Source organism: Hemiscyllium ocellatum, chromosome 27 (genome assembly GCF_020745735.1).
Source record: "Hemiscyllium ocellatum isolate sHemOce1 chromosome 27, sHemOce1.pat.X.cur, whole genome shotgun sequence".
Taxonomy (NCBI): domain Eukaryota; kingdom Metazoa; phylum Chordata; class Chondrichthyes; order Orectolobiformes; family Hemiscylliidae; genus Hemiscyllium; species Hemiscyllium ocellatum.
This window is the reverse complement of record NC_083427.1, coordinates 6,796,910-6,866,670: the sequence shown is the minus strand read 5'-3', so window position 1 is coordinate 6,866,670 and position 69,761 is coordinate 6,796,910. Positions and strand designations below refer to the sequence as shown.

The following is a 69,761-nucleotide window of genomic DNA, read 5'->3' as shown; positions in this document are numbered from 1 at the left end:
CACCAGGGACATAGTTTTAAATTGAGGGATGATAGATATAGGACAGATGTCAGAGGTAGTTTCTTTACACGGGGAGTAGTAAGGGCTTGGAACGCTCTGCCAGGAACTGTACTAGACTTGCCAACTTGAAGGACACTTAAATGGTCATTGGATGCAAATGGAATAGTGTAGGATAAAAAGCCTTCAGATCGATTCAATGGAACCACACAACAGCGAGGGCCAAAGGGCCTAAACTGCGCTGTCATGTTCTCTGTTCTAAAAGGATATGACTGAAGTCAAGACTGTCAGGAATAGACAGAATCTGAGAGACAAACATTTCTCTTGGTCTGTGTTTGCGATGTGTAAATCATCTGCCTCCCTCCCCATGCAAGAGGAGTATTTGAAATCCTTTCCAAACAATCCAGGATGTGAACGTGCAAGAAGAGCTTTCTGCTTCTTGGGTGAAATTGGTCATGCACAGGCTCTGTCTTTATTAAGATGGCGACTGTTCTCCTGGGTTTCTCAATTATTTTTCGAAAACAAAAGCTTGTCTGGAAATCACGAGGAATCAATGGTCTGGTATGAAATTAAGTAGTAATAGTGTCGAACTCAAGGGAACTAAATTGCAATAAGTGCCTGAACCATGGTCAAGCATTCTTAGATTTTAAAAGAGGAGCTGAAAATACTGTGATTCTTTTGCCTTCAATGTTCCAGATATTCACTGGGACACTGAAATGCCACCCACTTTGCTCCCTAATGGGTTTTTAGGTAGATTCCCAATGACAAAAGAGTCCGGAACAAAGGGTCACAGTTTAAGAATACGGGGTAGGCCGTTTGGACTGAAATGAGGAAAACTTTATTAACCCAGAGAGCAATGAGAATTCTCTTCCACTGACAGCAAGTAAAGCCAAAGCATTAAATGTTTTCAAGGAGTTAGGCATAGCTCATAGGGTTAAACGGTTCAAAACCTCATTTTGAGCATGATTTGGAGATGCCAGCATTTCAGTTACATCACACTATAAATTTTTGCTATAACTTCTGTGCCTTATAATTGTGTCCCCCACAACTACCTGATGAAGGAGCAGCGCTCTGAAGGATAGTGTGTTTCCAATTGAACCTGTTGGGACTATAACCTGATGTTGTGTGATTTTTTATCATTGTGAACAGTGGAGCAGTTCAAAGGGACAACTCCTGTTTCTAATTTTCCTATATTTCCCACCCAAGGTGTCTGCTAATGTGAGCTGTATGAGGACTAAATTCAGTTGTATATTCGTTAGTCCCTACCTCAAGGAGTATGTGAGCAATTCTGGTCACCTCACTACAGGGTAGTAGTGTAACTATACGCTATCTCAACCATGCTTCCAACAGTGGTTCTTGTGGCGTAGTGTACCTAGTGTTCAGGTCCCACAAGCACTGGAGGTGTAACATGATTTGCCCAAGTACTGCACTGGAGTTTGATGGAAAGCAATGCCAATAAACTAGTGAGGTGGATAGTGGCCAGGATTGGAGATTGCAGCCATGAGGAATGTTTGGCATGGCTGAGGCTGTGTGCTCCTAAACAGTGGAAATTTGAATGGGGTGCCTGGCTGGACTGGATGAGAAGCTGGATTAGTGGTGCTGGAAGAGCACAGCAGTTCAGGCAGCATCCAAAGTGCAGCGAAATCGACGTTTCGGGCAAAAGCTCTTATCAGGAATAAAGGCAGTGAGCCTGAAGCGTGGAGAGATAAGCTAGAGGAGGGTGGGGGTAGGGAGAAGGTAGCATAGAGTACAATGGGTGAGTGGGGGAGAGGATGAAGGTGATAGGTCAGGGAGGATACGGTGAAGTGGATAGGTGGAAAAGGAGATAGGCAGGTAGGACAAGTCTGGACAAGTCATGGGGACAGTGCTGAGCTGGAAGTTTGGAACTAGGATGAGGTGGGGAAGGGGAAATGAGGAAACTGTTGAAGTCCACATTGATGCCCTGGGGTTGAAGTGTTCCGAGGCGGAAGATGAGGCGTTCTTCCTCCAGGCGTCTGGTGGTGAGGGAGCGGCGGTGAAGGAGGCCCAGGACTCCATGTCCTCGACAGAGTGGGAGGGGGAGTTGAAATGTTGCGCCACGGGGCGGTGTGGTTGATTGATGCGGGTGTCCCGGAGATGTTCCCTGAAGCGCTCTGCTAGGAGGCGCCCAGTCTCCCCAATGTAGAGGAGACCGCATCGGGAGCAACGGATACAATAAATGATATTGGTGGATGTGCAGGTAAAACTTTGATGGATGCGGAAGGCTCCTTTCGGGCCTTGGATAGAGGTGAGGGAGGAGGTGTGGGCACAGGTTTTACAGTTCCTGCGGTGGCAGGGGCAAGTGCCAGGATGGGAGGGTGGGTTGTAGATGGGGGAGGGGGAGGGAGTGTGGACCTGACAGCAAAGGGAGCTCATTGCCCCTGTGTGGGGCTCTGGGGGCTCACATTGTACAAGACCAGAGGGAGGGGCGGAGACAGATGCTCAGCCCTCTGTGATGTCACAATGGCGGCCGGTTCCCGAGACCAGGGGGAAATCCTACACCCCTCCGACTCCATCACCAAGGTGGCGGCCGCGGTCCAGCTGCTCTTGGGGGCCTGCCTCCGTTCGCGGCTCCAACGCGGCGCCCGTGGGGCTGCCTTTCCTTGCTCCGAGGCTTCCTTCAGGAATCTGTAAGCGCCCCAGAGTCACCCTCCCCCAGGGCCACGTTCTCCTTCAGCGGACCACGACTCCTCGGTCTCGTTCAATTACTGACACTGATCATCGGAGTCCAGTGCGCAGTCGCAAGACCGGGACCGTGCACGGCACATGCGGAGTGTTGTTCCCTTCCACCACTCTCCCTCCCCAACAAATCCCAACCTTTATGGTGGTGGTTAGGCCAGGAGGAGTTGGGAATATTTACATCCATTCCTAATCTTAAAACTGATGTGTTCTGTTTTTGTCACCAAAAGTGAAAATTGATAAATACTTCTGTCTTAGTAACCAACTGGATTGAAAATTTCATTGTTCGTAAAGAGACAAATTGAAATTGAGAAATTTTGTTTGACACAGATGTAATTATTAATATTTGAGACACAAAAGGGGTGATACCAAGATAAAACTTAAGAATTGAGATGCAAGGATTCGAGTGTGTTGAAAGGAAAAGAGATTTCAAGTTTCACAGCAGGAAACAAATCAACACCAATGTTTTTTTGTTTTCCAATCCAGTTTTTAAAATTGTGCAGTCAGCTAATTAACCAGAACAAGACCAGACAGCATGTGTACAAAAAAAACTGTCGACCATTTTAAAGAGTATCCTCAGAACAGGGGAAATTTGAGGTAGGATTCAAACACAGTTGTGTCAACTTTTGTCTTCTGTATAGATGCTGCCTGAGGTCTTCTTGCAATATTTGCTTCTGCAGCCAGGGAACTTGTTCTTGAAATCTGGTGTGTCAGTGCAGTGACTATCGTTGGGCAATGTAATAAACGTGTGCAATTCTGGTCTCCTTCCTATCAGAAAGCTGTTGTAAAACTTGAAAGGGTTCAGGAAAGATTTACAAGGATATTGCCAGGGTTGGAGGATTTGAGCTATAGAGAGATGTTGAATAGGGTAGGGCTGTTTTCCCTGGAGTGTCGGAGGCTGAGGGATGACTTTATAGAGGTTTACAAAATCATGAGGGGCATGAATAGGATAAATAGACAAAGTCTTTTCCCTGGTGTATGGGAGATCAGAACTAGAGGGCATAGGTTTAGGGTGAGAGGGGAAAGATATAAAAGAGAGCTAAGGAGCAACTTTTTCACTCAGAAGGTGGTATGTGTATGGAATGAGCTGCCAGAGGAAGTGGTAGAGGCTGGTACAATTGCAACATTTAAAAGGCATCTGGATAGGTATGTGAATAGGAAGGGTTTGGAGGGATATGGGCTGGGTGCTGGCAGGTGGGACTAGATAGGGTTGGGATATCTGGTCAGCATGGACGGGTTGGACTGAAGGGTCTGTTTCTGTGCTGGACATCTCTATGACTCAATGAAATATGAACAACTATGGAGAAGACCAGAGATAGCTGTAGGCTATGCCTTCAGTGCTGAGAACAACCACATTGAATATCAAAGCCTGAGAGAGCATGATAGTTCGTTTCTATTTTAGCATAATTTGAGAACCTCAATTCTTTCTGTTGTGCAACTTGTCTTTTCAACAAAGGTAACATTAGCCTGGACAATGTGGAATCTGTATGGGTGGAGCCGCAGAACACAAAAATCAGTGGGAGTTCTGTACAGACCACTAACCAGTAGTTGTGAGGCTGGGGGTGGTATCAAATGAGAAATTAGAGATGTGTGCAGGAAAGATACAGTAGTTATTATGGGTGACTCCAATTTGAATAGTGATTGGACTAACCAAACTTGTAGCAACGTGATGGAGCAAGATTTCATGGAATGAATGAGGAATGCTTTCCTCAACCAACATGTGGAGGAACCAACCAGAGAGCAGCCCAGCCTAAACTGGAGACTATGAAATGAGAGAGGATTCATTAGCAACCTTCTGGTGTGAAATCCTTTCGTGAAAATGACCATAATATGGTAGAGTTAGATTAGATTATCTAGTGTGGAAACAGGCCCTTTGGCCCAAACCATCCACACCAACCCTCCGAAGAGCAACCTACCCAGACCAATTTCCCCCTGAGCTGAAAATGTGTTGCTGGAAAAGCGCAGCAGGTCAGGCAGCATCCGAGGAACAGGAGAATCGACGTTTCGGGCATAAGCCCTTCTTCAGGAAAGAGGAAAGTGTCTCCAGCAGGCTAAGATAAAGGTAGGGAGGAGGGACTTGGGGGAGGGGTGTTGGAGATGCGATAGGTGGAAGGAGGTCAAGGTGAGGGTGATAGGCCGGAGTGGGGTGGGAGCGGAGAGGTCAGGAAAAAGATTGCAGGTTAGGAAGGCAGTGCTAAGTTCGAGGGATTTGACTGAGACAAGGTGGGGGGTGGGGAAATGAGGAAACTGGAGAAATCTGAGTTCATTCCTTGTGGTTGGAGGGTTCCCAGGCGGAAGATGAGGCGCTCTTCCTCCAACCGTCGTGTTGCTATGGTCTGGCGATGGAGGAGTCCAATTTCCCTCTGACTAATGCACCTAACACTTTGGGGCAATTCAGCCTGGCCAATTCACCTAACCTGCACATCTTTGGACTGTGGGAAGAAAGCAGAGCACCCGGAGGAAACGTGGGGAGAATGTGCAAACTCTACACAGGCACCTGAGTCTGGAATTGAACCTGGGACCCTGGTGCTATGAGGCAGCAGTGCTAACCACTGAGCCACCAGGTTGCCCCGCTCATTCAGATGGTGAGTGACACAGTTAAATCTGAGACTGGGCTCCTGAACTTAAAGAAAGCTAACTTTGATGGCATGATGCATGCACTGGCCAGGATAAGTTGACCAAGGATACTTAAGGGGTTAACGGCAGGTAGACGCTCAAAGAGCACATGGATGAACTTTAACATCCATGTCAGGGGCAAGAGTAAAACAGGGAAGGTGGCTCAACCATAGCTAACATAGGAAATCAGGGATATTGTTAAAACCAAAGGGGAGGCATTTAAATTGTCGAGAAAAAGCAGCAAACTTGAGGACTGGGAAAAATTTAAATTCGGCTGAGCCGGAGAAAGGGTTGAATTTGGAAGGGGAAAATAGAATATGAGGGTACATTCACATAAAACATTAAAAAAAACTGACTGTAAAAACTTCTTTCGATAGGAGAACTGAAAAAGACTGGTGAGGGCAAATGTAGGTCCCTCAGAGAAACAATCAGGTGAGTTCATAATGAACAACAAAGAGATAAACACTTTGGATCTGTCTTCATGAAGGAAGACATATAAAAACTCCCAGAAGGGTGGTATGGTGGCTCAGTGGTTAGCACTGCTGCCTCACAGTGCCAGGGACCCAGGTTCGATTCCGGCCTCATGTGACTGTCTGTGTGGAGTTTGCACTTTCTCCCCATGTCAGTTTGGGTTTCCTCCCACAGTCACAAAGATGTGCAGGTTAGAGTGAATTGGCTATGCTACAATGCCCATAGTGTTACGTGTATTAGTCAGAAGGGAAATGGGTCTGGATGAGTTACTCTTTGGAGGGTCGATGGACTTGTTGGGCCTGTTTCCATACTGTAGGGAAGCTAATCTAATTAAATGTGAGGGGACAGAGGGTCAAGCAGAAAGAATGAACTGAAGGAAATCCTTATTCGTCAGGAAATGGTACTGGGGAAGTTGATGGGGTTAAAACCTGATAAGTCCCCAGGGACTGATGCTCTGCAGCCAAGCGGCTGGAAGCAAGGACACCGCAGACCAGGGGGAGTATGCCAGTGACCAGAGTGGGGGTGCAAGCAACTAGCAATTGGAGCAGTGGGTAATAGCCTGGTGCACGAACTTGGAGGTTCCCTGCACTGGTCTGCTGCGGACAGCTTTTGGAGACAGACTGTATTTGTTTGTCCGTTTGACTTTGTTTCATGTTTCTTCTGACCTAGATTCATACTCTGTATGGCTGCAATGTAACGTTATCTCCATTTCTCTACTCTGAGAGAATTGTACCTATTGCGCAATAAACATTTTACTGTATCAATTGGAGTACGTGACAATAAAGCTAATGCAATTCAATTTAATTAAGAAAGTAGTCTGAGGTAGTGGTCGCATTGGTGATCATTTTCCAGCACTCGAGAGACTCTGGTAAAGTTCTAATGGAGGGTAGCTAATGTAATCCCACTTTTTAGAAAGGGAGGGAGAAAGAAAACGAGGGACTATCAGCCTGTTAGCCTGACATTGGTTGTAGCGAAAATGATGGCAGTCGATTATTAAGTATGTAATAACAGAGCTTTGGAAAGCAGTGACAGAAATGTCAGATTCAGCATAGGTGCATGAAAAGGAAACAGTGCTTGACAAATTGTCTGGAATTTTTTTGGGGACGTGACCAGTAGAGTCACAGGAGGAGGAGGATGGATTGGTAGATGTTGCATATCTGAATTTTCAAATGGCTCAAGACTCCACACGAGATTACAGAGCAAAATTAAAGCTCATGGTATTGGAAGGCATGTGGATAGACAACTGGATGGCAGACAGGAAGCAGATGGCATAAATGGGTCCTTTTCAGAGTGGCAGAGAGTGACAACTGAGGTACTTCAGAGTTCAGTGCTGGGACCCCAGCTGTTCAGAATGTACATTAACGGGGTGGACAAAAGGTATTGAATGCAAAGTCTCCAAACTTGCAGATGACACTCAGCTGGGTGGCAGCGTGCGCTGTAGGGAGAGTACGAAGACTGCAGGATGACTTGGACAGGTTGGAGGAGTTAGCAAATACTTGGCAAATGGAATATAATGTGGATAGATGTGAGGTTATCCCACTTTGGTGGCAAAAACAGGAAGTGAGATTATTCGAACACTGGTAGTTTAGGAAAAGGGGAGGTGCAACGAGACCTGGGTGTCATGGTGGAAGGTTGGCATGCAGGTGCAACAGGCAGTGAGGAACACTAATGGCATGCAGGCCTTCACAGTGAGGGGATTGGAGTATAAGAGTAGAGATGTCTTGCTGTAGTTATACAGGGTCTTGGGTCTTGACTATTGTGCACAGTTTTGGTCTCCTAGTTTGAGGAAGAACATTCTTGCTACTGAGGGAGTCCAGACTGATTTGCAGGATGGCAGGTCTGGGCTCATGCTCACCGGAACTTAGAAGAATGGGGGGGGGGGGGGGGGGGGGGAATTCATAGAAACATATAAAACCCTGATTGGACTGGACAGGCTAGATGCAGGAAGAATATTCCCTGCTGGGCAAGTCCAGAACTAGGAGGTCACAGTCTAGTAATCAGGAGTAAACCACTCACAACAGAGATGAGGAAGAATTGCTTCAGTCAGAGTTGTGAACCTGTGGAATTCCCAACCACAGAAAGCTATTTGGACCAGTTTGTTAGTTGTAATCAAGAGGAAACTGGACATGGTTCTTGCAGCTAAAGGAATCAAAGGGTTTGGAGAGAAGGCAGGAGTGGGGTACTGATCTCGCACGATCAACCATGATCTGATTGAACGGTGATGCAGACTGAAAGGGTTGGATGGCCTACTCCTGCAGCTATTTTCTATGTAATTGTTATTGATCCATTTTTGTTCATGCAGACACCATCATCAATGGAAAATTATGGCGACAGCAAACGAGCCCCTACTTTCTTTTCGGAGGCAAGCACGGGTCCGAACAATCGGAATTAGCGGCTGCTACACTGACAGGGGCGACATTGGCAAGGCAGGCCCAATTGGCACCTCAAGTATTGGCAACGTCGTCCTGAGCTGGGCGTGGCACAAGGACATGACGAAACATGAAGAGCGCGAGAGAGAGAGAGACAGCATGAGAGCGCGAACGATTAACAATGTCAGCAAACGTTGGAAGTTGGATTGTCAGCGGTTTTGTAGGGTTAGGAGGGTCAGACGCGAGTCTGATGGACAAGAACACTCAAAGGGCATGAAGGGAGGGAGCAGAGAAATTGGAGAATGATACAAGCTGAAAGTTCAACGAAGAGCTTTCGAGGCAGTTTCGTCTGCTGAGCTCTGGAGGAGGAGAGGGGAGAGGCAACTAATCAGATGGTCACAAGCTTCCTGACAAAGTCCATCAACCCCTCACTTGTGTTTGGTCCTGAGGATGGACGAGAAGGAGAAAGCCCTTCAACAAGGAGCTGGAGTGGACTATTTAGCCCCTGACCCTACTCCAGCATTCAACACGATCGTTTCTCTCCTGCAGTATTCCCATTCCCATTATGCCATTCATCTCCAAGAATACAGGCATTTGATTTGTGATTTGAATATCGTCAACGTTTGAGCCTCCACAATCCTCTGGGTGGAAGATTCCAAAAGACTCAGCACCCTCGGAATTAAAACTTTACCCTCGCCCCTACTTTTAAATGGCCTCTCCCTTACTCTGAGACCCATGTCTCCTGGTTCAAGACTCAACAGCCGAGGGAGAAGTCCTAACTGCATCCACCCTGAAACAAGATTCTTACAATGAGATTGTCCCCATTCTCCAAATGTTATGATCACAACTGATGGGAAAACAAATTTGATCTCAGAGTGACACTCTGGCTTGATAGATCATACATTTTATTTTTGCAGTTTAAGGATGGTGGTCGATCACTGAATATATTCACACGACACTGCCAATGTTCTTACAACTAAACAACACAAGTTTATTACACAAAAGAAAGAAAGGCTCTGTACGTATATGACAATATTGAAATACCAGAACATAAACAGCAACTTAAACCATTTTCCCACCAAGATCCTTTACAATCACTCCTATCCTTTTACTTAAGTCATTCATGGGTGAAGGGATGCACTTGGGCAGACCAAACAAGGGAGTAAATGTTAAATGGTGGGATCCTGAGAAGCACCAAGAATCAGAGAAAAACCTTAGTGTGCATGTCCATTTGTCTCTTGAGGTCACAGAATGGGTAGGTATAAGTTTTTGGAAAGGCATATAGGATATTTGCCTTTAGTAGCATATTGCCTTTATTAAAAGCAGGTAGGTTATGCTGGAACTGTATAAAACAATTACCTTGCTACTGAGCGATCATAATTTTTAGTCAAGTTTAAACATGATATACTTAATTCTAGAATTAGAGTCTCAAATCTAAACAGTGGAAACTTAGAGAACAGACATCAATAGGCCTCTCCCCATTGTGAACTCACTGATGTACAGAGCTGAGATGGCCGCCTGACGTCAGACTCGCAGCGAGAGCACCTGAGTAGCATCTCATTGGTGTGTACATTGTTGATGGAGCATTAATTCCTCCGAACTTTTAAAGCACTTCCTGCATTCTGGGCATTTAAAAGGTCGCTCAGAGTGAACACGCTGATGGCGCATCAGATCCCAGGATCTCTTGTAGCACTTCCCACAGTCTGTGCAATTGAAAGGTCTCTCCTCAGTGTGAACGCGCTGGTGCGTCATCAAGTGAATTTTCTGAGTGAATCCCTTCCCACATTCAGAGCAGGTGAAGGGTCTCTCTCCAGTGTGAGTGCGCTCGTGCGCAGCGAGATGAGATGACCATCTGAACCCGGTCCCACAGTGAGAGCACCTGAATGGTCTATTATCCGTATGAATACGCTGATGTAACTTCAATTCCCTGGCACTTTTATAAAACTTGCCACAGTCTGGACATTTGAAAGGTCTCTCCTCAGTGTGAACTCGCTGGTGTGCCTTGAGTTGGGATGACTCAATGAATTCCTTCCCACACACCTTGCAGGTGAATGGCCTCCCCCCAGAATGAACTCGCTGGTGTGACATCAGGGTGGAGAACCGAACGAATACCTGCCCGCATTCAGAACAGATAAACGACCTCTTCTCCCCAGTGTGAAGACGCTGGTGTATTGTAAGTTGCGATGATCTCTTGAATCCAGTTCCACAATGAGAGCACGTGAATGGTCTCTCGTCAGTGTGGACACGTTGATGCACCACCAGTTCCCTGGAACTTTTAAAGCTCTTCCCGCACTCTGAACATTTGAAAGGTCTCTCATCATTGTGAACACGTTGATGAGACTGCAGATGGCTTGAAGTTTTAAAGCACTTCCCGCAGTTCTGGCATTTATAAGGTCTCTCCTCAGTGAGAACCTGCTGGGGTTCCTTGACATGATCTGACTGAGTGAGTTCACTCCCACATTCGGGAGTGGCTGGCCTCTCCTCGCTGTGAATGCGCTCATGTACAGTGAGTTGAGATGACCGCTTGAAGCCAGCCCCACAGTGAGAACAGCTGAACCGAATCTCCTCAGTATGAACACACTGATGGGATGTCAGATCATTGCAACTTTTAAAGCACTTCCCACAGTCTGTACAATTAAAAGGCCTCTCCTCAGTGTGAACTCGCTGGTGTGTGAGCAGGGTAGATAGCTTAGTGAATCCTTTCCCACACTTGAAGCAGACGAACGGCCTCTCTCCTGTGAGACTACGTTGGTGAATTTTCAGCGCACCGCAGTGACTGAATCCTTTCTCACAGTCCGTGGATTTCCACAGTTTCTCCCCAGTGGCACTGCATTTGTGGTTCTTAAGGCCGGTCGAATGGCTGAAGCCTTTTCTACATATAGAGCAAGTGAACCTCTTCTCCCCACTGTGAATGGTACTTTTTTCTTCCATGTTTAAAATTTGCTGAGATACAGTTTCTGATAACTTGGGTGACTCCATCGGATCACGATACGATGCTTGGTTTCAATTTCCTGACTGCAAATTCTTCTCTTCTCATAGCCTGTTAAATTCATTTAAAATAGAAAAGAATGAGAGAGAAGACCACAAAAACAAAAAGGCAGGTCGTAAAATTGTACGGAGTGATTCTGGCAGGTTTTAGGGTCAGCATTTGGGAAAAACCAGCACAACAGCCACTAGACTGTCAGAGAAGCTCAACCAGGGTTAGATTGATATCTATCAGGAAAAGGAAACCTGCTACCTGGTCTGGGCCTACTCAAGACTGTGGGACCTGTATACAGCAGGGAGAAAAGAGAAACAGCTGCAGAGAGAGGGAGAGAGAAACACTGGTAGGAAGAAGGAGGGGGCAAAGGATAAGGATTTTACATACAGTATCTGTAACTTGTCCAGAAATTTGACAGGGTCTCCCAACCACTCAATCTCCAAAGGAATTGGTCTTGCAGATCCAAGTGAAATCTATGCAGATCACTCTACGATCATCCTGACCCCTCTGACATCCAGTAACGGAGCAAGTGACTTTCTTCGACTAAATACTGTATTAGGAGAATGAAAGTCACAGCTTGGAACTCGACTCCCCAGCAGACCATTCAATCTCTCCTCCGGCAACTGCAAGATGCTGAAGCAGACTGTTTGAAGTGATACCCCTGGCCTACAGCATCCGCACCGAAAGCAACCAGATGTTCAGAATCTCGGTGTCCCCCTTTTCACCCCAAAGCGAGATCCAACCGCACATCTGTATCACCAGGATAACTTCACTGGTCTCAGCTTCTGAAACTGTCGCCATTCCATTCTTGACCTGTCGACCCCAACGCCTCCCACATGCAGCCTCCCTGTAATTGAGATCACCCACCCATCACCCACTGCTGCCAGTCTGCTCACTCACACACACTGACTCTTGCTGAGTCATCCCCAGTGACATCACAACATTCCCACACACACACAGGATGGCCGCGCATGCTCACAACATTCCCACACAGGATGGCCGCGCATGCTCACAACATTCTCTCCCTCACACACAGACAGGATGGCCACGCATGCGCGCAGCTCAGCCATGCTTCCCCCGCCCCCAACACGCGCGGAGCCCCAAGCCCCGCCCACTCCCTGTTGGCTCGGCCACAATGGCGGTCGAGGACCGCGGCCTCCTCCCCGGGAGCAAGCTCCGGAACAGCCCGCGCGGGGCCCGCCGGTTCTCATTTGGGGGGACTGCGGGCGACACGAGGCGCTCATGAGGCCGCCCCGCTCCTCTCTCCTCACCAAACCACCGTCTCCCGGCTCCACTCCTCCCTTTTCTCCCGCCGACCGCGGCCGCTGGTAGCAGCAGCTCCGAGGGTCCCACAGCTCTGAGCGAAGTGACACTGCGCATGCCCCATATACAATCGACACTGCGCCTGCGTGCCAGCCTGCCGTGGAGTGGACGAGGTCTGGGCAAGCCCGCAAGGCATCTTGGGTAATAGGACACAGTTTAAAGATCACACAACACCCAGATTACAGTCCAACAGGTCCATTGGAAGCACTAGCTTTAAAAGTGCTGCACCTTCATCAGGTGGTTGTGGAGAATACGACACAGAATTTGTAGCCACAATTATGGTCTTACTCTCCACAACCAACTGCATCACATCTCCCTGACACTGGTCTCCTTTGGCTATGAATTCTGTCAGTATGACCTTAACCTGAAGGAGGAGAAGCAAAAGCTTGTGCTTCCAAATCAACCTGTTGGATTATAACCTGGTGATGTGTGATTTTTAAGTTTGTCCACCCTAGTCCAACACCAGCTCCTCCAAATCTTGGTAACAGGATTGTCATGAGCATTCAGTTAAAGGGTCTGAAAACTAATCATCTTATTCAATTCCGATAAATTTGTTAGAACATTTAAGTTATCATTATCTGCTTCTCCACTATTTCTTAAAGCCTCCCATCAATTTCTCATTGAGATTTAACGCTCTACTATCTTGTGAGAAGAGTTCGAGCTTGTGGAATTTTGCAGTTTCCCTTTCTGACTGGTCCTGAAGGGTTCGCTCTCAGTCCTGCAGCACAACCCTGCCCTCCCCCACCACAACTTGATTGGTTGAAGGGCCAGTCCTCCCGTTCTACCTCTTCATTTTGGGTGATTGATGACAGGTTTCAGCCAAATACTGAGTGAGCGTACACTAAACTGCAGCTGATCACCAGCAGGTCGACGCACAGTCGATGTTCTCCCGTGCCCAACATAAACACCGTTTCGGAATTGGCTTTTGCCCAAAATGTCCATTCTCCTGCTCCTTGGATGCTGCCTGACCTGCTGTTCTTTCCCAGCTCCACACTCTCTACTCTAATCTCCAGCATCTGCAGTCCTCACTTTCGCAGAGTTTCGGAATTGGCTGCGGCCTGTGACCAGGGAGGGAGTGATTGTGCCCAAAGATGGATTTGCAGACTACAGACACATACCCGACAGACCATAAATCCCGTGCCGGGTAGCAGCGGTTTAAAAGGCTCAAGCTCTGTCCACCAACAAATGGAGGGGCAAATGTTGATTCAAACTGGGATCGTCTGCTCTGAATCTATCCATCACTGACAGGGTGATCTCTTCTGCAAACTCTCTTTGAAGGGTGTGAGGAGGGAAGGATTTCCAGAAACAAAACTCAAACTAAACATGGATTAGAAGAGTAGAATCCCTACAGTATGGAAACAGGCCCTTTGGTCCAACAAGTCCACACTCACCGTCTGAAGAGTAACCCACCCAGACCCATTTCCCTCTGACTAATGCACCTAAAGCTATAGGCAATTTAGAATGGCCAATTCACCTTGGGTGGAAACCAGAGAAAACCCAGGAGAATATGCAAACTCCACACAGACAGTCACCAGAGGTTGGAATCGAATCCGGGTCCCTGGCGTTGTGAGGCAACAGTGCCTCACTGAGCCACCATGCCACCTGATGGTAGAGTCACTCGGCCCTGGATATCATCAACATGACAATGCGAAAGGAGACATCCTTAATCTCAATATGGCCAAAGATTTCAAACATGAGCATTGCTGGAAAAACACCACGCCACCGACATGAATGTTAGAGCTTACTGACTTTCGAAAGAGCTTTAACCATTTTTACAATCTCAAAAGCAACACAGCAGACGGAAACTACTCGTGCTGTCTGCATGGAAATAATTATCTATCCAAAAGAGTTTCAAGGGCACCCACACATGGGGCAAACTTCGAAATATGAGGATTGAGGTCAAGGTTTCAGATGCCCATCTTAGCTAGAACCCCATCATAGTCATACTGGGGAAAAAGCAGTTTACTTGCACAGACTATGGGATGGAATTCACTCCATCATCCCACATGCTGACACACCAGCAAGCTCAGATGGACAAGAGATCCTTTACATGTCCAAACTGCAGGGAGTTCTATACAAGCTCTGAGGTACTGATGCTTCAGCAACACATTCACTCTGATGAAAGACCCTTTGTGTGCTCTCAGCGTGGAACTAGGTTCAAGGGATCATTTGATCTCACTGCACCAGCATGTTCACACTGGGGAGAGGCTGTCCTCCTGTCCTGTCTGTGGGAAGAGATTTACCACCCAATTCAACCTACACACACATCAGCATCTATCCTCTGAACTGACCATACACCTGCCCTGAGTGGGCAAAGTGACTCATTAAGTGAAGTGACTCACTAATCTTCAGATGCATTGGCAAATTCATTACAAGACTATAAGACATAGGAGTGGAAGTAAGGCCATTTGGCCCATCAAGTCCACTCCGCCATTCAATCATGGCTGATGGGCATTTCAACACCACTGACCCGCACTCACCCTATATCCCTTAATTCCTTGAGAGGTTAAGAATTTATCAATTTCTGCCTTGAAGACATTTAATGTCCCGGCCTCCACTGTGCTCTGTGGCAATGAATTCCACAGGTCCACCACTCTCTGGCTGAAGAAATGTTTCCTCATTTCCATTCTAAATTGACCCCCTCTAATTCTAAGGCTGTGCCCATAATCCTAGTCTCCCTGCCTGACGGAAACAATTGCCCAGCATCCACCCTTTTTAAGCCATGCATTATTGTGTAAGTTTCTATTAGATCTCCCCTCAACCTTCTAAACTCTAATGAGTATAATCCCAGGATCCTCAGCTGTTCATCGTATGTTAGACCTATCATTCCAGGGATCATCCGTGTGAATCTCCGCTGGACACGCTCCAGTGTCAGTCTGTCCTTCCTGAGGTGTGGGGCCCCAAAACTGGACACAGTATTCCAAACAGAGCCGAACCAGAGCTTTATAAAGTCTCAGTAGCACATCACTGCTTTTACATTCCAACCCTCTTGAGATAAACGACAACATTACATTTGCTTTCTTAACCCCAGACCCAACCTGCAAGGCAACCTTCAGAGAATCCTGGACTAGCACTCCCAGATCCCTTTGTACTTTGGCTTTATGAATTTTCTCACCGTTTTAGAAAATAGTCCGTCCCTATATTCTTTTTTCCGAAGTGCAAGACCTTGCACTTGCTCATGTTGAATTCCATCAGCCATTTCCTGGACCACTCTCCCAAACTGTCTAGATCTTTCTGCAGCCTCCCCACTTCCTCAGTACTACCTGCCTGTCCACCTAACTTCGTATCATCGGCAAACTTCGCTAGAATGCCCCCAGTCCCTTCATCCAGATCATTAATATATAAAGTGAACAGGTGCAGCCCCAACACTGAACCCTGCGGGACACCACTTGTCATCAGCTGCCATTTTGAAAAAGAACCTTTTCTTCCAACTCTCTGCCTTCTGTCAGACAGCCAATCCTCAATCCATGCCAGTAGTTCACCTTGAACACTGTGGGCCCTCACCTTACTCAGCAGCCTCCCGTGAGGTACCTTATCAAAGGCCTTTGGAAGTCTAGATAGATAACATCCACCGGGTTTCCCTGGTCTAACCTACTTGTTACCTCTTCAAAGAATTCTCACAGGTTTGTCATGAACAACCTCCCCATACTAAATCCATATTGACTTGTTCTAATCTGACCCTGCACTTCCAAGAATTTAGAAATCTCATCCTTAACGATGGATTCTAGAATTTCACTTACAACCGAGTTTAGGCTAATCTACAATTTTCCATCTTTTGTTTTGATCCTTTCTTGAACAAGTGGGTTACAACAGCGATTTTCCAATCATCTGGGACTTTCCCTGACTCCAGTAAATTTTGAAAGATTACAACCAACGCCTCCACTATTTCTTCAGCCACCTCCCACAGAACTCTAGGATGTAGCCCATCGAAGCCTGGAGATTTACCCATTTTTAGACCTTTTAGCTTTTCTAGCACTTTCTCTTTTGTAATGGCTACCAGACTCAACTCTGCCCCTTCACTCTCCTTAATGTTTGGGATATTACTCATGTCTTCCATCTTGAAGACTGACACAAAAGTTCTTCAGCTATTTCCTTATCTCCCATCACTAGCCTTCCTGCATCAATTTGGAGTGGCCCAAATTCTATTTTTGCCTCTCGTTTGTTTCTTATGTATTGAAAGAAACTTTTATTACCAATTTATCTTCATATTTGATCCTCTCCTTCCTTATTTCTCTCTTTGTTATCCTCTGTTTGTTTTTGTGGTCTTCCCAATCTTCTCAATTCCCACTGTTCTTGGCCACTTTATTGGCTCTCTCTTTTTCTGTGATACATTTCCTGACTTCCTTTGTCAGCCAACACCGGATAATCTTTTTTTTCTTTGGGAAGAACCTCTGTACGGTGTCTTCAATTACACCCAGAAACTCCTGTCATTGTTGCTCTACTGTCTTCCTTACTAGGCTCTGCTTCCAGTCGATTTTCGTCAGTTCCTCTCTCGTACCCTCGTAATTACCTTTATTTAACTATAACACCACCACATCTGATGTTGCCTTCTCACTTTCAAACTGCAGACTGAACTCTATCATATTATGGCTGCTGCTTCCCAAGTGTTCCCTAACTTTAAGCTCTTTTATAAAGTCTGGCTCATTACATAGCACTAAGTCCAGAACAGCCTGCTCCCTTGTGGCACCATCAGAAGCTGTTCCAAAAAGCCATCCTGCAAGCATTGCGTGAATTCCCTTTCTTTGGATCCACCAGCAACGTTACTCACACAGTCTATTTGCATATTGAAGTCCTCCATGCTCATCGTGACCGTGTCTTTCTGACATCTATTTCCTGGTACATCTGGTGGCCCTGGTCCTAGGAGGTCTGCACATAAGTCCTATTGTGATTTTTTTTTGCCTTCGAGGTTCCTCAACTCCACCCATCTGACCCTCTGTCATTTAGTGCCATAGATTAACTTCATTCTTAACTAACTAGGCAACCTGCCCCCTCTGCCCACCTCCCTGTCTTTTCGATGTTGTAAATCCTTGGATGTTTAACTGCCAATCCTGAAACTCCTGCAACCACGCTTCTGTGATGCTTACCACATCATAATCATTCACAATGATTTGTGCCATTAATTCATCTGCTTTGCTCTGAATACTACACGCATTCAGGTAAAGCACCTTAGATGCTCATTTTCTTAAACTCATGATTTCCATCACCTCTAGTCGTATGTCCTAAGTTATCCTTCCTTTTTATTTCATTCCTAGATTGCTTTGAACTGAAACCCTGCACACATGCTAACCTGCTGCTTATCTTTCTCCCTGATTCCATACTCTCTGTTGCTCTCCCTTTCCCTTCCCACCGACTCACAAGTTTAAAGTCCGAGTGACCACCCGATTTATCCTTTTCTCCAGAACACTGGTTCCAGATCAGTTCAGGTGGAGACCGTCCCATCGGCACAGATCTCCCCAGTTCCAAACCTGATGCCAATGTCCCACGAAATGGAATCCCTCCTTCCCACACCAATCTCTTAGCCACGTGTTTACTTCCCTAATTCTCTGTTCCCTATGCCAATTGGCACATGGCTCGGGGTGTAATCCAGAGATTATGACCCTCGAGGACCTGTTCTTCGATTTTGTTCCTACTGCTTGATAATCCCCAAACAGATCCTCCTTCCTAGCCTTGCCTATGTTGTATGTGCCAACGTGGACCACAACAACTGGGTCCTCTCCCGCCCGCTCCAATACCCTTTCGAGCCGGTCAGAGATGTCCTACATCCTGGCACCGGGCGGGCAACACACCATGCGGAATTCCCGATCCGGCTCACAAAGGATACTATCTGTCCCCTAATTAGAGAAGCCCCTACAACAACAACTTGTCTGTTTGCTCCCCTGTTGAATGGCCTTCTGCACCGTGGTCAGCTGGCTCATCCTCCCCACAGCCCTTTCCCTCATCCATACAGGGAGCAAGAATCTTATATCTGTTGGACAAGCTCAAGGGCTGAGGCTCCTCCACTCCTGAACTCAGAATCCCCCTACCTGCCTCACTTACAGTCACACCCTGCTGTTCCTGGTTGTGGTGGGAGGGCGTTCACCTGCTCGAACTGAAGGAAGGGATTCACTTGCGTGTTCCACTTGCTGAGTTACCAGCGAGTTCACAAATGACCACGTCAGCTTATTTTTTGTTAATCACAATTCAGACTGAACCACGTTCATTGGACTCTCTTGCTGGTATTAATGAAGTTCAGCCCAATTTTACTGCCTTATATGCAGATGACGGTCAAATGAAATGTTTTGCTCTATTTAGATACTGAACACAAGTTCAGTACCTTTGAAGGGCTCTCTCCCCCCTCCCTTCCTCCTCCACTGCATCTCCACCAAAGAGCACTATGTCAGGAGCTCATGCAGTTCCTTTAAAACTAAAATGCACACCCAGCAAATCAGCTCCCTCTTCTGCTTCCCTTTCCCTCACTGGGCCAAACTCTCTAAAATTCCTTGTCGGAGCCCTAAGCTTGGACCATTCTTCAGTGTTTCTCTGATCTCCCTCGATGGCCTCTCAGAGCTCACCTTATCCACGAGCCTCATATCTGTGAGATCAAAACCACTCGCTGAATTCCTCAGCAGTCACTACCCCATGCTGTAAATGGCCAAGTTTCCAGGAACAGTCACTCTCTCCTTTAAACTGCCATCACCAGTCTTTAAACAAAATCTGTTCAACTCTTCTTTGCAAACTACTGTCTCATCTCCAACCTTTCCTTGAGAAATGTTTCGCCTGTAAAATCTATGCAGCTCCTTCCCAGAACTCCGCATCTGAATGCATCCAAGCAGTTTTCAGTCCCTGCCGCTGTAGCCGGTTATCAAAAGCACAAATTACATCCTCGGGGACAACGATTCAGCCAAAGGCTGGCCACAGTATCACGTCTACGACAAACAGACATGTGCGACTCAAAATATTAGCAGTTTCCCTTTCCACACATGCTGGGTTTCTGCACCATTCTCTATGCTTCTTTCAGATTTCCAGCAGCCACAGTATGTTGCTTTCAGTCATTCCAACATCTCTCCAGTGTCATCCAACCAAGTGGGCTGCTCTCTCCTGCTCCCATTCTTCTCTGTCTGATCATAACACTGGCAATGCCTTCCCTTCCCCCTCAGTTTCCTCTGGTGTCCCTTCTCTTTGGTAATCGAACACAGGATGGCCACAGGACAGATGTCAGAGGTAGTTTCTTTACTCCGAGAGTAGGAGGGGCATGGAACTCACTGCCTGCAACAGGAGTAGACTTGCCAACTTTACAGGCACTTAAATGGTCATTGGATAAACATCTGGATGAAAATGAAATAGTGTAGGATAGATGGGTTTCACAGGGCAGCCCAACAGCGAGGGCCGAAGAGCCTGTACTGAGCGGTTATGTTTTATGTTCTAACACAGAACTGCACAGCACAGGAATGGGCTCTTCAGCCCACGATGTGGTGCTGAACATGATGCCTAATTAAACTAATCCCTTCTGCCTGTATTGTCCATATCCCTCCATTTCTTGCATATTTATTCACAACTCTCTGCGTAAAGAACCTACCTCTGCGGTCTCCTTTATACCTTCCTCCTAATATCTTCAAACTGTGACCTCTCGTACCAGTCGATCCTGCCCTGGGGGAAATGTCTCTGCCTATTGACTCTACCCATGCCTCTCATTATCTTGTATACCTCGATCAGGTCTCCTTTCTCCCTCCTTCTCTCCAGAGAGAAAAGTCTGAGCTTATTCAACCTTTCTTCATAATGCAAGCCCTCCAGTCCAGGCAGCATCCTGGTAAACCTCCTTTGCACCCTCTCCAAAGCCTCCAAATCTTTCCTATAGTAGGGCAAGCAGAACTGGACACAATATTCCAAGTGTGGTCTCACCAGGGACTTGTAGAGCTGCAGCAAAACCTCACGGCTCTTAAACTCAATCCCCCTGTTAATGAAAGCTAAAACACCATATGCTTTCTTCACAACCCTATCCACTTGGGTGGCCACTTTCAGGGATCTATGTACTTGCACACCCAGATCCCTCTGTTCCTCCACACTGCCAAGAATCCTGTCTTTAATCCTATATTGAGCATTTGAGTTCGACCTTCCAAAATGCATCACTTCGCATTTCTCCAGGTCGAACTCCATCTGCCATTTCTCAGCCCAGCTCTGCATTGACTCGGACGTTGCTGGGAATGGAGGGTTTAAGTTATAGGGAGAGGCTGGGACTATTGTTCACTGGAGTGTAGCAGGTTAAGAGGTGGCCTTGTAGAGGCTTCTAAAGTCATGAGGGGTATGGACAAGGCAAATGGCAGATATCTTCTCCATCAGATGGAGAATTTCAAGACTTGGAGGCAAATCTTCAAGATGAAAGGAGGAAGATTTTAAAAAGACAGCGATTTTCTTTTTTACACAGAGTGGTTCGTGTGGGGAATGAACTGAGAGGAAGTGGCGGATGCGGGTGCAGTTACAACGTTTAAAAGACGTTTAGAGAGGTACATGAATAAGAAAGGTTTGGAGGGATACCGCCAAAGCAGGCAGGTGGGACTAGTTTAGTTTGGGATTATATTCGGCATGGACTGGCTGGACCGTAGGGTCTGTATCTGTGCGATATGACTCTTAAATGCCCCAATCGTATCTGCCTCCACCAACACTCAGGCAGCGCATTCCAGACTCCTATTACTGTGTAAAAAGTCTTGCCCCTCACACCTCCTTTGAACTTCCCCCTCTCACCTTAAATGGATGCCCCTTAGTATTAGGCATGTTACCCACCCACTCTCAGTAATGAGGGGTTTGGAAACAGTGTCAGCTCTTACATGTTTACTGACAGCTCCCAGCCTGACCTCAGCGACCCTGGAAGTATCATAACTTTAAGATCACCATTGAGCTAAAGTAAAGGAAAAGGCCCTTTGGCCCATCGTATCTGTGCTGGTCATGAAAGAAAACCTAACTGTTCTCATAATATCATGACAGAAATTCAGAACAGATTATTCTAGTTTCTGTGAAACATTATTTCTCCTTTCATTTCCTCAGATCTATAAATACCCTGTCCCAAACACATGTCCACATCTTCCCTCTTGCTCACTGTTCCATTTTCAGGTCTTCTACAAGATTCATTCAGCGCAGTAAAGGCCCATTGCACTGACACAACTACCACGAAATGTGCGCTGATCCCAATTTCCTGCACTTGTCCCATACCTCTGAATGTTATGATATTTGAAGTACTCATCCAATTTTTTTTTAAGTGCATTTCAGGTTCCCACCATCCGCCGAGTGAAAAAGTATTTTCCCAAACCCCCTGGGAATCTCCTGCTCCTTACGGTATCGTGACTTTTCCCTCAACCGAGGGAACAGCTGCTCTCTATTCACCCTCACCATCTTGTATCCCTCAATTGCCCCTCAGAATCCACACACCATCGTACATTCGAAGAATTCTAACCCAATTTGTTAGACGTGGCCTCCCTCTGACAAAGCCCAACTAAGTCACGCCTTGCCAAGTGGGCCTGAGTTCGCTCCTTCTGAATTTTCTCCAATAAATTTCCCACAACTGACAGGAGACTCACCGGTCCATCTCTACCACCCCTTTTAAACAGTGCAACCACATTTACCATCCTCCAGGCCTCTGGCACTTCCCCTGTGGCTAAAGAGGAATGAAAAATTCGTATCAGAGCCCCTGCAATTTCTTGCCTGGTCTCTCCAGCAGCTTGGGATGTAATTATTCTGGGGACTTGGCTGTTTTTATGACCAACACAGCCTCCAATTTCTCCTGATTTCCTATGTCAAACTGCGCAAGTTCCTCACAATACCTTTTCCTGAATTCCTGATCTACGTTGTCCTATTCTAAAGTGAAGACTGAAGAGAAGTTTTCATTCAACACCCTTCCAATATTCTGCGGCTTCACACAATTCTGAGGTGGCCCCTTCCATCCCTAACAGGCTCTACTCATTCCCTGTTTAACCTCTTCCCTTTAATAGGATTCTCCCTAATCCTGTTCGCAAGTCTTTTCTCACGGCCCTTTTTTGCTCTTGAGTTATAGAGATGTACAGCATGGAAACTGACCCATCACTCCAACTCATCCGTGATGACCAGATATCCCAACCTAATCTGGTCCAATTTGCCAGCACTTGGCCCATATCCCTCTTAACCCTTCCTTTTCATCTACTCATTTTAAAATGTTGTAAATGTCCCAGCCTACACCACATACTCATATACGTACCACCCTCTGTGTGGAAAAGTTGCCCCTGAGGTCTCTTTTATATCTTTCCCCTCTCACCCTAAACCTATGCCCTCTAGTTCTGGACTCCCCCCAACGCCAGGGAAAAGACTTTGTCTATTTACCCTACCCATGCCCCTTATGCTATTACAAACCTCTATGAGGTCACCCCTCAGCCTCAAACATTGCAGGGAAAACAGACCAAACAGACCGGCAACATCTCTGTAAATATTTTCTAAACCCTTTCAAGTTTCACAACATCTTTCTGATCGGATGGAGACTAGAATTGCACGCAATATTCCAACAGTGGCTTAATGGCTTAACCAATGTCCTGTACAGCCGCAACATGACCTCCCAACTCCTGTACTCAATACTCTGACCAATAAAGGAAAGCATACCAAACACCGCCTTCACTATCCTATCTACCTGCAACTCCACTTTCAAGGAGCTATGAACCCGCACTCCAAGGTCTCTCTGTTCAGTAACACCGCCATTCAGTGTATTCTAGTTGCTTTCTTCAGTTCTTTTCTGCACTTCTTGTGTTCCTTTAGGTCCGCAACTGAATAGACTTAAGAAAAGCATTACTCTTCTTCTTTATCCAGGCCTGAATTATCCTAGACCCCCAGGGTTCTCTGAACCTATTGCTACTGCATTTCCCTCTAAAAGGTAGACGTTGGAGCTGCATTCTCCCCAGTTCCTTTTTAAATGCCCCCCCTGTTGCTCGGCTACACACTTACCCGCAAGGAGCTGTTCCCAGTCTACTGTGGGATATACTTTGAATTAAATCTGTGTTTCGACTAGTCCAAAGCCAGCTTTTGCAGGCCAGCGTTTTCTCCGGCCAAAACATTATTGAACCACAGTATGATGCGATTGCTATCACTAAAACACGCTCCCCCACTGCAACATCGAACACGAGTCCAGGTTCTTTCCTCAGAACCACAGCCAGCAATATACCATCCCTTACTGGGGCTTCTACATATCGATACAAAAAACGTCCCCAGATGCATTTTGAGAAATCCACCCTCATTACACCTTTAACACAAAGGCTATTCAAAGTCATGTTGAGAAAGTTGAAATCCCCGAATATAATGACCTGACTATTACTCTCACACACTTGTGAGCTGCCTACATATTTGCACCTCTATTTCTCTTTGACACTTTGGGGGCATATAATACACTCCCACTAAACTAGCTGCTCCCTTATCATTTCTAAGTTATAGTCAGAGATGTACAGCACGGAAACAGACCCGTCGGTCCAACTCGTCCGTGCCAACCAGATAGTCCCATTTGCCAACACTAGGCCCATACCCATCTAAGCCCTTCTTATTCACATACCCATCCAGATGCCTTTTCAATGCTGTAATTGTACCAGCCTCCACCACTTCCTCTGGCAGCTCATTCCATACTCGTGTCCTAAACCTATGCCCTCTAGTTCTGGACTCACCTAATCCAGGGAAAAAGACCTTGTCTATTTATCCTACCTGTGCCCATCATGATTTTATAAAATCTCTATAAGGTCAGCCTCTGATGCTCCAGGGAAAACAGCCCCAGCCTGTTCAGCCTCTCCAGCCTCTCCCTGTAGCTCAACCCTCCAGCCCTGGCAACATCCTTGTACATCTTTTCTGAACCCTTTCAAGTTTCACAACATCTTTCCGACAGGAGGGAGACCAGAATTGCACGCAACATTCCAACAGTGGCCTAACCAATGTCCCGTATGTCCTCCCCACAAAGCCTTGTTTGATGACCTTTCCAAGATATCGTCTCTCCTCACTGTAGTAATTGACTCCTTAATTAATAGTGCATACCACCATCCTATTTACAAACTCCTCTGTTTCCCCTAAAGATTCTTTACTGCAGAATGTTGCATTGCCAGTCCAGCCCTTCCCTCAAAAATATGTTGTGATGGCAACAATATTACACGTCCATGTGTCAATTCATGGCATTAACTCATCAGTCTTACCTCATCCACTCTCAGAGACACAGTTCACTGCATAGGTATATCTTGTAAATGCAAAATATTGCAGATATTGGACAGGAGGTTAGCTAACTGGGTGAAGGAAGCCATTTTGAGACTGAAATTTAACTGAAGAGAAATCCTGCAATTAACCAAATGCATAAATTCGTTAGTTGCTGCTCGGTGGCTCAGTGGTTAGCACTGCTGCCTCACAACGCCAGAGACCTGGGTTCAATTCCCGCCTCAGACAACTGTCATGTGGAGTTTGCACATTCTCCCCGTGTCTGCGTGGGTTTCCTCCAGGTGCTCCGGTTTCCTCCCACAGTCCAAAAATGTGCAGGTTAGGGTGGATTGGCCATGCTAAATTGTCCCGTAGTGCCCAGGGATGTGCAGGTTAGGGTGGATTGGCCATGCTAAATTGCCCATAGTGTTAGGTAGTGGGGGAATGGGTCTGGGTGGGTTGCTGTTCGGTGGGTCGGTGTGGACTTGTTAGGCCGAAGGGCCTGTTTCCACACTAACTAATCTAATCAAATCAGAAAGAGGTGATTACATAAGCAGTGAGCATCAATTAATTACAACAGAACAATTAATGATTAATCAGCACTTATATTAAAAAGGTTGAACTTCAAACTCTGCTAGCCTGTTTTAAATTCCATCCTGTGGTTTCTGTCAGAAAGAATGTGAGATCAGATTAGATTAGATTCCCTTCAGTGTGGAAACAGGCCATTCGGCCCAACAAGTCCACACCGACCCTCCGAACAGCAACCCACCCAGACCCATCTCCCTTTGACTAATGCACCTAACACTGGGCAATAACCTGCACATCTTTGTGACTGTGGGAGGAAACCGGAGCACTCGGAGGAAACCCACACAGACACAGGGAGAATGTGCAAACTCCACACAGACAGTCGCACAGAGGCTGGAATCAAACCCGGGTCCCTGGCGCTGTGAGGCAGCAGCGCTAACCATTAAGCCACCGTGCCGCCCTGAATGGTTAGCATGACCTTTGCTAAACTTATTTGGAGCTGAAAGGTTATATAACAAACAGAAGGTTTGTGTAGGATCAGAGAGGAGGGATGTACTGCACCGTCCCAGTGTCTCCCGAGTTAAGACATTCACTAAAATAACTAAAACTGATTTGAATCCATTTAGTCATGAAACTGAGCAAACACAGAGTTATAATCGGCCCATTTCAGCTGCAGAAATCACGGAGAGATTAAGTTCTTGGGGAGGCAGACAGCCTGCTGGGGGCAGCATGGTCGCTCAGTGATTAGCACCGCTGCGTCACAGAACCAGGAACCCAGGCCCGACTTTACACAAAAGGGCTCCCAAGGGTGACGTCTGCACGCGTTTGCTCCCATTTTCTACCACAGTTCTGAGATGTGCAAGCGAGGTGGATTAGCCATGGGAATACAGGGATAGGGTAGGCGGTGAGGCTGATTGGGACGCGCTTCAGGGAAATAGTATGGACTCGATGGGCCGAATGGCCTGCTCCCCCGCTGTAGAAATTCTATGATTTTGGGCGGCACGGTGGCTCAGGGGTTAGCACTGCTGCCTCACAGCAACAGGGACCCGGGTTCGGTTCCAGCCTTGGGGCGACTGTCTGTGTGCAGTTTGCATGTTCTCCTCGTGTCTGCGTGGGTTTCCTCTGGGTGCTCCAGTTTCCTCCCACAGTCCAAAGATGTGCAGATTAGGGAGAATAGGCCGTGCTAAATTGCCCAGGACGTTCAGGGATGTGTAGGTTAGGTGCATTGATCAGGGGCAAATATTGGACAATGGGGGAGGGGAATGGGTCTGGGTAGATTACTCTTTGGAGAGTCTTGCTAGACCAAAGAAAGTACACGAGACTCCAAGGCAAGATATTCAACTGAATGGGGAAGTGTGAGGCTAAACATGGACTTCGAAAAGATGTTTCAGTGTCACGCAAAAACTCGGGAATAAAGTTAGGGCTCCTGGAACAAAGGAGATAGCAGCAATGTGTGCAAGACGTGAAACAGAAAGAAAAACAACCAACTGTGGTGCTAAGATTCGAAACAAAACCAGAAATTGGTGGAAAAACTGAGCAGATCAAGCAGCACCTGTGGAGCCCAAGTAGGGTTCATGTTTCAGGTGAGCCTTTCTCAGAATTTTGGGTTTTGAGCTCTTCAGATTGTGCATGGATAGAATGTGAGTGGGTTTTGACCTACGTCGAAGGAAGAATGTGCTTCCCTTGGAGACCGCCTCGATGAAGTTCACAAGAATGATCTCGGGGATGAAGGGCTTCTCATCTGAGGAGTGTTCGAGGACTCTGGGTTTGTACTCTAAGTTGAGGAGGATTGTTGATCTGAAGGCAATCCAAGATGGAGGACGGGAAACATTTCTGGCTCTAACAGACTGCTTTTTTTTTGTGCGCGAGAGAGAGAGAGAGCGAGCGCGCGAGAGAGAGAGCGAGCGCGCGAGAGAGAGAGAGAGAGCGAGCGCGCGAGAGAGAGAGAGAGAGAGAACGAACGAACGCGAAAGAGAGAGAGAGAGAGAGCGAGCGCGCGAAAGAGAGAGAGAGAGAGCGAGCGCGCGAAAGAGAGAGAGAGAGAGCGAGCGCGCGAGAGAGAGAGAGAGAGCGAGCGCGCGAGAGAGAGAGAGAGCGAGCGCGCGAGAGAGAGAGAGAGCGAGCGCGCGAGAGAGAGAGCGAGCGCGCGAGAGAGAGAGAGAGAAAGCGCGCGAGAGAGAAAGCGCGCGAGAGAGAGAGAAAGCGCGCGAGAGAGAGAGAAAGCGCGCGAGAGAGAGAGAAAGCGCGCGAGAGAGAGAGAAAGCGCGCGAGAGAGAGAGAAAGCGCGCGAGAGAGAGAGAAAGCGCGCGAGAGAGAGAGAAAGCGCGCGAGAGAGAGAGAAAGCGCGCGAGAGAGAGAGAAAGCGCGCGAGAGAGAGAGAAAGCGCGCGAGAGAGAGAGAAAGCGCGCGAGAGAGAGAGAGAAAGCGCGCGAGAGAGAGAGAAAGCGCGCGAGAGAGAGAGAAAGCGCGCGAGAGAGAGAGAAAGCGCGCGAGAGAGAGAGAAAGCGCGCGAGAGAGAGAGAAAGCGCGCGAGAGAGAGAGAAAGCGCGCGAGAGAGAAAGCGCGCGAGAGAGAGAGAAAGCGCGCGAGAGAGAGAGACAGCGCGCGAGAGAGAGAGAAAGCGCGCGAGAGAGAAAGCGCGCGAGAGAGACAGCGCGCGAGAGAGAGAGAAAGCGCGCGAGAGAGAGAGAAAGCGCGCGAGAGAGAGAGAAAGCGCGCGAGAGAGAGAGAAAGCGCGCGAGAGAGAGAGAAAGCGCGCGAGAGAGAGAGAAAGCGCGCGAGAGAGAGAGAAAGCGCGCGAGAGAGAGAGAAAGCGCGCGAGAGAGAGAGAAAGCGCGCGAGAGAGAGAGAAAGCGCGCGAGAGAGAGAAAGCGCGCGAGAGAGAGAGAAAGCGCGCGAGAGAGAGAGAAAGCGCGCGAGAAAGAGAGAAAGCGCGCGAGAGAGAGAGAAAGCGCGCGAGAGAGAGAGAAAGCGCGCGAGAGAGAGAAAGCGCGCGAGAGAGAGAAAGCGCGCGAGAGAGAGAGAAAGCGCGCGAGAGAGAAAGCGCGCGAGAGAGAGAGAAAGCGCGCGAGAGAGAGAGAAAGCGCGCGAGAGAGAGAAAGCGCGCGAGAGAGAGAGAAAGCGCGCGAGAGAGAGAGAAAGCGCGCGAGAGAGAGAGAAAGCGCGCGAGAGAGAGAGAGAAAGCGCGCGCGAGAGAGAGAAAGCGCGCGCGAGAGAGAGAGAAAGCGCGCGTGAGAGAGAGAAAGCGCGCGTGAGAGAGAAAGCGCGCGTGAGAGAGAGAGAAAGCGCGCGCGAGAGAGAGAGAAAGCGCGCGCGAGAGAAAGCGCGCGCGAGAGAGAGAGACAGCGCGCGCGAGAGAGAGAGAAAGCGCGCGCGAGAGAGAGAGAAAGCGCGCGTGAGAGAGAGAGAAAGCGCGCGTGAGAGAGAGAGAAAGCGCGCGTGAGAGAGAGAGAGAGAGAGAGAGGGAGAGAGAGAGAAAGCGCGAGAGAGCGAAAATAGGAGGATAGAACAGATGAATGCATGGCTGAGGAGATGGTGTATGGGAGAAGAATTCACATTTTTGGATCACGGGATTCTCTTCGGAGGTAGAAGGGACCTGTACAAGAAGGACAGATTGCACCTACATTGAAAGGGCACTAGTACACTCACAGGGAGATTTCCCAGAGCTGCTTGGCAGAATGAAAACGACTAACGTAGTGGGGTGCAACCCAGGGAGACAATGAGGAAAGAAATCAATCTGAAACTGGTACAAGTGAAAAAAAAGAAGCGAGTCAAACAGACAGGGCAGGCAGAGACAAAGAGAACAAGGTAGGACTGAGAAATTAAACTGCATTTACTTCATTGCACAGGACCTAACAGGGAAGGCAGATGAACTCAGGGCATGGTTAGGAACAGGGGACTGGGATATCATAGCCATTACAGAAACGTGGCTCAGGGATGGGCAGGACTGGCAGCTTAATGTTCCAGGATACAATGCTACAGGAAGGATAGAAAGGGAGGCAAAGGGGGATGGGGAGTGGTGGTTTTGATAAAGGATACCATGACAGCTGTACCGAGGAAGGACATTCCTGGAAATACATGCAGGGAAGATATTTGGGTGGAATTGAGAAATACAAAAGGGATGATCACCTTATTGGGATTGTATTATAGACCCCCTGATAGTCAGAGGGAAATTGAGAAAGAAACTTTTGTGGTGATCTCAGTTATTTGTACGAATAATAGGGTGGTTATGATGGGGGATTTCACTTTCCAAACATAGATTGGGACGGCCATAGTGTTAAGGGTTTAGATGGAGAGGAATTTGTTCAGTGCGTACAAGAAAATTTTCATATTCAGTATGTAGATGTACCTACTGGAGAAGGTGCAAAACTTGACCTACGCTTGGGAAATAAGGCAGGGCAGGTGACTGAGGTGTCAGTGAGGGAGCACGTTGGGGCCAGCGACCATAATCCCATTAGATTTAAAATATAGTGATGGAAAAGGATAGACCAGATCTAAGAGTTGAAGTTCTAAATTGGAGGAAGGCCAATTTTGATGGTATTAGGCAAGAACTTTCAAAAGCTGATTGGGGGCAAATGTGCGCAGGTAAAGGGACAGTTGGAAAATGGGAAGCCTTCCGAAATGAGATACTGAGAGTCCGGAGACAGTATATTCCTGTCAGGGTGAAAGGGAAGGCTGGTAGGTATAGGGAATGTTGGATCACTCAAGAAATTGAGGGTTTGATTAAGAAAAAGAAGGAAACATATCTCTCAGGTATAGACAGGATAGATCAAGTGGATCCTTGGAACAATATTAAGGCAGTAGGAGTATACGTAAGAGGGAAACCAGGAGGGCAAAAAGGGGACATGAGATAGCTTTGGCAAATAGAGTTAAGGAGAATCCAAAGGGGTTTTACAATTATATTAAGGACAAAAGGGTAACTAGGGAGAGAATAGGGCCCCTCAAAGATCAGCAAGGCGGCCTTTGTGTGGAGCCGCAGAAAATGGGGAAGATACTAAATGAGTATTTTGCATCAGTATTTACTGTGGAAAAGGATATGGAAGGTATAGACTGTAGGGAAACTGATGGTGACATCTTGCAAAATGTCCAGATTACAGAGGAGGAAGTGCTGGATGTCTTGAAATGGTTAAAAGTGGATAAGTCCCCAGGACCAGATCAGGTCTACCCTGTGGGAAGCTAGAGAAGTGATTGCTGGGCCTCTTGTTGAGATATTTGTATCATCGATAGTCACAGGTGAGGTGCCGGATAACCGGAGGTTGGTAAACGTGGTGCCACTGTTTAAGAAGGGCGGTAAAGACAAGCCAGGGAACGATAGACTGGTGAGCCTGACCTCGGTGGTGGGCAAGTTGTTGGAGGGAATCTTGAGGGACAGGCTGGACATGTACCTGGAAAGGCAAGGACTGATTCGGGAGAGTCAACATGGTCTTGTGCGTGGGAAATCAAGTCTCACAAACTTGATTGAGTTCTTTGAAGAAGTAACAAAAAGGATTGATGAGGGTGGAGCAGTAGATGTGATCTATATGGACTTCAGAAAGGTGTTCAACAAGGTTGCCCATGGGAGACTGATTAGCAAGGTTAGATCTCAATGAATACAGGGAGAACTAGCCATTTGGATACAGAACTGGCTCAAAGGTAGAAGACAGAGGGTGGAGGTGGAGGGTTGTTATTCAGACTGGAGGCCTGTGACCAGTGGAGTGCCACAAGGATCAGTGCTAGATCCTTTACTTTTTGTCATTTACATAAATGATTTGGATGCGAGCATAAGAGGTACAGTTAGTAAGTTTGCAGATGACACCAAAATTGGAGATGTAGTGGACAGTGAGGTGGGTGATCTCAGATTACAACAGGATCTGGACCAGATGGGCCAATGGGCTGGGAAGTGGCAGATGGAGTTTAATTCAGATAAATGCGAGGTGCTGTCTTTTGGGAAAGCAAATCTTAGCAGAATTTATACACTTAATGGTAGGGTCCTGGGGAGTGTTGCTGAACAAAGAGACCTTGGAGTGCAGGCTCATAGCTCCTTGAAAGTGGAGTCGCAGGTAAATAGGATAGTGAAGGCGGCGTTTGGTGTGCTTTCCTTTATTGGTCAGAGTATTGAGTACAGGAGTTGGGAGGTCATGTTGCGGCTGTACAGGACATTGATTAGATTAGATTAGACTTACAGTGTGGAAACAGGCCCTTCGGCCCAACAAGTCCACACCGACCCGCCGAAGCGAAACCCACCCATACCCCTACATTACCCCTTACCTAACACTACGGGCAATTTAGCATGGCCAATTCACCTGACCCGCACATCTTTGTGACTGTGGGAGGAAACCGGAGCACCCGGAGGAAACCCACGCAGACACGGGGAGAACGTGCAAACTCCACACAGTCAGTCGCCTGAGTCGGGAATTGAACCCGGGTCTTCAGGCGCTATGAGGCAGCAGTGCTAACCACTGTGCCACCGTGCCGCCCTGTTGGTTGGGCCACTGTTGGAATATTGCATACAATTCTGGTCTCATTCCTATTGGAAAGATGTTGTGAAACTTGAAAGGGTTCAGAAAAGATTTACAAGGATGTGGCCAGGGTTGGAGGATCTGAGCCATAGGGAGAGGCTGAATAGGCTGGGGCTGTTTTCCCTGGAGAGTCGGAAGCTGAGGGGTGACCTTATAGAGATTTACAAAATTATGAGGGGCATGGATAGGATAAATAGACAAAGTCTTTTCCCTGGGGTCGGGGAGTCCTGAACTAGAGGGCATAGGTTTAGGGTGAGAGGGGAAAGATATAAAAGAGACCTAACTTTTTCACACAGAGGGTGGTACGTGTATGGAATGAGCTGCCAGAGGATGTGGTGGAGGCTGGTACAATTACAACATTTAAGAGGCAGTTGGATGGGTATATGAATAGGAAGGGTTTGGAGGGATAGGGGCTGGATGTTGGCAGGTGGGACTAGATTGGGTTAGGATATCTGGTCAGCATGGACGGGTTGGACCGAAGAGTCTGTTTCCGTGCTGTACATCTCTATGACCCTAGGTGTACCCTAGAACTCTGTGGGAAGTTAGAGAAGTGATTGCTGGGCCTCTTGCTGAGATATTTGTATCATTGATAGTTACAGGTGAGGTGCTGGAAGGGTGGAGGTTGGCTAATGTGATGCCACTGTTTAAGAAGGGTGGTAAGGACAAGCCTGGGCCAGTGAGCCTGACATCAGTGGTGGGCAAGTTGTTGGAGCGAATCCTGAGAGATAGGACATACATGTATTTGGAAAGTCAAGGACTGATTCGGGATAGTCAACATGGCTTTGTGCCAGAGAAATCATGTCTCACAAACTCAATTGAGTTTTTTAAAGAAGTAACAAAGAGAATTGTTGAAGGCAGAGCGGTAGATGTGATCTCTATGGACTTCAGTCAGGCATTTGATAAGGCTCCCTATGGGAGACTGGTTAGCAAGGTTAAATCTCATGGAATACAAGGAGAACTAGGCATGTGGATACAGAACTGGCTCAAAAGTAGAAGACAGAGGGTGGTGGTGGAGGGTTGTTTTTCATACTGGAGGCCTGTGACCTGTGGAGTGCCACAAGGATCGGTGCTGGGTCCACTACTGCGTCATTTCTTTAAATTATTTGAACAGAAGAGGTATTGTTTGTAAGTTTGCTGATGACACCAAAATTGGTGGTGTAGTGGATAGCGAAGGAAGTTACCTATTACAACAGGATCTTGATCAAATGGGCCAGCGGGCTCAGGAGTAGCAGATGGTGTTTAATTTAGATAAGTGTGAGGTGCTGCATTTTGGGAAAGCAAATCTTAGCAGGACTTATACACTTAATGGTAAGGTGCTAGGGAGGGTTGCTGGACAAAGAGACTTTGGAGTGCAGGTTCGTAGCTCTTTGAACGTAGTCGCAGGTAGATAGGATAGTGAAGAAGGTGTTTAGTATGGTCCTTATTGGTCAAACATTCCTTTGTTGATCAGAGTGCTGAGTTTAGGAGGTGGGAGGTCGTGTTGCGGCTGTACAGGACATTGGTTCGGCCGCTGTTGGAATATTGCATGCAATTCTTATCTCCTTCCTATCGGAAGGATATTGTGAAACTTGAAAGGGTTCAGAAAAGATTTACAAGGATGTGGCCCAGGGTTGGAGAGTTTGAACTATAAGGAGAGATGGTTTTGCTGGGGCTATTTCCCCTGCAGCGTCAAAGGCTGAGGAGTGACCTTCGAGGGGTTTATAAAATGATGAGGGGCATGGATAGGATAAATAGACAAAGCCTTTTCCCTGGGGTGGGGGAACTATAGGGCAGAGGTTTTAGGGTGAGAGAGGAAAGATATAAAAGAGACCTAACTTTTTCACGCAGAGGGTGGTATGTGCAGGGAACGAGCTGGCAGAGAAAGTGGTGGAGGCTGGTGCAATTGCAATATTTAAAAGGCATCAAGACGGGTACATGAAGGGATTTAGAGGGATATGGGACATGTGCTGGCAGGTGGGACTAGAATAGGTTGGGATATCTGGTCGGCATGGACAAGTTGGACTGATGGGTCTGTTTCCACGCTGTATGTCTCTGACTCTATGACAGAGGATCTCATTGAAACTTACAAAATATTGATAGGTCTGGAGACAGTGGTGTCTCTGGACTTGTCAGTATTTTGTAAGTTTCAATGAGATGACGTTTCCACACAGAGACGTAACCAGGACATTGAGCACAGCTTGAGATCGGAATCAAGATTAGAGTGGTGCCGGAAAAGGGACAGCAGGTCAGGCAGCATCCAAGGAGCAGGAAAATCGACGTTTTGGGCAAAAGCCCTTCATCAGGAATCCTGATGAAGGGCTTTTGGCCGAAACGTCGAACCTCCTGCTCCTCGGATGCTGCCTGACCTGCTGGGCCTTTCCAGCACCACTCTAATCTTGACTCTGATCTCCAGCATCTGCAGTCCTCACTTTCGCCACAGCCTGAGATTGGGTGACCCTTCAAAACTGAAACAATAAGCACTTCCTTCAGCCAGAGAATGGTGAATCCATGCAAATTTGGGGCGGCAGGGTAACACAGTTGTCAGCACTGCTGCCTCACAGCGCCAGGGACCCGGGTTCAATTCCAGCCTCGGACAACTGTCTGTGTGGAGTTTGCACATTCTCCCCGTGTCTGTGTGGGTTTCCTCCGGGTGCTCCGGTTTCCTCCCACAGTCCAAAAATGTGCAGGTTAGATTAATTGGCCATGCTAAATTGCCCCGTAGCATTAGGTGAAGGGGGTCAATGTAGGGGAATGGGTCTGGGTGGGTTGCTCTTTGGAGGGTCAGTGTGGACCTGTTGGGCTGAAGGGCCTGTTTCCACACTGTAAGTAATCTAATCTAATCTAAACTCATTGCTCTCAAAGATTCTGGAGTCCATGACATTGAATGCATTTAAGACAGAGATAGGTAGGTTCTTCACTAGTAAGGCAATCAAAGGTTGCAGAGAGAAGGCAGGAGGATGAGGTTGAGAAAGATATCAGCCATGATCAAATGCTGGAGCAGACTCGATGAGCTGAATGGCCTAACTTTGTACCTGCACCTTATGGCCTTATGATTTATTAATCGGCGCAGAGTACAAGACTATGAAGGTTATGATGAACTTATGGGGGAAATGAATTCGACCGGAATAACGCATTTAGTTTGAAATGTCACACTAAAGGAAGAATGTGAATGCACCAGACAGAGTGCAGAAAGGGTTTACAACAACTCTTCCAGTACGAAAATCTTCGGTTGAGGGCAAATTAGAGTACTTGGCCATGTTTTCCCGGGAAAACAGACTAAGAGGACGTTTGTTACAATTTTTTTTGAAATCAAGTCTGTAGAGTAGATAGGGGGAAACGGTTCTTGTTGCGAAAAGTGTTTTCCAAAAGGGCGAACATAGAGCCAGCAAAGGTTTTCACATACAGCACAATTGGGAAAAGGAGCGAGTCAAACAGTCAGGGCAAGCAGGAACAAAGTACAGAACAAGGGAGGACTGATACATTTACTTCAATGCAAGAGGTCAACCGAGAAGGCAGATGAACTCAGGGCATGGTTAGGAACATGGTATTGGGATACCATAGCAACTACAGAGACGTGGCTCAGAGATGGACAGAACTGGCAGCTTAATGTTCCAGGATACAAATGCTACAGGAAGGACAGAAAGGGAGGCAAGAAAGGAGGGGGAGTAGCGTTTTTGGCAAGGGATAACATTGTGGATGTACTGAGGGAGGATATTCCTGGAATACATCCAGGGAAGTTATTTGGGTGGAACTGAGAAAGAAGAAAGGGATGATCACCTTTTTGGGATTGTGTTATAACCCTCCCTAATAGCCAGCGGGAAATTGAAAAACAAATTTGTAAGGGAATTTCAGCTTTCTGTCAGAATAATAGGATGGTTATGGTTGGAGATTTTAACTTTCCAAACATAGACTGGGACTGCCATAGTGTTAAGAGTTTAGACGGAGAAGAATTTATTAAGTGAGTATATGGAGGTACCTACTAGAAAAGTTGCAAAACGAGACCTACTCTTGGGAAATAAGGCATGACAGGTGACTGAGGTACCAGTGGGGAAGCACTCTGGGGCCAGCCACCATAAACCTATTCGTTTTAAAATCGTGATGGGAAAAGGACAGGTATGATCTAAAGGTTGAAGTTCTAAATTGGAGAAAGGCCAATTTTGATGGTATTAGGCAAGAAATGTCATAAGTTGACTGGGGGCAGATGTTCACAGGTAAAGGGATGGCTGGAAAATGGGAAGCCTTCAGAAATGAGATAACAAGAATCCAAACACAGTATATTCTTGTCAGGATGAAAGGCGAGGCTGGTAGATGTAGGGAATGCTGGATAACTAGAGAAATTGAGGTTGTGGTGAAGAAAAAAAACGAAGCAAACGTCAGGTATAGACAGCAGAGATTGAGTCAATTCTTGATAGAGGATAAAGGCAGTTGGAGCATATTTTAAGAAGGAAATCAGGAGAGCAAAAAGAGGACATGAAATAACCTTGGCAAATAGGGTTAAGGAAAATCCAAAGGGATTTTATAAATATATTAAGGACAAACAGTTAACTAGGGAGAGAATAGGGCCCCTCAAAGATCAGCTCAGCGGCCTATGTGTGGAACCACAGAAGATGGGGGAAGATACTAAACGAGTATATTGCATCAGTATTTACTGTGGAGGAGGACACGGAAGACATACAATGTGGGGAAATTGATGCTGACATCTTCAAAAATGTGCATATTACAGAGGTGGTGATGCTGCATGTCTAAAAATGTATAAAATTCCCCAGGACCTAATCAGGTGTACCAAAGAACTCTGAGAAGCTAGGAAACTGATTGCTCAACCTCTTGCTGAGATATTTGTATCATCAATAGTCACAGCTGAGGTGCCAGAAGACTGGAGGTTGGCTAACGTAGTGCCACTATTTAAATAAGGCAGTAAGGAAAAGCCAGAGAACTAGAAATCAGTGAATCTGACATCGGTGGCGGCCAAGTTATTGGAGGAAATCCTGAGGGGCAGGATTTATATGTACTTGGAAAGTCAAGGACTGATGAGGGATAGTCAACATGGCTTTGTGCGTGAGAAACCATGGTTCATGGACTTGATGGAGTTCTTTCAAGAAGTAACAAAGACAATTGATGAGGGCAGAGCGGTGGATGTGGTCTATATCGACTTCAGTAAGGCATTCGACAAGGTCCTCATAATAGACTGGTTAGCGAGGTTAGATGTCATGGAATACAGAAATACAGAACTGGCTCAAAGGTTGAAGACAGAGGGTGGCGGTGAAGGGTTGCTTTTCAGACTGGAGGCCTGTGACCAGTGGAGTGCCACAAGGATCGGCGCTGGGTCCACTGTTTTTGTTATTTATATAAATGATTGGGATTTGAGCATAAGAGGTACAGTTAGTTAAGTTTGCAGATGTCACCAAAATTAGAGGAGAGCGAAGGTTACATCAGATTACGAGTACTTGGTCAGATGGGCCAATGGGCTGAGGAGTGACAGATGGAGTTTAATTTACATAAATGGGAGGTGCTGCATTTTGGAAAGGCAAATCAGGGCAGGACTTATACACTTAATGGGAAGGTCACAAGGAGTGTTGCTGAACAAAGAGACCTTGGAGTGCAGTCTCACTCTCTTGAAAGCAGAGTCACAGGTAGATAGGACAGTGAACAAGGTGCTTGGTATGATGAAGGAGCAGCGCTCTGAAAGCTAGTGCTTCCCAATAAACCCACTAGACCTGGTGTTGTGTGATGATTAACTTCCCACTGTTCCCTACACCCCATGGCACATGCTGAGCTGCACCGCGCTGGCTCACGGGAAGCGTCAAGGACTGAGCATGCGCACTGGCTCCCAGCGGCCGCCAAACCAGCCTGACCTCCCTGCCCCCACCAAGATGGCTCCCAACAGCCCCGCCGCCGAGAACCGACCATCGCTCCACTCCGGTCCAAACGTCGCCTCGCCGACTCAAAGCATCCCCAACGCGCTTATAACACCTTCCGATCCGCCCCTCCCGCCTCTACTCGCGCTTCTCCGCCAACCTGAGCGTGAAATCAGCCGCCGTCAACTTCCGCCCGTCCGACCGTCTCTCTCCCTCTCGCACGGTGGAGCTCCCCGTCGGCACTGCGCATGCCCGGCGGCGGTCCCGGGTGATTGACGGGGATCCCGGACCAATCGGGAAGAGAGGCGGGGGGGGCGGGCCGGGCGCGTGCGGTTGGGCCGCTCCAGCCAATCGGAGTGAATCGGGGCGGGGCTACCTCGCCGGCTGAAACCCCGCCTCCTTTCGTCCAGCTGACTTGTCTCAAACTGCAGAGGTTCGCCTCCCTTTCTCAATCGGTAAAAGCAATGACTGCAGATGCTGGAAGAGCACAGCAGTTCAGGCAGCATCCGAGGGAGCAGTAAAATCGACGTTTCGGGCAAAAGCCCTTCATCAGGAATAAAGGCAGAGAGCCTGAAGGGTGGAGAGATAAGCTTGAGCTGGGTGGGGATAGGGAGAAAGTAGCATAGAGTACAAGAGGTGAGTGGGGGAGGGGATGAAGGTGATAGATCAGGGAGGACAGGGTGGAGTGGATGGGTGCAAAAGAAGACAGGCAGGTCGGACAAGTCATGGGGACAGTGCTGAGCTGGAAGTTTGGATCTAGGGCGAGGTGGGGGAAGGGGATGCTGCCTGACCTGCTGTGCTCTTCCAGCACCACTAATCCAGAATCTGGTTTCCAGCATCTGCAGGCATTGTTTTTACCTAGTTGGTTTTAACCCTACTGCGAATCCTCTTGCAAGGCTGCCTGCCTGGAAGAAGTTTTCCTCCTCTCTCTACAAGAATCTCAGGGAGTTCCCTCTCCCACTGCAACTCTATGCTACTTTCTCCCCACCCCCACCCGCCTCTAGCTTCTCTCTCCACCCTTCAGGCTCTCTGCCTGTATTCCTGATGAAGGGCTTTTGCCCGAAACGTCGATTTTACTGCTCCTCAGATGCTGCCTGAACTGCTGTGCTCTTCCAGCACCACTAATCCAGAATCCCTTCCTAAATAAACAGCTGCACTTGCAAATTTCGGATCCTCTGGGATTTTCCACAATCTGAGGGGTTTTGTTTTTGGACAATTGCAACCGTTGCATCGTCTATCTCTGCAGAATACAAAAGTGCGAGCCATCAGGGCAGGGACCGATCTAACTTTAGCCCCATTAGTTTACCTCATACTAATTTTCTAGCCCCCCACTCTCTTCTATTGCAAACCATGGCTTGGAGGGGCCGGTGTTGGACTGGGGTGGACAAAGTTAAAAATCACACCACACCAGGTTATAGTCCGACAAGTTTATTTGGAAGCACTAGCTTTTGGAGTGCTGCTCCTTCATCAGGTGGTAATGGAGTATAAAAGAAATAGAATTTATAGCAAAAGTTTACAGTGTGAGGCAACTGAAATGATATATGTAAATCCCAGAACTTTTTTAAAAGCTACATTCTCAAGTGAACTTTAACAACAGGTGCCATGTTGGCCCATATAATGCACTGAAGGTGTGAGGTTAAAATCTGACTGTGCCCTGGTGCTCAGGCTGATTCTATTTTTTTAAAAAAAGGATTCACACAATCTAATGTGGATTCATGCAGTTTTTGAGCAAAATCAAAGTAATTCTGCAAGTACAAATTCATCCCACAGACTTATATGTGTGTGTGTGTGTGTGTGTCTGTGAGAAAGTGTGTACGTGTGTGAGTGTAAACGGGTACACGTCTGTGAGACTGTGTGGGTGTGAGTGTGGGGGCGTGTGTATGTGTGAGTGTACGAGACAGAGCTTGTGTACGAGGAAGGGTCTGCATGAGTATACGGGTCTGCAGGAGTGTGTGTGTGTGTGTGTGGGGGGGAGATTGCAGAAACGTCTGGTTGTGCTGCAGGATAGTACGTATATATGGAGTAATTAGGAAGGAAATTTGGAGTATTGGCCTTTTTTGCAAGACCATATATAAAAGTAGGCCAATACATTTATTTGAGAGCACGAGTTTTTGGAGCGCTGCTCCTTCAACAGGTAGTTCATCAGAAGCAGCACTCCGAAGGCTAGTGCTTCTAAATAAACCTGTTGGATTATAACCTTGTGTGGTGTGATTTTGAACTTTGCACACCCCAGTCCAACACCAGCACCTCCAGATTATAAAAGTAGGGCCATCTTGCTATCATGGTACTGGGTATTAATAGCCTTGACGGAGTGTATAGTTTTGTTCTGTGTCGTTCAGGAGGGAAAGGTTCACTTTACAGATATTTGGAATGAAGCATTTTCTTGGAAGAAAAAAGACTGAATATTTACCTTTAAAATCTGATTGAAGATTTGTAGCTCGGGTTATCCGTTGTTGTGGTTCTGCTCGCCGAGCTGGAAGTTAACTTCCAGCTCGGCGAGCAGAACCACAACAATGAATATTTACCCGTAGAATCACAGAGATGTACAGCACAGAAGCAGACCCTTCGGTCCAGCCCGACCATGCCGACCAGATATTCCAACCCAATCTAGTCCCACCTGCCAACACCGGCCCCATATCCCTCCAAACCCTTCCTATTCATATACCCATCCAAATGCCTCTTAGATGTTGCAATTGGACCAGCCTCCACCACATCCTCTGGCAGCTCATTCCATACCCGTACCACACTCTGCGTGAAAAAGTTGTCCCTTAGGTCTCTTTTGTATCTTTCCCCTCTCACCTTTCCCTAGGCCCTCTAGGTCTGGACTCCCTGACCCCAGGGAAAAGACTTTGTCCATTTATCCTATCCATGTCCCTCACACTTGTGTGAACATCTGTAAGGTCACCCCTCAGCATCCGATGCCCCAGGGAAAACAGCCCCAGCCTGTTCCACCTCTCCCTGTAGATCAGATCCTCCAACTCTGGCCACACACTTCTTTTCTGAACCCTTTCAAGTTTCACAACATCTTTCCAATAGGAAGGAGACCAGAACACATGGGTTTCCTCCGGGTGCTCCGGTTTCCTCCTACAGTCCAAAGATGTGCGGGTCAGGTGAATTGGCCACGCTAAATTGCCCGTAGTGTTAGGTAAGGGATAAATGTAGGGGTATGGGTGGGTTGTGCTTCGGCGGGTCAGTATGGACTCATTGGGCCGAAGGGCCTGTTTCCATACTGTAAGTAATCTAATCTAATCAGTAATCTAAAAAAAACTGCATGCAATATTTCAACAGCGGCCTGACCAATATCCTGTAAAGCCACAACATGACCTCCCAGCTCCAGTAATCAATACTCTGGCCAATAAAGGAAAGCACACCAAATGCCTTCTTCACTATCCTATCTACCTGCGACTCCACTTTCAAGGAGCTACGAACCTGCACTCCAAGGTCTCTTTGTTCAGCAAAACTCCCTAGGACCTTACCATTAAGTGTATAAGTCCTACTAAGATTTGCTTTCCCAAAATGCAGCACCTCGCATTTATCTGAATTAAACTCCATCTGCCACTCCTCGGTCCATTGGCCCATCTGATCAAGATCCTGTTGTACTCTGAGGGAACCTTCTTCGCTGTCCACTACACCTCCAATTTCGGTGTCATCTGCAAAGTTACTAACTTGACCTCCTATGTTTTCACGTCCAAATCATTTATATCAATGACGAAGAGTAGTGGACCCAGCATCAGAATGCGGTGCTGGAAAAGCACAGCTGGTCAGGCAGCGTCCAAGGAGCAGGAGAGTCGACATTGCGAGCATACGCCCTTCATCAGGAACAGAAACGTCTGTTGGTCCAATTCGGAACACCTCACACAATGGTTTACACTGAACTCCATCTGCCACAGGATTGCCCATTCATTTCTGGAGTGATTAAGGCCTACATCACGAGATGGTCGATCCCAATCCCTTTGTCATTTTCTGCTGTTATATATACCATCTACAACATCCTGTGTCATCAGCGAATTTTAATATATGACTCTGTACGCCATTATCCAAATCGTTAATGAATGATATGAATAACTGAGGCCCTAAAACTGATCCACTGGTCACATCTTGTCAACATCGTTACCTACCAATTTCAGTCACTTGCCTTTCAACCGATTTTGATTCAGTACGTGGATGTACCTACTAGAGAGAAGGTGCAAAACTTGACCTACTCTTGGGAATTAAGGTAGAGCAGGTGACTGAGGTATCAGTGGGGAAGCAATTTGGGGCCAGCCACCATAATTCTCCTAGTTTTAAAATCGTGATGGAAGAGGATTGACCGGATCGAAAAGTTGAAGTTCTAAATTGGAGAAAGGCCAATTTGACGGTATTAGGCAAGAACTTTCAAAATCTGATTGGGGGCAGATGTGCGCAGGTCAAGGGACGGCTGGAAAATGGGAAGCCTTCCGAAATGAGCTATCGAGAGTCCAGAGATAGTATATTCCTGTTGGGGTGAAAGGGAAGACTGTTGGGGGTAGGGAATGCTGGATAACTAGAGAAATTGAGGGTTTGGTTAAGAAAAAGATGGAAGCATATTTCAGGTTCAGACAGTAGAGATTGACTGAATCCTCAGAAGAGTATAAAGACAGTTACTTAAGAGGGAAATTACGAGGGCAAAAAGGGAACAATACATAGCTTTGACAAATAGCATTAAGGAGAATTCAAATGAATTTTATGAATACATTAAGTACAAAAGGACAACTAAGGAGAGAATAGGGCCCCTCAAAGATCAGCAAGGCCGCCTATGTGTTCACCTGCAGGACATTGGGGGGTATTCTATATCAGTGTTCACTGTGGAGAAGGATATGAAAGATATAAAATGTGGGGAAATAAATAGCAACATCCTGAAAAATGTCCATATTACAGAGGAGGTAGTGCTGGATGGCTTAAACTGCACCAAGTCCCTGGTACCTGATCAGGTGTACCCTAGAACTCTGTGGGAAGCTAGGGAAGCGATTGCTGGGCCTCTTGCTGAGATATTTGGATCTTCAATAGCCACAGGTAAGGTGCTGGAAGGCTGGAGGTTGGCTAATGTAGTGCCACTGTTTAAGAAGGGTGGTAAGGACAAGCCAGGAAAATATAGACCAGTGAGCCTGATGTCAGTGGTGGGCATGTTGTTGAAGGGAATCGTGAGGGACAGGATTTACATATATTTGGAAAGGTAAGGACTGATTAGGGATAGTTAACATGGCTTTGTGCGTGGGAAATCAATTGAGTTTTTTGAAGAAGTAACAAAGAGGATTGACGAGGGTAGAGCGGTAGATGTGATCTATGTGGACTTCAGTAAGGTGTTTGACAAGGTTCCCCATGGGAGACTGGTTAGCAAGGTTAGATCTCATGGAATACAGGGAGAACTAGCCATTTGGATCCAGAACTGGCTCAAAGGTTGAAGACAGAGGTGGATGGTTGCTTTTCAGACTGGAGGCCTATGACCAGTGGAGTGCCACAATGATTGGTGCTGGGTCCGCTACTTTTCATCATTTATATAAATGGTTTGGATGTAAGCATAACAGGTATAGTTAGTACGTTTGCAGATGGCACCAAAATTGGAGATGGAGTGAACAGCGAAGAAGGTTACCTCAGAGTACAATGGAATTTTGATCAGATGTGCCAATGGGCTGAGAAATGGCAGATGGAGTTTAATTTAGATAAATGCGAGGTGCTGCGTTCTGGAAAGGCAAATTAGGGCAGGACTTATACACTTAATGGTAAGGTCCTGGGGAATGTTGCTGAATAAAATGATCTTGGAGTGCAGGTTTGAAACTCCTTGAAAATGGAGTCCTTGGTCACAGAGTCATAGAGGTGTACAGCATGCCAACCAGATATCCCAACCTAATCTAGTCCCCCATTTGCCAGCACCTGGCCCATATCCCTTCCTATTCACATACCCACCCAGCTGCCTTTTAAATGCTGTAATTGGACCAGCCTCCACCACCTTTTCTAGTAAAAAGTGAGGTCTGCGGATGCTGGAGATCAGAGCTGAAAATGTGTTGCTGGTTAAAGCGCAGCAGGTCAGGCAGCATCCAAGGAACAGGAGATTCGACGTTTCGGGCATAAGCCCTTCATCAGGAACGAGGAGAGTGTGTCTAAAGTCCCTCCTCCCTACCTTTTATCTTAGCCTGCTGGACACACTTTCCTCATTCCTGATGAAGGGCTTATGCCCGAAACGTCGAATCTCCTGTTCCTTGGATGCTGCCTGACCTGCTGCGCTTTAACCAGCAACACATTTTCAGCTCCACCACTTTTTCTGGCAGCTCATTCCATACACATACCACCCTCTGGCAGGATAGCGCTGCCTTTCTTGGTCGATGCATTGAGTAAAAGAGTTGGGAGGTTTTGATGTGACCGTACAGAACATGGATTAGGCCACTTTTGGAATATTGCGTTCAATTCTGGTGTCCCTGCTGTTGGAAGGTTATTGTGAACTTTGAAAGGGTTCAGTAAAGATTTGCGAGGATGTTGCCAGGGTTGGAGGGTTTCAGCCATAGGGAGAGGCTGAATAGACTGGGGCTGTTTTCCCTGGAGCATGTTTTAAGTACTGGTGATTTCTGTTCAATTTTACAAGGCTGAGGGGAGTCCTGATAAAACTTTAAAAAATAATGAAGGGGATAGATAAGGTAAATAGTCAAGTTCTTTTCCCCAGGGTAGGATTGTCCAAAACTGTGACTCGAGGGAATAGTTTTAAGGTGAGAGGGGAAAAGTTTAAAAGGGAGCTAATGGGTAATTTTTTCATGCAGAGGATAATGTGTGTATGGAATGAGCTGCCAGAGGAAGTAGTGGAGGCTGGTACAATTACAGCATTTAAAAGGCATCTGGATGGAGACATGAATAGGAAGGGTTAGAAGGATATGGGCAAACTGCTGGCAAATGGGACTAATTTATCTAGGATATCGGGTTGGCATGGACAAATTGGACTGAAGGATTTGTTTCTGTGCTGTACATCTATATGACTATGATTCTATGCTGCTAATTCAGCCTCAATTCCATGGGTCAGTCTTCACCTCAGTTGACTTTTTTTTATGTGAGACTTGAACAAATATCTTCTGCAAGTCCATATAAACATAATCCATAGACATTCCCCTTTCCACTACCTTAATCATAGAGTTGTACAGCACGGAAACAGCCCCTTCGGTCCAACTTATCTATGCCGACCAGATATCCCAACCCAATCTAGTCCCACCTGCCAACACATGACCCATATCACTCCAAACCCTTCCTATTCTATACCCATCCAGATGCCTCTTAAATGTGAGAAACGTCCCAGCCTCCACCACTTCCTCTGGCAGCTCATTCCATATACGCACCACCCTGTGTGTGAAAGAGTTGCCCCTTAGGTCTCTTTTATGTCTGAAATTATATATTGAAAAATCCCTGGATTGTTTGTTAAGTCTCTCATCTTTTAGAATGACCATGATGGTTTCAGTGGTGAAACAATCACTCGATGAAGGTTTCAAATGAACCTATTGGACTATAACCTAGTGTTCTGTGATTTTTAACTTTGTACATCCCAGTCCCACTCCACATCACAGAACAATAGGGGAATAGGTCTGGGTGGGATACTCTTTGCAGGGTCAGTGTGGACTTGTTGGGCTGAAGGGCCTGTTTCCACACTGTAGGGTTTCGATTGTATGATTCTAAAATATTCCTTTTAGAGACAGAGACAGATGTTCCTGAATCAGCCTTTGCAATGTGCACCTTCCCTGGATTCTCTCCATCTACCTTCAGTTGCTGCAAGTTAATAGTTATTCTTCTGCCCACCCAGAGATGAGAGAAGTAACACTGAAGAAACTTTGCTTTGCTCCCAGAGGCTACCCCAAGTGGATACACTCTCACTCTGAAACCCCAAGGCCAACTTCCGCATTATGACGTCAACGGTTCCGGGTGGAGCCTGTTTGAGGCAGCCAATCGGAACCGCGCGGTCGCGTTCCATGCCGGCCCCGCCCCGCCCCCCCCCCCCCCACACGCGTTGTTGCGCCCCACCGAGCACAAAGGTTTCCAGGGCAACCGGCCCCGGGCCCAAGATGGCTTTCCCCTCAGCCGCACCCCGACTTATTGTGACGTTGAAGTTTCGGGTGGAGCCTGACTGAGGCAGCCAATCGGTACCGCCTGGCCGTGTTCCACCCAGGCCGAGTCCCCGCCCACCCTTCCAAATTGTTACACTCCGCCGAGCACAAAGGTTTCCGGGGCAACCGGCCCCGGGCCAGGATTCTCCCCTCCCCCCCCCCCCCCCCCCCACCAGATAGTGGTCTAGCAGGTTTAATTGGAAGTACAGTAGCTTTCGGAGCGTGGCTCCTTCATCAGTGTGTCCTTACACAGAATTTACAGCAAATATTTACAGTGAGATGTCACTGAAAATCTACATCGAAAAATGGATTGTCTGTTAAGCCTTTCATCTGTTAGAATACAGTGATAGTCTCACTTCTTTCATGTGTAAAGCACAAAACCCTTTTTTTAAAAAAGTTGCATTCTTTTTAGATAGCTAGACAATATGTTGAAGGTGTTAGCCCCCTGTGTTTTCTGTCTGTGCCATGATGTTTGGATTGATTCTAATCTAAAAAGTGAGACAATGGAGTTTTACGTGAATTCATGCAGTTTTTTTCAGCAAAGTACAATGTTACCCTGCAAGTACAAAATCACCCCACAAAATATGTGTATGCATGTGGGTCTTTGTGTGTTGTGTGTCTGTCTGTCTGGGGTGGGGGTTGTGAGTGTGAGAAAGTGTATGTGTGTGTGTGTAGTGAGTGCAGAGTGTCTTAAGTCTGTGAGGGGGTGCATGTGGGAGTGTGTGTGTCTGTAAGGGTGTGTGTGGGTGTCTGTGCGCGCATCTGTGTACATGTGTGTCCGTGTGTATAGGAGTGCCTCTGTGTGTGTGTGTGTGTAGTGCAATGGTGATCACCTGTAATGTGACATGAACCCAAGGTCCTGGTTGAGGCCCTCCCTATGGGTACCGAATTTAGCTATCAGCCTCTGCTCGGCCACTTTTCACTGCTGCCTGTCCCGAAGTCCACCTTGGAGGATGGTCACCCGAAGGTCTGAGGTCAAATGTCCTGGACCAGTGAAGTGTTCCCCAACTGGGAGGGAACACTCCCGCCTGTTGACTGGCATCTCCAAATTATGTCCTCAGACATTGTTACACACCACCGTGCACAAAGGATTCCAGGACAACCGGCTGCTGGCCCAAGACCCGGGTGCCCCTCCCCCTTCTCCAAACTCCTGCTGGTGCCTCCTGCAACCAACAAGAGACACACATGGAGCCTGACTGTTGTATTGTGCATGCTCCGAGCAGACAGTGAGTCTGCAGTGGCTTTCAGCTGCTGGAGTGGAGGAGGGGTGTTGTGCAAAAATCCTGCCTTTATATTTTTTCATTTCACCCTCACTGAAACACTTTTAATTCCCCTCCTCCGAGAAATACAGAGGGCGGCGACTGCTTTACCAATTTAGGAACTCATCCTGCTCCTAATTCTGGTTTAAAAAAGCTGAGCTACCTTGAGATTGCAATTTCAAAGGAGTCCCTGGGCTTTGCATATCAAAGAACAGCATATCCCATTATAAAAGATGAAAGTTTTAATAGAAGATTGTTTACTGAATCACATCTGCCTGACTCCTTTGGCTATAAATTCTGTGAGGTAAAAACAATGACTGCAGATGCTGGAAACCAGGTTCTGGATTAGAGTGGTGCTGGAAAAGCACAGCAGTTCAGGCAGCATCCGAGGAGCAGGAAAATCCCTTTTGTCCAAAACGTCGATTTTCCTGCTACTCTGATGCTGCCTGAACTGCTGTGCTTTTCCAGCACCACTCTAATCCAGAATATAAATTCTGTGAACATGATCTTCACCTCCACAACCACCTGGTGAAGGAACGACGCTCCGAAAGCTAGTGCTTCCAAATAACCCAGGATTGTGTGATTTGTAACTTTGTCCACCCCAGTCCAACACCGGCTCCTCCAAGTCATGGCCTCAGTCTGACGACCTTATGACTTCCAGGACGAGGTGGCAGAAATTGCTGGGACGAACTCTGTCCCCAGGTCTGTCCCCATCCCTGGGCATGATGTGGAAATGCCAGGGTTGGACTGGAGGGTGGACAATCCATGACATCAAACTGAAATTGTGTGTGCACTGTTTCCTGATGAAGGGCTTTTGCCCGAAACGTCGATTTTCCTGCTCCTCAGATGCTGCCTGACCTGCTGTGCTTTTCCAGCACCGCTCTATTCTAGAATATGGGGATCTAGCAGGGTCATGGGACTCAGTGGATTGAATTAGTTAAAAATCACACAACACCAGGTTATAATCCAACGGGTTTACTTGGAAGTACTAGCTTTCGGAGCACTGCTCCTTCATCCGGTAGTTGTGGACCAGGACCATAAGTCATGGAATTTACAGTAAAGGATTACAGTGTCATGCAACTGATATGATATATTGAACAAACCTGGATTGTCGTGAAGTCTTTCATCTTTTAGAATGGTTACAGGTTTCTGTTCATTAATTTGTAAAGAACTTCTTTCAAGTCACATTCTCGAGATAACTTAAGGGTTTTTATATATATATATATATATATATATATAAAAGTGACATCTTAGCTCAGACAATGCATTAAAGGTGTGAGGTTAGAGTCTGTCTGTATCCCAATTCCAATCATGAGTCAGACTGGTTCTAGTTCCAAAGTGGGACTTACAATGTATTCCACGGATTGACTGCCTGTGGATTGTGCATTTTTTGAGCTGAAAGCGTGTTGCAGGAAAATGAGGAATGAGGAATGAGGAAGGGCTCAGGCCCGAAAGGTCGACTCTCCTGCCCCTTGGATGCTGCCTGACCTGCTGCGCTTTGCCAGCAACACATTTTCAAGCTCTGATCTCCAGCATCTGCAGGCCTCACTTTCTCCTGCGCATCTTTTGAGCAAAGTAGAATGTACCTGCGAATATAATTCTGCAAGGACCCCAAGACATATGTGTCTGAGCGTGCATGAGAAGGGATGAAAGCAGAGTTAACTTTTCAAGCCTGTTGGTTCTTCATCAGAACTGACTGCAGCTAGGGAAAAAAAATGATATTTATGCTGAAGACCTTATTTTGGGGGGGGGTGCAGGGTGGAAGAGGTGAGGAATAGAACAGAACTAGCTTCCTTGTCACCTACTCACATGAGTACACTGAAAAGTTGCCACTTAAGGCGTCAGTTTAGCTCCCAGGGTACCCAGGTGCAGGTGCTTAAGTACAAATTCTGAGGGAAAAAGACCAAAAAAAAAGAAACTTTAAAATGTAGCAATAGATTCAAAAAGAGTTCAGAATAACAGGCCTTCCAACCCAGCCTTCACCTCGAGGCCAGGAGTCTGAGTCCACGCTGGGGCTGGGAGTCACACCAGGCCTCGCCAATGCTGCCTGAGGACGGAAGGTCAAATGATAAAGGAAAATAAGTAAAAAGAGGAAGGAAAAAAAAAGGCAGGTGGAGCGGACAGGCTCCAGATCAGGGGTCCTCCTCTGCCGTCTCCTTAGTAAATTTAGGTAGAAGGTGGATGGAGCCCAGAGAGAGAGAGGTATGAAAGGGTTAGGTCAATGAGGGGATTATGCATGGCACACCATGGTCAGGAGAGAAGCTGAATGTGAGACAGTGAGAGGTGAGGGAAGCGAAGAATGGGTGATCTGTGCTGAAAGCAAGCCATGTAATGTGATAACACGCTGTAGGCAAGGATACCCTGAGGCATGGCACATTGGCGAGACCGAGCAGGGGCTACGGCAACGGATGAATGGGCACCGCACAACAACCACCAGACAGGAGGGTTCCCTCCCAGTCGGAGATCACTTCAGCCGTCCGGGACATTCGGCCTTGGGCCTTCGGGTGACCATCCTCCAAGGCAGACTTCGGGACAGGCAACAATACAAAGTGGCCAAGCAGAGGCTGATAGCCAAGTTTGATAGCCATGGGGATGGCCTCAACTTGGACCTTGGGTTCATGTCACACTACAGGTGACCCCACCAAACCATACACTGTCTCTCTCACACACACACACACACACACACACACACACACACACACACACACACACACACACACACACAGATGTATACCCCTTTACACTCACATCCACACACATACACACACTCTCTCACAGACACTCATATCCACCCCCACACATGCGCGTGCGCGCACACACACACATACACACACTCTCTCACAGACACTCATATCCACCCCCACACATGCGCGTGCGCGCACACACACACACTCTCTCTCACAGACACTCATATCCACCCCCACACATGCGCGTGCACGCACACACACACACACATGCATATAAGTTTGTGGGGTGAACTTGAACTTATAGAATTATATTTTATTTTGCTCAAAAACCACACAAATCCATGTAAGATTCTGTAAATCCCTTTTTTTAAAATAGAACCAGTCTGAACATTGGGGCACAGACAGCCTCAGCTAGGAGAGCTCACACCTTCAATACATTATCTGGGCCAACATGGCACCTATTGTTAAAGTTCACTTGAGAATGTAACTTGAAAAAAACGTTCTGGGATTGACAAATGAAAACAATATGGTCATTCTAAAAGATGAGAGACTGAACAAACAATCCAGGTCTTTTTCAATATGTAATTACATCACATTGCTATAAATTCTGTGTCTTATGGTCTCATATACCACCTGATGAAACAGCAGTGCTCCAAAAGTTAGTGCTTCCAAATAAACTGTTGGACTCTAACCTGGCGTAGTGTGATTTTTAACTTTGTACACCCCAGTCCAACACCAGCACCTCCAAATCATGAAATGTGTTCGATGTGCTTAAAGTGACCCATACCAAGACTGGGTCTGGGGTTGGGTAAATAACAGGGGAGGTGGAATCAGGCGGGCCAGTATTGATTGCCAGAGATTGGAGGATCGTCAAGCAGATGCTGTTCTTTGAGCTGGTGTTGAGACTCACTGGAACACTGCAAGACTGCAAGCAAAGTGTTGCTGTGAGAATGCAGAGGTGGACAGTTCTGGTCACCACATTACAGGGAGGATGTGGAAGCTTTGCAAAGGGTGCAGAGGAGATTTACCAGGATGTTGGCTGGTCTGGAGGGAAGGTCTTACGAGGAAAGGCTGAGGGACTTGAGGCTGTTTTCGTTAGAGAGAAGAAGGTCGAGAGGTGACTTTATAGAGACATATAAGATAATCAGAGGGGTAGGCAGGGTGGACAGGGAGAGCCTCTTTCCTCAGATGGTGTTGGCTAGCACAAGGGGACATAGCTTTAAATTGAGGGGTGATAGATATAGGGTCGAGAGTGTGGTGCTGGAAAAACACAGCAGGTCAGGCAGCAAGGAGCAGGAGAGTCGACATTTCGGGCAAAAGCCCTTCATTCCGGTTGACTCTCCTGCTCCTCAGCTGCTGCCTGACCTGCTGTGCTTTTCCAGCACCACACTCTCGACTCTGATCCCCAGCATCTGCAGTCCTCACTTTCTCCTGGGTGATAGATATAGGACAGACGTCAGAGGTAGTTTCTTCACTGAGAGAATACTAGAGGTGGGGAATGCCTTGCTTGCAACAGCAGGAGACTCGCCAACTTTAACGGTATTTAAATGGTCATTGGATAGACACAGTTAGAAATCACACAACACCAGGTTATAGTCCAACAGGTTTAACTGGAAGCACTCTAGATTTCGGAGCACTATCACCTGATGAAGGAGCGTCGCTCCGAAAGCCAGTGCTTCCAATTAAACCTGTTGGACTATAACCTGGTGTTGTGTGATCTTTAACTTTGTCCACCCCAGTCCAACACCGGCCTCTCCAAATCATTGGATAGACATATGGATGAAAATGGAATAATGTAAGTGAGATGGCCTTCAACTTGGTTTCACAGATTGGCACAACATCGAGGGCCGAAGGGCCTGTCCTGCGCTGGAATTTTCTACATTCGATGTGTGTTGAAATGGGAGGCAGCTGGGGACCCTCTGGGTCACTTTCACAGACAGAAGATCAGTATTTTTGTTAAAGCCGTCACCCAGTCTGCATTTCATCTCCCCAATACAGAGGAGAGCACACTCCGAACAGCAAATACAGCAGACTGGGCTGAATGAAGTCCAGGCAGATGAATGCTTCACCCGGAAGGATTGTCTGGTTCTCAGACAGGAAGCAGCAGGAACAAATGGGCCTTTTTTGGATTGGAGGTGGTGACGAGTAGGCCCCAGCAATTCACAATATGCCGACGGTTTAACTGAGGGAATCGAATAATGTTTCAAGTCATCATTAAGTTGAAGGGTAATAGATAAAGGGTCAAGGTGCTGGAAAAGCACAGCAGGTCAGGCAGCATCCGAGGAGCAGGAGAATCGACGTTTCGGGCATGAGCCCTTCGTGCGGATTGTTTGCTCAGTCGCTCACCTTTTAGATTGACCACGTTGGTTTCAGTTCCTTCCTACCTAAATCCCACAACTTGTTTTTTTTAAGTTACATTCTCAAAGTGAACTTTAACAATAGGTGCCATGCTGGCCCAGATAATATATTGAAGGTGGGAGGTATTAGAGTCATAGAGTCATAGAGACGTACAGCACGGAAACAAACCCTTTGGTCCAACCCGTCCATGCTGACCAGATATCCCAACCCAATCTAGTCCCACCTGCCAGCACCCGGCCCATATCCGTCCAAACCCTTCCTATTCATATACCTATCCAGGTCCATCTTAAATGGTGCAATTGTACCAGCCTCTAACACTTCCTCTGGCAGTTCATTCCATCCACGGACCACCCTCTGCATGAGAAAGTTGCCCCTTAGGTCTCTTTTATATTTTTCCCCTCTCACCCTAAACCTATGCCCTCTAGTTCTGGACTCCCTGACCTCAGGGAAAATACTTTGTCTATTTATCCTATCCATGCCCCTCATGATTTTATAATATTGTTGATCGTTGACGGGCGCTATTCTCTCCCTAGTTATTCTTTTGTCCTTAAGTTATTTGTAAAAACACTTTCGATTCTGCGTACTCTATTTGCCAAAGCTACCTCATGTCCCCTTTTTGCCTTCCTGATTTCCTACTCCTACTGCCTTAATACCCTTCTCAAGGTTCACTCAATCTATCCTGTCTGTACCTGACATACACTTCCTTTTTTTTAGATTAGATTAGATTCTCTACAGTGTGGAAACAGGCCCTTCGGCCCAACAAGTGCACATCCCCCTCTGAAGAGAAACCCACCCAGACCATTTCCCTACCCAATATTTACCCCTGACTAACGTACCTAACACTACGGGCAATTTAGCATGGCCAATTCACCTAACCTGCACATCTTTGGACTGTAGGAGGAAACCGGAGCACCCGGAGGAAACCCACGCAGACACAGGGGAGATGTGCAAACTCCACACAGTCAGTCGGGAATCGAACCCAGGACCCTGGTGCTGTGAGGCAGCAGTGCTAACCACTGAGCCACCAAACCCACAATTTCTTTCGTCATCCAGCATTCCCTACACCTACCAGCCCTTCCCTTTCAGCCTGACAGGAATATACTGTCTCTGGACTCTTGATATCTTATTTCGGAAGGCTTCCCACTTTCCAGCCGTCCCTTTACCTGCGAACATCTGTCCCCAATCAGCTTTTGAAAGTTCTTGCCTAATACCGTCAAAATTAGCCTTCCTCCAATTTAAAACTTCAACTTTTGAATCTGGCCTTTTCCATCACTATTTTAAATCTAATGGAATTATGATCGCTGGCCCCAAAGTGCTCCCTCACTGACACCTCAGTCACCTGCCCTGCCTTATTTCCCAAGAATAGGTCAAGTTTTCTCAACTGTCCAAAAGCTCTGAGGTTTTGACAAACTCCCTCTTTTGAACGTGAACAGGAGTCACCACGTAAATACAGTAGCTACAAGCAAGTAGCCCCTTGGCTCCAAAACGTCTGTCCACAAGATATGAGTCAAACGTATTATGCAATACCTTTCACTTAACGTGGAAGATTGCAGCTTCAATAACACTAAAGCAGCTTGCTACCAGCTGAGACAAAACAGCCCTTTGGATTACCCACCATCTTCAACATACACTTGCTTCACCACTGACGGCTGGTCGCAGCATAGTATATCATCGACAAGATATATCCGACACTCACTCCCCAAGACTCAGAGTCATACAGCACAGAAACAGAGCCTTTGGTCCAATTTGTCTGCGTCAACTAGACATCCCAATCTAACCTTATCGCATTTGCCAGCATTTGGCCCATACTCCTTCCAAAACCCTTCTTCTTTACAGAGGAACCTCGATTATCCGAACGAGATTGGGTGGGCACTGTTGCGTTCGGATAATCGACTATTCGGATAATCGATTTGACCTTAAACAAGGGAGGCCGTGCGGATCTAACGCTGACCGGAGAATTTGTTTAAGCCTGTAATTTTCACGAGTCTGTAATTTTCACGAACAAACTAGTCTTTGCAGTCTGCAAATCGCAGGTTCAACTGTGAAGGACTTACCAGCACAGAAGTCGGAAATCCCGGCACTAACCGAGGTCCCGAAACAGCTTCAACGATTGCAAGAGCATTTGTCCGTTCCTGGGAGATCAGTCTCGTGACCGAAAGACAGAAGCATCGCCTCAGGCGTGCGTTTATGTTCTCAGCCATTTCTTTCATGAACGGCTCGGTAACGTGATGGGAGTACCCCGTAAAACCCCACCTCAGGGAAAAGACCTTGCCTATTTATCCCATCTGTGCCTCTCATGACTTTATAAACCGCTATAAAGCCACCCCTCAGCCTCCGACGCTCTGGGGAAAACAGCCCAAACCTATTTCAAAAGTGTGCAAGGTTGGGGTGGATTGGTTGTGGGGATTCAGGGATGTGTAGGTTAGGCGCATTAGTCAGGGGGAAATGGAAAGGATAGTAAGGTAGGGGAATGGGTCTGGGTGGGGAATGGGTCGGGTGGGGTACTCTTCAGGGGTGGGCCTATTTACACACTGTAGGAATTCTATTCTATAAATTACAGATCCGTTGCTCTCAAACTCCCCTAACTGGCCAATGTTGCTGTTAGATTGATAGATTACTTACAGTGTGGAAACAGGCCCTTCGGCCCAACAAGTCCACACTGACCCGCCGAAGCGCAACCCACCCCTTCCCCTACATTTACCCCTTACATAACACTACGGGCAATTTAGCATGGCCAATTCACTTAACCCGCACATCTTTGGACTGTGGGAGGAAACCGGAGCACTCGGAGGAAACCCACGCAGACACGGGGAGAATGTGCAAACTCCACACAGTCAGTCGCCTGAGGCGGGAATTGAACCTGGGTCTCAGGCGCTGTGAGGCAGCAGTGCTAACCACTGTGCCACCGTGCCACCCATGGTACCCATGGAACTGGACGCAGAGACTTTGTCCATTCAGTGTGTGCAAAATCTTCAATTGCCCTTGTCTTTAATTGACAGACACAGTGAGGGGCTTGAAGAAAAAGTCAACTTCTGGTCAGAACGCCCGCTGTTCCGGGGCACCCTGTTCAGATGCAATCTCTCGCCAGTTGTTCAAATGGACTTAAAAACTAATTCGCTCCAGGGAAGTTGTCCCACGGTCAGAGAAGATGGGAACAGGATTCCCGAAATGGATCAAGACTTGTCAACAAAGGTGCTAGTTCATTTGGGAAGGTTCATGAAGTTGTCCCGAAATGTTGCACACTTTTGGCATCAGGGAAGAACTGGTTATTGGGATGTTTGCAAGGGTCAAAGGTCAGACATTCAGGAGAACGGGCGGCACGGTGGCTCACACCGCTGCCTCCCAGCACCAGGGACCCGGGTTCGATTCCAACCTTGGGTGACTGTCTGGGTGGAGTTTGCACATTCTCCACCCCCCCCCCCAACCCCTCGCCTGTGTGGGTTTCCTCCGGGTGCTCCAGTTTCCTCCCACAAATATGTGCAGGTTAGCTGGATTGGCCATGCACAAATTTCTAGGGATGTGTAGGTTAGGTATGTTAGCCTAGTGAAACGGAGGGTGAGGGTGTGACTGGAACCTCTTTGGAAGGTAGGTGAGGACGTGATGGGCCGAACGACTTGCTTCCACATTGCAGGGAGAGTTGGAACTGGGAGTTTTGATTAGATTAGATTACTTACAGTGTGGAAACAGGCCCTTCGGCCCAACAAGTCCACACCGACCCTCTGAAAAGAAACACACCCAGACCCATTCCCCTACACCTAACACTATGGGCAATTTAGCATGGCCAATTCATCCTGACCTCCACATCTTTGGACTGTGGGAGGAAACCGGAGCACCCAGAGGAAATCCACGCAGACACAGGGAGAGTCGCCTGAGGCGGGAATTGAACCCGGGTCTCTGGCGCCGTGAGGCAGCAGTGCTAACCACTGTGCCACCGTGCCGCCCATTCTGGGGAGAGCTGCAGTTAGGAGAGAGCTGGGAATCACAGGGGAGAGTTGGAGTGGGAGTCAGGGGGGTGAATTGGCAACTGGGAGTCATGGGGGGAGAAAGTTAAGAGGTTGCTATGGATACTGGCCCCAGCCATTTTGCCTCTCCTCGCTTCCCTACTTGGGAGGTTTGGGAAATTCACCTCCTACCAGTGATCCGGCAGCTTGGGAGCCTCTCTTTCCTATATCATTCCCTCAGCAACACCGGAGAATAGGGAGTGCTCTTTGGGCCAATGGGGCATGTGCAGAGGCTGGCAGAGGATCTGCATATTTAAAGGAACACCGTCCCTCTCTGCTGTCGCCATTTACAAGGGGCAGAGCCACGGTAGCTCAGTGATTAGAACTGCTGCCTTTTGTGAAGAGTCGGTCGTGTCTCACAAACCCTATTGAGGGGGGTGACCAAACAGGTAGATGAGGGTGAAGCAGTTGATGTGGTGTACATGGATCTCTGTTTGATAATGTTCCCCTCAGTAGGCCACTGCAGAAAATACAGAGGCACGGGATTGAGGGTGACTTTGGTGGTTTGGATCAGAAATTGGCTACCTGAAAGAAGACAGAAGGTAGTGGTTGATGGGAAATGTTCATCCTGGAGTTCAGCTACTAGTGGGGTACCGCAAGGATCGGTTTTGGGGCCACTGCTGCTTGTCAGTTTTTATAAATGACCGAGATGAAGGCGTAGAAGGATGGGTTAGTAAAATTTGCAGTAAATCATTCCTGATGAAGGGCTTTTGCCTGAAACGTCGATTCTCCTGCACCTCGGACACTGCCTGACCAGCTGTGCTTTTCCAGCACCACACACTCAACTCTATTCTCCAGCATCTGCAGCCCTCACTCTCGCTGAGTATTCGCAGACAACACCAGGGTCAGTGGAGTAGTGGACAGTGCTAAAGGATGTTGCAGGTGACAGAGTGACACAGGTAAGCTGCAGGGCTGGGCTGAGAGGTGGCAAATGGAGTTTAATGTGGAAAAGTGTGAGGTGATTCACTTTGGAAGGAGTAACAGGAATGCAGAGTACTGGGCTAATGGTAAGGTTCTTGGTAGTGTAGATGAGCAGAGAGATCTCGGTGTCCAGGTACACAGATCCTTGAAAGTCGCCACCCAGGCTGCCAGGGTTGGTAAGAAGGTGTGTTAGAGTTTATTGGGAGAGGGATTGAGTTTCGGAGCCACGAGGTCATGCTGCAGCTGTACAAAACTCTGGTGTGGCTGCACTTGGAGTATTGTGTACAGTTCTGGACACCGCATTATAAGAAGGATGTGGAAGCTTTGGAAAGGGTGCAGAGGAGACTTACTAGGATGTTGCCTGGTATGGAAGGAAGGTCTTATAAGGAAAGGCTGAGGGACTTGAGGCTGTTTTCATTCGAGAGAAGAAGGTTAAGAGGCGACTTAATATAGACATAAAAGATAATCAGAGGGTTAGATACGATGGACAGTGAGAGCCATTTTCCTCAGATGGTGATGGCTAGCATGAGGGGACAAAGCTTTAAACTGAGGGGTGATAGATATAAGATAGGTGTCAGAGGTAGTTTTTTTACTCAGAGAGTAATAGGGGTGTTGTACGCCCTGCCCTCAACAGGAGTAGACTCACCAACTTTAAGGGCATTTAAATGGTCATTGGATAGGCATATGGATGAGAATGGAATAGTGTAGGATAGATGGGGTTCAGATTTCACAGGTCAGCACAACATCGAGGGCCGGAGGGCCTGTACTGAGATGGGATGTTCTATGTTCAGTGTCAGGGACCCGGGTTTGATTCCAGCCTTAGGGCGACTGTCCGAAGAGTAACCCACCCAGACCCATTCCCCTCTGACTAATGCACCTAACACTACGGGCAATTTAGCATGGCCAATCCACCCTAATCTGCACATCTTTGGACTGTGGGAAGAAACCGGAGCACCCGGAGGGAACCTACGCAGACACAGGAGAGAATGTGCAAACTCCACACAGACAGTTGCCCTGAGGCGGGAATCGAACCCGGGTCCCTGTTGCTGTGAGGCAGCTGCACTTTGCAGTTAGCGACAGACACTGGGCTGCAGTTGGCTGAAGTTATATCCGAACGTCCTTAAACTCAGGATGTTTGGGCCGTTAATCTCCACAAACAGCAACGTGACAAGGATCAGGGAACATCTGTTTTGCAAGAGACTGTTTGTGGAGGAGGGGCTGGGAGCGAGGACGTTTCTCAGCTCACAGACCCACAGCTGAAAAGCTGTTCAACAAAACTCTCAGGACGAACAATTCCCTGGCGTGTCACTGTGAGCTGTGTGGGGAGTACCTTTTCCTTTCAAACTGGGTTATAATTCGACAGCTTTGTTTGTTCGATTTTCATGTGATTTATTCCTTCACAAACTTCCTTTTTATTGTTGAAACCAAATCTTCAGCCCTGCATATTTATTGGCCAGTGAAAAACCACCATGTTAAATAAAATGAGAAATGATCTATCAAGGGCAACGTTTTCACCCAGAGGGTGGTACGTGTAGGGAATGAGCAGCCAGAGGAAGTGGTGGAGGCTGGTACAATTACAACGTTTAAAGGGCATCTGGATGGGTATATGAATCGGAAGGGTTTGGGAAACTTAAAAGGATTCAGAAAAGATTGACAAGGATGTTGCCAGGGTTGGAGGATCTGAGCTACAGGGAGAGGCTGAACAGGCCGGGGCTGTTTTCCCTGGAGCGTCGGAGGCTGAGGGGTGACCTTATAGAGGTTTACAAAATCATGAGGGGCATGGATAGGATAAATAGGCAAAGTCTTTTCCCTGGAGTCGGGGAGTCCAGAACTAGAGGGCATAGGTTTAGGGTGAGAGGGGAAAGATATAAAAGAGAGCTAAAGGGCAACTTTTTCACACAGAGGGTGGTACGTGTATGGAATGAGCTGCCAGAGGAAGTGGTGGAGGCTGGTACAATTGCAACGTTTAAAGGGCATTTGGATGGGTATATGAATAGGAAGGGTTTGGAGGGAGATGGGCCGGGTGCTGGCAGGTGGGACTAGATTGGGTTGGGATATCTGGTCAGCATGGACGGGTTGGACCGAAGGGTCTGTTTCCACGCTGTACATCTCTATGACTCTAAGTGCAAAACACTCAAGTTCCAGCGTAACAGAAGAATAATAAATCATAGATACTTTATTCGCAGCGGTTAGAAGTCGTGCAAGGAATTTCAGATGGGAAAGTGTTCGGTCATACTGTGTAAAGGAGCCTGATGTCTCAGGGGGGAGAAACTGTGGCACGGTCTGGCCGTGAGAGACCGAAGGGTCGGTTTCCTTGATTTAATACGGTCCAGTGGAAACGTCAGTTGGGATCAGAAGGGCTTATCCCTGAAATGTGGATTCTCCTGCTCCCCTGATGCTGCCTGACCCGCTGCGCTTTTCCAGCCCCGCACTCTCTCCACTCCAGCATCGGCTTGCTTCTTCCCATCGGAGCACCACACCCTGAGCTATCATCATTGAAAACTGATTTGAGAGGGCGATTCCTGGATAATTCCCACCCCCCCCGCCTGCTCCTTCCTATCCCGGCCTCTGGTTTCTATCGAAACATCGAAGATAGAAGAGGTGCAGACCACTGAGTCTGTTCCGCTGTCCAGTTCAAAATCCTTATCCTGCTTTCTTCCCATACCACTTGGTACCTTTATCTTGAAGAGCAGCCCAGTGGCTCAGTGGTTAGCACTGCTGCCTTACAGCGCCAGGGTCCTAGGTTCAATCCCCACCTCAGGGCGACTGTCTGCTTGGAGTTTGCACATCCTCCCAGTGTCTGCGTGGGTTTCCTCCCACAGTCACAAAGATGTGCAGGTCAGGGTGAATTGGCCATGCTAAATTGTTAGATGCATTCATCAGGGGTAAATATTGGGAAATTAGTCTGGGTGGGTTACTCTTCAGAGGGTCGGTGTGGACCTGTTGGGCAGAAGGGCCTGTTTCCACGCTGTAGGTAATCTAAAGTGGGCAGCACAGTGGCTCAGTGGTTAGCACTGCTGCCTTACAGCACCAGGGACCCAGGTTCAATTCCAGCCTCGGGTGACTGTGTGGAGTTTGCACACTCTCCCCGTGTCTGCGTGGGTTTGCTCTGGTTTCCTCCCACAGGCCAGAAATGCGCAGCTTAGAGTGGTTTGGCCACACTAAATTGCCCCCTGGTGTTCAGGGACGTGTAGGTTAGGTACATTCATCAGGGGTAAATGTAGAGCATAGGGGAATGGGTCGGGCTGGGTTACTCTGTGGAGGGTTGATGTACAAAGTTAAAAATCACACAACACCAGGTTATAGTCCAACAGGTTTAATTGGAAGCACTAGCTTTCGGAGCGACGCTCCTTCATCAGGTGATGTGGACTTGTTGGGCCGAAGGGCCTCTGTTTCCATCCTGTAGGGATTCTATCACTCAAGGAAACCTTGCTACATAAATAGAAAGCGGGTCACGACACCAGTGCTTCAACCGGAGGCTCACTGAAGATGTTGCCGAGTAGGGTGACGAAACATCTGAAAATGAGCCTTCCAGCTCAGCGAGCAAACCCACATTCCAGAACCTCAACCTGAGCTACAAATCTTCTCAGAACTCGCTAGGGGACTCACTATCCAGACTTGGAAAGGGATCACCGTGCCTTCTGAGTTACGATCCAGCAACAACATTGTGGGTCGGCCTGAACCATATAGGCCATGGCCGTTTCAGGAAAGGAGCTGATCGCCATCTTCTCGAGGGCAGCCGGCCCACAGGGAAGACATGTTCACCTCGCCCAGCGGCACCCTTTCCTCATGAAGGAATATTTTACAACGTGGGGCAATCTGAGCTGTCTCCGGTCACTCAAATGCATGGCTTTTGTGTTCAAGGAGGGGCCGAGGGCACTGCAGGATGCTGAGGAAACATTCTGCGGGATTTTGGGCCATTATATTATTACCCCTGCCTATGCCCATCCAGTCACCCAGCAACATCATGGCACTGCTAGGAATAGACCATAGACAATCAGTGGGCAGCACGGTGGCACAGTGGTTAGCACTGCAACCTCACAGCGCCAGAGACCTGGGTTCAATTCCTGCCTCAAGCGACTGACCGTGTGGAGTTTGCACATTCTCCCTGTGTCTGCGTGGGTTCCCTCCGGATGCTCCAGTTTCCTCCCTCAATGTGCAGGTTAGGGCAATGTGCAGTCCAAAAATGTGCAGGTTAGGGTGACTTGGCCATGCTAAATTTCCTGTAGTGTTAGGCAAAGGGGTAAATGTCGCGGAATGGGTGTGGATGGGTTGCGCTTCGGCGGGGCGGTGTGGACTTGTTGGGCCGAAGGGCCTGTTTCCACACTGTAAGTAATCTAATCACTGGAACAGAAAGTCATGAGGCCAAAGCAAGACTTGGACGTAGTTTAGATTAGATTCCCTACAGTGTGGAAACAGGCCCCTCAGCCCAACCAGTCCACACCCACCCTCCAAAGTGTAACCCACCCAGACCCATCTCCCTCTGACTAAAGCACCTAACACTATGGGCAATGTAGCTTGGCCAATTCCCCCGAACCTGCACATCTCTGGACAGTGGGAGGAAACCCACTCAGACATAGGGAGAATGTGCTAACTACTGAGCCACCATGCCACCGGTTGGTGATGTCATTTCCAATGTCGATGTCATTTCCGGTGTCGGTGACTTCATTTCCTGGTCTTTTTTCTCAGAGGGTGGCTGTTAGGACAGGGGATAAACCCTTCTGCTAGTTTAACCCAGCCACACAGAAAAGAATCACCTGTTAAAATTCAACAGGCCAAGAACAATCGCAAAGGTGACTATTTAAAGTAAAAACTACATCTTTATTCTTTGAGTCCAACAGAGAATATTAAAACCAACAACTATTTACAACTCCTTTCTGTTCAACCTATCTTGTACCTCCCCCCTCGACAATACTAGTCCGATAAAAAAATCTAGCTTAAGATTAAAAAAAAATTAAAACTTCAAAACCAGTCAGCTTTGCCGCGTCTCCTTTGTAGATTCTCTCAAGGTCGGTTTTGATGTTCTGCTGTGCAAAGTCCTTCTCCAGAGAAGTACCTCTCAGAAAGCTCTGTCACCAGCGGACGATATTTGTTGGTCTTTTGGCAGCTCTCCCTCAACTGTTCGAAAATGTCCGGTTTAAAACCCCAAAATCTCAGATCATTTCATTTGTTTTAATGTGAACAAAATACTAAATGCAAACGTGATTGGATTTTGGTATCTTGGGGCATAACTTAAACTGACTGGCCGAACTTGAATTTGTTTTTGGTTTCCTGGCAACCCAGCTGCTGCTAGCTGGCCCCCAACTGTTACATTCTTACCTGGTTGAGGACTCTCTGTGCTTTGTCAGTTCTTGCCAGATTTTCAAGTCTCTGAAAGGTCCAGTACCCCGACAACTTCATAACAGTGGGAGATGGGGTCCAAGTCGATGTACTTGCTGATAGAGTTCTGGTTGGAATGCCAGGCCTCCAGGAATTCTCTTACGTGTGTCTGTTTGGCTTGTCCAAGGGTGGATGTGTTGTCCCAGTCAAAGTGGGGTCCTTCCTCATCTGTAAGTAAGGATACCAGTGAGATTATCTTTTTGTGGCCAATAGATGTTCATGTATCCTGGTGGTTAGTGACTCCTTGCAGGTGGTGGGTGTCCCACCAATGAACATGACCTCTCCCATGCTCCTAGCTCAATATGAAAACCGTTAATTGCCCTCTGAAAAGGCCTAGCAGGTGACCCAGTTGCATCAGTGGCCACAAAGTCACAAGGAAATGACAGAAAGTGGGCTGCAGAAGGGACCTCACTACCAGGGCAACTAGGGATGGATGAGAAATGTTAGCCCAGCCAGCAATGTCTACATCCCATCGGGGAATACCAAGTGGTCAGTATCCAACCAATATAAAACAGAGCACATTTATCCCTACGCCCACAACCTCAATAGACAACGGTGAATGTTATCCGCATCACTAGAAACCCAGACCCTGAGAAAAAAGAAAACATTATCCCATCCCTACTACCCCAGACCCTAATAAAAAAGTGAACATTATCCCCATCCCTACGACCACAGACTCTGGGAAAAAAAGTGGAAATTATCCCCATTCTTCCTCCACCAGACCCTTTTAAAATGTGGAAAATATCCCCATCCCAATTACCCCAAATTCTGGGGAAAAGAAGTGAATATGATCTCCATTCCTATAACCCAGGCCCTGTGAAGAATGTAAACATTTTCCCCATCCCTATCATCCCAGCCCCTAGGGAAAAAGTGAACGTTATTCCCATCACTACAACACCTGGCCCTGGGAAAAATGTGAAGATTATCCCCATCCCTAATACCCCAGAACCTGGGAAAATAGTGAACATTATCCCCATCCCTAATACCCCAGACCCTGGGAAAAATGTGAACATTATTCCCATCGCCATTAACCAGACTCTGGGATAAAAAGTGAACATTATCCCCATCCCTACGACCCCAGACCCTGGGAAAACAAAAGTGAACAACATCCCCACTCCTGCCACCCACGATCTTAACGGAGAACAGTATCTCCCTGGAATGAGCGTTGTTCTGATGGATTCAGACTTTGACAGTGTAAAAATTCCAGACCTGATTGATCCAGGATCTGGATTTAAGACCTTCCGAGATCAGATTCAACTTGTCTCCAACTCAGACCACATGAGGAACTGTGCCAATGCGACGCTGGCACCCAAAAGCAGGGTCACGTGATCACACTTAGCCAGCCATTGCAGCTTCGAAGGGGTCTCTGGTAGCCGGGTGGGTCTGACGTGAGGATGCTGCAGAAGGTGGCACGGCAGAGAGGAGGGGGAAGCGACCGACTCCGCAACTGGGACTTATGGGTTAGCCTGAGGAGCACAAGGGTGCAGGTCAGCTAGAGGGTGAACCGCGAGAGACGTTCCAGTGGGGCTTTCACTCCTGCATCTCCTTCCTGCATCATCCCTCTCTTGTCGGTCGGCGCAAGGCTGAACTCTCTGAGGAAGGCTTTGAGGACTCTGGGACGATACTGGATGGACTTTCGAAGGATGAGGGGAGAATCCGATTGAAACTGACAGAACGCTGAAAGGCCTGAGCAGAGTGGGACATGAGGAAGATGTTTTCATTGACAGGAGAGATTAGATGACTGTGGAAACAGGCCCTTCAGCCCAACGACACCGACCCTCCGAAGAGTAACCCATTTCCCTCTGACTAATCCACCTAACACTCTGGGCACGGCCAAGTCACCTAACCTGGACATTTTTTGGACTGTGGGAGGAAACCGGAGCACCCGGAGGTAAACCCACGCAGACACGGGGAGAATGTGCAGACTCCACACAGTCAGTCGCTTGAGGCAGGAATTGAACCCGGGTCCCTGGCGCTGTGAGGTAGCAATGCTAACCACTGCGCCACCGTGCCGCCCAGACTTCAACAGTTTCCTCATTTCCCCTTCCCCCACCCCACCCTAGTTCCAAACTTCCAGCTCAGCACTGTCCCCATGACTTGTCCGGACTTGTCCTACCTGCCTATCTCCTTTCCCACCTATCCACTCCACCCTCTCCTCCCTGACCTATCACCTTCATCCCCTCCCCCACTCACCCATTGTACTCTATGCTACCTTCTCCCTACCCCCACCCGCCTCTAGCTTATCTCTCCACCCTTCAGGCTCTCTGCCTTTATTCCTGATGAAGGACTTTTGCCCGAAACGTCGATTTTATTGCTCCCTTGGATGCTGCCTGAACTGCTGTGCTCTTCCAGCACCACTAATCCAGAATCTGGTTTCCAGCATCTGCAGGCATTGTTTTTACCTCGTGTATGGAATGAGCTGCCAGAGGAAGTGGTGGAGGCTGGTACAATTGCAACATTTAAGAGGCATTTGGATGGGTATATGAATAGGAAGGGTTTGGAGGGATATGGGCCGGGTGCTGGTAGGTGGGACTAGACTGGGTTGGGATATCTGGTCAGCATGGACGGGTTGGACCGAAGGGTTTGTTTCCGTGCTGGACATCTCTATGACACTAACCCAGACCTATTCCCCTAACTAATGCACCTAACCTGAATACTATGGGCAATTTAGCATGGCCAGTTCACCTGAACTGCACATCTTTGGACTAAGGGAGGAAACCACAGACACAGGGAGAACATGCAAACTCCACACAGTCATCCCAAGAGTGGAATTGAACCTGGATCCCTGGTTCTGTGAGGCAGCAGTGCAACCACTGAGCCACTGTACTACCTGTGGTATTGTTGGACTGCTAATCCGGAGCCCAAGGTCATGTTTTCGGGACCCGGGTTCGAGTCCTGCCATGGCAGATGGTGGAATCGGAATTCAATAAAAATCTGCAATTAAGAGTCCAATGATGACGGTGAGTCTAGATCAGAGTGGTGCTGGAAAAGCACAGCAGGTCAGGCAGCATCTGAGGAGCGGGAAAATCGACATTTCGGGCAAAAGCCCTTCGTCAGGAACAGAGGCAGGAAGCCTCTGGCGTGGAGAGAAAAATGGGGGTGGGGGCGGGGGGGTGGGGGAGGGTAGCAAAGAGTACAATGGGTGCAATGGGGGTGGGGATGGAGGTGATAGGTCAGAGGGGAGGGTGGGGGAGGGTGGCAAAGCGTACAATGGGTGAATGGGGGTGGGGATGGAGGTGATAGGTCAGAGAGGAGGGTGGAGTGGATAGATGGGAAGGGAGATGGGCAGGTAGGCCAGGTCATGAAGGCGGTGCTGAGCTGGAAGGTTGGAACTAGGGTGAGGTGGGGGAAGGGGAAATGAGGAAACTGTTGAAGTCCACATTGATGCCCTGGGGTTGAAGTGTTCCGAGGAGGAAGGTGAGGCGTTCTTCCTCCAGGCGTCTGGTGGTGAGGGAGCGGCGATGAAGGAGGCCCAGGACCTCCATGTCCTCGGCAGAGTGGGAGGGGAGTTGAAATGTTGGGCCACGGGGCGGTGTGGTTGATTGATGCGGGTGTCCCGGAGATGTTCCCTGAAGCGCTCTGCTAGGAGGCGTCCAGTCTCCCCAATGTAGAGGAGACCGCATCGGGAGCAACGGATACAATAAATGATATTAGTGGATGTGCAGGTAAAACTTTGATGGATGTGGAAGGCTCCTTTGGGGCCTTGGATGGTGGGGAGTGAGGAGGTGTGGGCACAGGTTTTACAGTTCCTGCGCTGGCAGGGGAAGGGTGCCAAGGACGGGAGGGTGGGTTGTTCGTGGGCAAGTCGATTGTCAGAAAAGCCCACCTGCATCACTAGTGTCCTTTTAAGGAGGGAAATTGCCATCCTTACCTTGTCTGGGCCTAAATATGACTCCACACCCGCAGCAATGTGGTTGACTCTCAGCTGCCTTTCGGGTAATCAGGGATGGGTAATAAATATTGGCCCGGCCAGACACGCCCTCATCCCGTGAACTAATAAAGAAAATATTCACACCATTAAGGGCAAGTTTGTCTGCTCTACCTGTGGGAAGGGATACAGACTGGGGAGAGTCGGTTTCCCTGCTCCCAGTTCATGAACGTATTCACCCCGTCATCCAAACTGGTGACTCACCAGAGGGTTCACTCTGAGGAGGAGCCATTCTGCTGCACTCAGTGTGTACACAGGTTCAGACATTGACCCAGCCTCAAAGACCACCAGCGAGTTCGCACTGGGGGAGAGGCCGGTCAGCTGCTCCATGTGTGCGTGGGGAAGGGATTAACTCAGGCTCCGGGCCTGGTGAGGTACCAGTGGGTTCACACTGGGGAGAGGCCAGTCAGCTGCTGTGTGTGTGTGGGGAAGGGATTAACTCAGGCTCCGGGCCTGCTAAGGTACCAGTGGGTTCACACTGGGGAGAGAGGCCGTTCAGCTGCTGTGTGTGTGTGGGGAATGGATTAACTCAGGCTCCGGGCCTGGTGAGGTACCAGTGGGTTCACACTGGGGAGAGGCCGGGTCAGCTGCTGTGTGTGTGTGTGGGGAAGGGATTAACTCAGGCTCCGGGCCTGGTGAGGTACCAGTGGGTTCACACTGGGGAGAGAGGCCGTTCAGCTGCTGTGTGTGTGTGTGGGGAAGGGATTAACTCAGGCTCCGGGCCTGGTGAGGTACCAGTGGGTTCACACTGGGGAGAGAGGCCGTTCAGCTGCTGTGTGTGTGTGTGGGGAAGGGATTAACTCAGGCTCCGGGCCTGGTGAGGTACCAGTGGGTTCACACTGGGGAGAGAGGCCGTTCAGCTGCTGTGTGTGTGTGTGGGGAAGGGATTAACTCAGGCTCCGGGCCTGGTGAGGGACCAGTGGGTTCACACTGGGGAGAGGCCGGGTCAGCTGCTCCGTGTGTGTGTGGGGAAGGGATTAACTCAGGCTCCGGGCCTGGTGAGGTACCAGTGGGTTCACACTGGGGAGAGAGGCCGTTCAGCTGCTGTGTGTGTGTGTGGGGAAGGGATTAACTCAGGCTCCGGGCCTGGTGAGGTACCAGTGGGTTCACACTGGGGAGAGAGGCCGTTCAGCTGCTGTGTGTGTGTGTGGGGAAGGGATTAACTCAGGCTCCGGGCCTGGTGAGGGACCAGTGGGTTCACACTGGGGAGAGGCCGGGTCAGCTGCTCCGTGTGTGTGTGGGGAAGGGATTAACTCAGGTCCGGGCCTGGTGAGGGACCAGTGGGTTCACACTGGGGGAGAGGCCGGGTCAGCTGCTCCGTGTGTGTGGGGAAGGGATTAACTCAGGCTCCGGGCCTGGTGAGGGACCAGTGGGTTCACACTGGGGGAGAGGCCGGTCAGCTGCTCCCGCAGCAGACGGAGATTCAGGCATTTCTCCACTGTCCTTGCTCGCTGGTGGGGTCACAGAGAGACACTGCACCCGCCGCGTGTCTGGAAAGAGATTCACCCAATCCCGCACCTCAATGGTGCCTGAGCGACGTCGTCGTGACGACAGGGTCAGTTCTGCTGTGAATCACATCCGGGATCATTTGTGGCTGCTGACACCAACTGCCTGGGTCACTGACTGGAGATTTCCACCTTCCTGGTTTACGAGTTAGCATTTTCCCATTCGAAATTTATAAAAAAAAACTGTGGATGCTGGAAATCAGGGACAAAGACAGGGAGCTGAGCAGGTCAGGCAGCATCTGTGGACAGAAATCCGAGTTAACGTTTCGAGTCCAGTGACCAACCCCTCGCCTCTGTCCAGAGCAGAACTTACCCGTTTGAACACCTCTTTGTGATCTTTCAGCTTCCTTCCAAAACTCTGAATTGAATCTAATTTCCAAAAAAAAACTGTGAACATTTGCTTCGACTCCCAAATTAATCTTTGGTGGAAAATTGACAGTATCTAAAAGGGTCCAGTGATTACAGGAAGGATGTGGAAGCATTAGAAAGGGTGCAGAGGAGATTTGCCAGGATGTTGCCTGGTCTGGAGGGATGGTCTTACGAGGAAGGACTGAGGGTCTTGAGGCTGTTTTCATTAGAGAGAAGAAGATTGAGAGGTGAATTAGTTGAGACATATAAGATAATCAGAGGGTTAGATAAGGTGGACAGCGAGAGACTTTTTCCTCAGATGGTGATGACCAGCACAAGGGGACATAGCTTTAAATTGAGGGGTGATAGATATAGGACAGATGTCCGGGGTAGTTTCTTTACTCAGGGAGTAGTAGGGGTGTGGAATGCCCTGCCTGCAACAGTAGTTGGCTCGCCAACTTAGAGTCAGAGAGTCATAGAGATGTACAGCACAGAAACAGACCCTTCGGTCCAAACCCGTCCATGCCGACCAGATATCCCAACCCAATCTAGTCCCACCTGCCAGCACCCAGCCCATATCCCTCCAAACCCTTCCTATTCATATACCCATCCAAATACCTTTTAAAGGTTGTAATTGTACCAGCCTCCACCACTTCCTCTGGCAGCTCATTCCATATACGTACCACTCTCTGTGTGAAAAAGTTGCCCCTCAGGTCTCTTTTAAATCTTTCCCCTCTCACCCTAAACCTACGCCCTCTAGTTCTGGACTCCCCGACCCCAGGGAAAAGACTTTGTCTGTTTACCCTATCCATGCCCCTCATAATTCTGTAAACCCCTATAAGGTCACCCTCAGCCTCCAACGCTCCAGGGAAAACAGCCCCAACCTGTTCAGTCTCTCCCTATAGCTCAAATCCTCCAACTCTGACAACATCCTTGTAAATCTTTCCTGAGGGCACTTAAGGGCATTTAAATAGTCATTGGATAGGCATATGAACGAGACTGGAATAGTGTAGGTGAGATGGGCTTCAGATTGGTTTCACAGTCAGCGCAACATCGAGGGTCAAAGGGCCTGTATGGCGCTGGAATGTTCTATGTTCTATGATTAGTGTCTGCTCGGAGGCGCCCAGTCTCCCCAATGAAGAGGAGATCGCATCGGGAGCAACGGATACAATGATATTAGTGGATGTGCAGGTAAAACTTTGATGGATGTGGAAGGCTCCTTTAGGGCCTTGGATACAGGTGAGGGAGGAGGTGTGGGTGCAGGTTTTACAGTTCCTGCGGTCACAGGGGAAAGTGCCAGGATAAACCAAATCATCCCCCGACATTTCCGCCACCTCCAAAAAGACCCCACCACCAGGGATATATTTCCTCCCCACCCCTTTCCGCCTTCCGCAAAGACCGTTCCCTCCGTGACTACCTGGTCAGGTCCACGCCCCCTACAACCCACCCTCCCATCCTGGCACTTTCCCCTGCCACCGCAGGAACTGTAAAACCTGCACCCACACCTCCTCCCTCACCACTATCCAAGGCCCTAAAGGAGCCTTCCACATCCATTAAAGTTTTACCTGCAAATCCACTAATATCATTTATTGTATCCGTTGCTCCCGATGCGGTCTCCTCTACATTGGGGAGACTGGGCGCCTCCTAGCAGAGCGCTTCAGGGAACATCTCCGGGACACCAGCACCAATCAACCACACCGACCCGTGGCCCAACATTTCAACTCCCCCTCCCACTCTGTCGAGGACATGGAGGTCCTGGGCCTCCTTCTCTGCTGCTCCCTCACCACCAGACGCCTTGAGGAAGAACGCCTCATCTTCTG

General features: G+C 48.1%; 1 protein-coding gene across 4 annotated transcripts; it reads right to left on the bottom strand.

The window, feature by feature from the left end:
* Window positions 1–9,117: 9,117 nt before the first annotated feature.
* Window positions 9,118–37,701, bottom strand: LOC132828611 (oocyte zinc finger protein XlCOF20-like). Of its 4 annotated transcripts, none has more exons than XM_060845662.1 (2): window positions 37,623–37,701; window positions 9,118–11,190 (listed from the first exon to the last, which is right to left on the bottom strand). In XM_060845662.1, exon 2 carries the CDS (start codon window positions 11,127–11,129, stop codon window positions 9,708–9,710), a length of 1,422 nt encoding a protein of 473 aa, XP_060701645.1. In that variant the 5' UTR covers window positions 11,130–11,190; window positions 37,623–37,701; the 3' UTR covers window positions 9,118–9,707. The 4 variants fall into 4 exon arrangements, with proteins under 4 accessions (XP_060701645.1, XP_060701648.1, XP_060701646.1 ...); XM_060845665.1 differs by lacking the exon at window positions 37,623–37,701 and adding an exon at window positions 24,612–24,716; XM_060845663.1 differs by lacking the exon at window positions 37,623–37,701 and adding an exon at window positions 12,402–12,489.
* Window positions 37,702–69,761: the final 32,060 nt, after the last annotated feature.

What these genes read in the sequence shown, in the direction of transcription:
- LOC132828611 (XM_060845662.1), bottom strand. Translation starts at nt 11,129, where the DNA reads ATGGAGTCACCCAAGTTATCAGAAACTGTATCTCAGCAAATTTTAAAC.